This window comes from Girardinichthys multiradiatus, chromosome 22 (assembly GCF_021462225.1).
Source record: "Girardinichthys multiradiatus isolate DD_20200921_A chromosome 22, DD_fGirMul_XY1, whole genome shotgun sequence".
Lineage (NCBI taxonomy): Eukaryota > Metazoa > Chordata > Actinopteri > Cyprinodontiformes > Goodeidae > Girardinichthys > Girardinichthys multiradiatus.
Genome location: NC_061814.1, coordinates 20913912 through 20986000, shown reverse-complemented (window position 1 = coordinate 20986000; position 72089 = coordinate 20913912). Strand labels below are relative to the sequence as shown.

Below are 72089 nucleotides of genomic sequence, written 5' to 3'. Positions count from 1 at the left end.
TTTAAAATAATTCCAAGCCGCAGACATGTTGAAAAACACTAGTTTGCACATTTCATTGCAGCATTTTATGGTACTTTACAGTGTTTATTGCTTTTACAGTGCAGCTGATGTAAAACCTAGACACTTGATGGCAACAGAGATCTAAAGATGAGTGCTGTTAGGTACTGAAATATCCTGGAAATGGCTCCCACGCCAATACTTTGGATCAAATCAGGATTTACAGATTTACAGAAAATTGGAGGAAATTCTGAAATCTAATTCTTCTAAAATGATTCTTACCTCCCATACTCCTAATCAGTTGCCATTAACTTAGCATATTTTCTGTTTTCTGTCCATACAAAGTATACCTGGATCAGTGCTTCTTTTTACTGGACACTGGACAGAGACATTGAAGCACCTTTTACTGCCATTAACTATATAGCAATATTAGGTTATGTTCAGTTTTATTGTTTATAAACTAGTCTTACAATCTATTAAAACTAAAGCTAAAGGATGCATTCTTTACCTTTCCACATAGAGTTCTCAATTACAAATTGAAAAGAATTGAAAGATGTAATAAAACATGTAATCATTTCATTGAAAAATAAAAAGAAAAAACAATAGGTACCATTCAAATGTTGACACATTCACAATTAATATTTAAATTTACAGTTTTAGATTTTAAATTTTAGAAGCTAATCTAAATGTGGACTGCAAATATTCTCACTTTCTGTTTTTCTTTCCATAGAAAGTTGTCCTCACTCAATGCTTCAACATTTAGCTGTGTCTCTTTCCAGGCTGAAGCTAACTAGTGTCATGTTGTTAAAAAAGTGAGACTCTTAACGCAACAATTAAGGACAACAGAAGAGGGTTTGAAGGTTTATTGGGAAAGGTGTACACCAGTAAGTTCTTCATTCTAGGACTGGAGGTAAGTGGTTAATATTTGATAATTGGATTGAGTGAAATAATGATCTTAGAAGAAGTAGAATACAGATCGTGACAGATCTTGTCGTGAAGAAAACAGAAAACTTCTTTTTAGTATTTAAAAAAAAACATATTTACCTTTTCCTGACTATAAAAGGACATATAAATTCAATGGAAGTTCTGATTGTTTGCCTGGAACTCCTAGCAGATTAGCAAAAAATGCACAATTTTATTTTAAGATTTTGCAAAAAAGGAACAATTATGTTTATGTTTGCTAACAAGCTAAATTTTATGTGTGACAATAATTCAAAAGGAGGGACAAAGCAACATCTTAATGTATTAAATTACCTATGAAATGGCCATCTAACCTTTTTCCATCTTTCCAGAGCAACCATTTTGACATCTTTACCCACTATACACTGTCATTGGTAAAACCATTCAGCGATGAGATAATGCAGAATGTTCCTGTCATCATATGAACAGCAGAATCTGGCTTAATCAGTGTCTTTCATATTGACAGTTTCTTTCTGTTTTTTAAAAAACTATTTCCAGCACTGACTTGGAAACCACTGCTAATTTGCACTAAACTATTTCGGCTACAGAAATCATTTGGCGGATACATCCTTAAAGCAAGAAAAAACCTTAATCGCTAAATCAAAATATTCCTATTTGTTTGATCTCTTCTCTTGTTGTGAAAAGCTCCTCTGAAGCCTTGACACATAGTTCTCTGTTTTGTATATCTGCCATAAGCAACCATGTCCTTCACCGGAAGATGTGTGGGCTGTGAATATAACTCTACTTAGTAGCCCACAATTGATTCTTCATATTTTAAAGAATATGAGCAGCAATTTTTCTGAGATACTCGTACTCGTACTCGTCGTCTTCCGCTTATCCGGGACCGGGTCGCGGGGGCAGCAGACTCAGCAGAGACGCCCAGATGTCCCTCTCCCCAGACACCTCCTCCAGCTCCTCCGGGTGGAGCCCAAGGCGTTCCCAGGCCAGCCGAGAGACATAGTCCCTCCAGCGTGTCCTGGGCCGTCCCCTGGGCCTCCTCCCAGTGGGACGTGCCTGGAACACCTCACGAGCAAGGCGTCCAGGAGGAATCCTGTATAGATGCCCGAGCCACCTCAACTAGATCCTCTCGATGTGGAGGAGCAGCGGCTCTACTCCGAGCCCCTCCCGGATGGCCGAGCTCCTCACCCTATCTCTAAGGGAGTGCTCGGCCACCCTACGGAGGAAGCTCATTTCAGCCGCTTGTATCCGGGATCTCGTTCTTTCGGTCATGACCCAAAGTTCATGGCCATAGGTGAGGGTAGGAACGTAGACCGACCGGTAAATTGAGAGCTTTGCTTTTCGGCTCAGCTCTCTCTTCACCACAACGGACTGGCAAAGTGCCCCCATTACTGCGGCAGCCACACCGATCCGTCTGTCGATCTCCCGCTCCATTTTTCCCTCACTCGTGAACAAAACCCCGAGATACTTAAACTCCTCCACTTGAGGCAGGAACTCCCCTCCAACCTGAAGAGGACAAGCCATCCTTTTCCGGTCGAGTACATGGCCTCGGACTTGGAGGAGCTGATCTTCATCCCAGCCACTTCACACTCGGCTGCGAACCGCCCCAGCGCCTGCTGTAAGTCTTGGCTAGAGGGGGCCAGCAGGACCACGTCATCTGCAAAAAGAAGAGATGAAATCCACTGGTCCCCAAACCAGACCCCCTCCGGCCCTTGGCTGCGTCTAGAAATCCTGTCCATAAAAGTTATGAACAGGACCGGTGACAAAGGGCAGCCCTGCCGGAGTCTTTCATGCACCGGGAACAAGTCCGACTTAGTGCCGGCAATGCGGACCAAACTCCTGCTCCGCTCGTACAGGGACCGGATGGCCCCTAATAAAGGGCCCCGATTCCATACTCCTGGAGCACCCCCCACAGGGTATCATGAGGGACACAGTCAAATGCCTTCTCCAGGTCCACAAAACACATGTGAACCGGTTGGGCAAACTCCCATGAACCCTCGAGCACCCTGTAGAGGGTATAGAGCTGGTCCAGTGTTGCACGGCTGGGACGAAAACCACACTGCTCCTCTTGAAGCCGAGGTTCGACTATCGGCCGGACTCTCCTCTCCAATACCCTGGCGTAGGCCTTACCAGGGAGGCTGAGGAGTGTGTGATCCCCCTGTAGTTGGAACACACCCTCCGGTCCCCCACCACCCCAATCTGCCAGTCCAGAGGCACTGTCCCCGACCGCCACGCAATGTTGAAGAGGCGTGTCAACCATGACAGCCCAACAACATCCAGAGCCTTAAGGAACTCAGGGCGGATCTCATCCACCCCCGGAGCCTTGCCACCGAGGAGTTTCTTTACCACCTCGGTGACTTCAGCCTGGGTGATGAAAGAGTCCAACCCCGAGTCCCCAGCCTCTGTTTCCACCACGGAATGCGTGATGCAGGATTGAGGAGATCCTCGAAGTACTCCTTCCACCGCCCGATAATGTCCTCAGTCGAGGTCAGCAGCCTCCCACCCCCACTATAAACAGTGTTGGCGAAGCACTGCTTCCCCCTCCTGAGGCGCCGGACGGTTTGCCAGAATCGCTTCGAGGCTAACCGGCAGTCCTTCTACATGGCCTCACCGAACTCCTGCCAGGCCCGGGTTTTTGCCTCTGCCACAGCCCGGGCCGCAGCACGCTTGGCCTCACGGTACCCATCAGCCGCCTCAGGAGTCCCACAAGCCAACCACAGCCAATAGGACTCCTTCTTCAGCTTGACAGCATCCCTTACTGCTGGTGTCCACCACCGGGTTCTGGGATTGCCGCCGCGACAGGCACCGCAGACCTTACGTCCACGGCTACGGGCAGCAGCATCGACAATAGATGCGGAGAACAGGGTCCACTAGGACTCTATGTCTCCAACATCCCCCGGGATCTGGTCAAAGCTCTCCCGGAGGTGGGAGTTGAATACATCCCTGGCCGAGGGCTCCGCCAGACGTTCCCAGCAGACCCTCACTATGCGCTTGGGCCTGCCAAGTTTGTCAGGCTTTCTCCTCCTCCAGCGGATCCAACTCACCACCAGGTGGTGATCAGTGGACAGCTCAGACCCTCTCTTCACCCGAGTGTCCAAAACATGCGGCCGAAGGTCTGATGATATGACAACAAAGTCGATCATCGACCTCCTGCCTAGGGTGTCCTGGTGTCAAGTGCACTGATGGACACCCTTATGTTTGAACATGGTGTTTGTTGTGGAATTTTCTTATCAAAGTGGGTAGAAGTTGACTCATTACAAGAGAAAGTCCGGACTTTGTCTTTATAAGTTTTATTCAAAGGCATTCAGTGTTTGAAGACTCTGACACTGAGGTTAGTCAGTGAAACAGAGCCCCGAACGCTATTTACACACAGTATTTATACCAGAACAAGACAGTGTTATCTCAACTGCAAAGAGTCTGTGTTTTATGACCCCAGACCCTTCTCGGGTTTAGAGGTGACTAGGTTACCTAGGAACAACCATCTACTCTCCCTGAGGCATCACCCTAACAAATGCCCTTAACCATTAAACTTCTGATAATGGCTTTTACAGCTTCCTCCTCTAACACAGATGTTCACTGGAGTGAGGTAAACCAAAGGTCATACACTGTGGAATGCTTACTGCAAGAATTTCCATCACACTCCTTTCTTCTGATTACAAGATAATCACAACTAAAGGAAAATTCTTCAAAACCATCACCCCTCTCAGCTAACAGATAATCCAAAGCTCTTCAATTTGCAAACTCATCGTTCTAATAGCCTGCTGCTCCGTAGTTAGAACAGTGAAACCTTCCTCAGATAAAGCAGTAAGATTAAAAGTTAACACAAAGGGATCTGGGACCAAAGATCCTGAAATAGTAGAAGGATCAGTTCTGATAGGACATCACTCAAATTTATGTCTGTTGATTAAAGCACATAAAACACATATAATAGCTTCGCAACCTACTGTCTTCCCAAGGAAATAAGGTGTACTTTCCTCTTGTGTAATACAAATATCTGGATCTTTAATCGGATTTCTATTACCCCGAATTCTATAAAGAGTCCCTGTAGACGCACATGTTAAATTAATCTCACTAGAAAATCTACAAGCATTTCTGCTTTCCCTTACACTATAATTCCTCACAGTTTCGATGCATCATTTGCCACCAAACATTATCAGTATGATCATAGTAGTCAGAAAAGTGATGAATCTCTCTTTGAATCAGCTGATGAGTATTATTAGTCAGATTAACCACACATTGTCTTTGCTGTACCTTTTCCCAAATGAACACAAGAGTTATAACAATACTTGCAATACCAATCATTTGCATCAGAACAGACCATCTTCCATATAGCTGCATCGTGACCGTGAAGTGGAATGTCCTTTCTTTTGGTACTGAAAGCAAACAGTTTTTTCCAAAGAAAACAAATTATAAACAACTTAAAAAACAAAAAAAACAAAAATCCTGCTGTCTCTCCTGAGTGGCTTCAAGCTGCCTGTCACCAGTCTGGTACAGGTGGGCGGTTGTAGGAAGCTCCTCTAGAAATATATTTAGAAACAGGAACTCTAACCTGCTGGAAGTTAGGCTGCCATAGTCCAACTAAACAACAGTGGAAATGAACACATTCAAATTTGTAATAATACCATAATGATAAATAACAAGCAATAAACATAAAAGTTAGATAAAAGCATCCAAGATTTCCTCCTCAGAGTCAGTCTCGCTGTCAAAGTGGGAAGAAAGAATTTGGCTGACCCTTGCTGTCCAGGCAAAAGAGCCCCTAGTATCCACCAAATGTTAAGAAATTAAGGAGAATAAGCATCATGGCGCATATTTGACTGTCTTTCTTTTGCAGACGTCACCAGTCCATCATCCAGAGAAAGGTCATGTGCAATGTGTAGAGGTCTTCCCTCTCACTGTGGTGTGTGTGTGCAGTGAGGCAAATGACCTTATGATTTCTAACTTTCAGGTAATGCGATGACCTTAAGTAGATTCTGAAATAACGTTGCACTGCCCAAGGGATTATTGTGCCCTTATAAGAACAGTGTTCTTCAACCACCTCTTCAATCACTCGCCAGTGATCAGCTTACAGTTCTTTGTCTTGTGGTGGTCCGCTGTCCTCACACCTTTCAGGCCGTGGATGATCCAGTTGGAAGATGACTTGTCCTGGAAGCCAGATGACGCTGGGGGAGCTGGAGCTTTCCTGGGTGTCTAGTAGGATCTGATATGGGCCATTCCAGCCCTGGACTTCCTGTGTTTTCTCCTAAATTCTCTGAGCAGAATCCAGTCGCCAGGAATAAAGGACTGGAGGGTGGAAGTGGCTGTTTCTGGTAATGCAGCCTTCACCGTCTGTGAAACTTGAGAAAACACAGTGGACAGGTTTTGACAGTAAAACAACATCCTATCTTCACACAAAGATGTGGAAGAAAATGATCTTGGCAATACCCCCATGTCCAAATTAGGAGACCTGCCACACAGCACTTCAAAAGGACTTAGATTTGCCTGTGTCCTTTGTCTCAATCTCATATAAGTGAGAACAATAGGTAGAGCCTTCACAACACTTGGCTAATTTTCAATTCAAAGTCCCATTCTCAAACTTAAGTGCTTAACTACATGAACTTCATCAAAACATCCAACAAAATCAAAAGAATTGATCTTCTGACTTCACCTGATATACTAGCAGTGACCATCAGCTAAATATTCTGAATATCAAAAATGTGACATGATGTTTGAGGAAGGTCTGATTACAGGTCAATATTTCATAGTTTCAGAATACCCAAAAATAATTTCAAAAATGGTCTAATCTGTAGAGATGTAAAATTTCACAAAAGAATCAACACCATAATTTCAGACAGGTTTTCAGAATGTGGTCTTAGGGAGCTATGCACCATTTATATAAACAAAGTACAACGTCTCTCTCGCATTGTCACTAAGTCCTCACTGGAGGTCTGAGCTACCCTTTTTCCCATGAGTGCAAAAACTTTTGGAACCCCATGTTGCTTTATTCTGACATTCCCCTCTTCTGGCGCAGGGTCCAACCCATGCGACAATTCAGCAAAAAGTTTGTACAAAAATGTTCTAGTAACCAAGATCACATTACATAGAACCAAAGAAATGAATTCTGACATAACTATGTGTCATTATGAATTTAACGAAAGCAACATAAAGAAAATCCAGATGTTTTTAACTGCAATTCAGTTCCATTAACAACTAAACACAAACTTTAATTATTCAGTTCATCAATGTCTCACTTAGAAATTAGTCACATATCATCCTGATTTGTCTTGTACAAAGATGAGTATTAGATTAATGGACATCTAATGTAATTCAGATGCATAAACCCTACAAATTTGAATTTAATAAATAATTCCCACCAAGTATAAAGTCATGACTCAGATTCTTTATTAAAAATATATTCCTTACTTTTGCATATATTGAACTGTCAACTAGTTTAATGGTACCAGGGAAACTTTCAATCTAATAAATCACCAATGATTCTGCATGCAAAACTAATTCTTCAAACTAGTTTAAACTATTTCATTAACCTTTTAATAATAAAACACATAAATCCAAAAGTCATGCTACATCCTTAATTATTATAAATTTAAAAAAAACATGTTTTTAAGGCAACAATCACTACAAGCATTTTGATTCTATTGTCTCTTAAACAGTGTTAAAACTCAGGAAGGGAGGTGCTGAGCGTTACCATGACAACAAAGGCATGAACCAACCTGGTAGGGGGGCGGAGTCAGGCAGAACTAACCTCTGATTGGCAGCCCATGGGCGGACCCACAGTTTTTTCATCCCATCCCACATTAGTGTACCTTAAACTACAAAACTGTTAACATGCACCTACCTCAGAAACAAGCTGCTTCTTAACTCTCCTGAAAACTCAAAGTTTTAATCAATCTGGGATTTAGAAACATTATTCTAAACATGGATTATTGTTTCATGCAACATATAAACAAACATTCAGTCCAACAAAACAAAGACAAAACATCAAAGACAAACAAATGGCCAAATTTGAAGCTTCAAGAATTAAAATACATTTTTAACAATCTCTTTTCAGAATATGTTTTCTCAGCCATATCTTTTAATGCTATAATTGATCAATTTTGTTATGACAATCGTCAGGATCCCTTTTTCTAAAAATGAGTGCACATAGTCCAAAAAATCTCAAAGTATTTAGAAGCACAGCAACAGTTTTCTCTCAAATGAATCCAAATTTACTGATTCTGAAACCTTTTGCTAATTCTTTATACTGTATCTCTATAATAACAATAACTACAATCCTGAGAGTTATTGTTATAGTTCTCTTTTTGTTTGGCTCAATTTGATCACAGCTGTATTGCAGAATTTCAAGTTAAATGTAAAGAAGTATTTTAATTCAATTCAATTCAAATTCAAAGATACTTTATTGATCCCCGAGGGGAAATTAGAAAAGTCGGCGTTGACATTTTCATGTTATAGCCAAACTAAACAAAACTGCAGTGTTTGACTTAATCAGAAATTAAGATAAGAAGCTTGTCTCCAAACTGGACTTTTTCCCACATAGTGTTTCAAAAAGAACAAACATCATTTTCTTTAATTTGGGCTATTTAAATTTTGACAGTTGGGGAAAACTTATTACTAGAACCCCTCTTTAATAATCCAAATGCTGATAAATGTTCCAATATTTTATCTCTTAGTAATCTGAAATCACCTTGTGTACCTTTCTACTCCTATGTATTCCTTTAATCTTTAAACCCTAAGAAATCAAACAAGGAGACGGGAGTTTGAGCCAACCATCCTCTTACTGTTAAGAGGGCCTTTATTTCTTTTCTTTTCCAAAAATGAAGGATTTTACTTGTCTTGATTCTGTTATAAAAATCCTAACCGTGGTTCCAAAACCAAACTCTTCAACCCCAATCTGTGTTCCCCAGAGTAGAAATTTTGAGTATTATTGCATTTTAAAGCCACCAAATGACTGGAACTCATCATTGGCTTAGATCTGTTTTAATAGATAATCGGTCTACCTTTAATTAAATATTATAATTTTATGGACCCAAAATCTATGGCTTACGGGCTTCAGGAGTCCAGGAACCACAAGTTGAGTACTATTGCATTGAACAATGGTGTTAACTTTCTGCAGAGATTGAAGGATTGGCTAAATATATTATTTCTGCTTGGACAATAATCAGATTTAAAATTATTAGTTCACAGCTCCTAATTTACCTCAGATCATATTTGCTTCTAACCCAGTTCATAAGAAGCTTCAGACAACATTATGCTAAAAAGCCAAAAACAAAACAAAAACCAGATCTGTTTTAAAATAAAGAAAAAGCATGCTTAAAAAAAACTTGGTACTGTGGTGGAAAATAACTACACGGTTCTGAAGGCCTTTTCATGCAGAGTCTTAGGAAACATGAGATTCGTTTAATTTTTGTGTGGTACCACTGTCCAATCAGATTCTTTCTAAATAACCCCATTTTTCATTCTCATTTTAAAGGTTTGTTTTACCAAGGAAAATGTGTTTAACAAAACCAATTACTCTCAAAAGTTTTAAAAGTTTTTAGCTGGTGATATCTTAGAAAACAACAAGTGTTTTAATATTTCTGTGCAGCACAGAACTGATTAGGTGTCCTTTCCTTCTCCAAAGGGAGAAAAAAGGAAACTGCAGAACCAAGCCTTTCATAGTTTTTTGTCAAGATCTGATATAAGGTACAGTGTAAATCAACACGCTGCATGAATCAGAAGAGGGAAGAAAAACTTAATATAACCTCATCCCAGCAGCTGCTGTGAAAAACAATTAATTTGTACTTTCAACAAGCGTCAGTTAACACTTGCGGACAAAACCGGCACCAAACTGTAAATACTGTGTCAGAAACTGTATGACGACCATCTGCAGTAGAACTAAGTCTGTTTTAATGAGGTCTCTACCCATTAGATTTATGGGATACAAACTCTGACAACAGAAAATAATACCTGAAGGAGAAACCCATCAGGTTTTACGTGTGCGCTGGGTTTTAAAAATGCTCCTTCATGAGATCTGTCCTGAGAATAACATAGAAACACTTGGTTACTGCTGAGTTTTGGAGATGTTGTAACTTCCTCTGCTTTTAATAACTTTTAATAACTAGAATAATTGACCCTGAATATTCCACGACAAAAGAGAACTTGCTTCTCTAAAAGAATTAACTGGAAAGTATCAAATGAACTAAGTTATCACCCTTTTGAAGATACTTTTCTAACCCTAAAATAATATTTTACCCCGCTATATCTGTCAACGTCAAGCAAGCGTCACATGAGCAGCGGTTAATAAGCGTTCTTCATTGCAGAAAATAGGAAAAGATTTATGCAAATGTGTGTGTGTTTGTACGTTACCCCCATCAGTTTCTAAATTGCTCCAGAGTCAGACTGTCATGGCACACAGTCCTCTATCTGTCCAAAAAAACAACCAGGCCCTTCCCCGGTCTGTTGGTGAGACATTCAATCATTCTTTGTCCACTTTAACTTCTCCAGGAGGGAGAAAGAAGAAACTTTGCTCCGGTTTCTCTTCTGCCCGCATAAGATGCTTTCAATATAAATCCAGTGTATTGCTCTTCTGGCTCTTGCAAACAGCATGGATCGTTGTCCATCTCAGTGGGTCCAGACTTCTTCTGAGTTTCGTTTTTTTTTCTTGTAGAAAGTCACACTGCGATTTTCAACATGCAGGAAGGTAGATCTCTCTCTTTCAGGCCGTGCTGGAAAAGCGTCTCTGGCGGAGTAGCCTTGGAGAAGGGCAGGTTTCTAAACTCCAGACTCAAAAACGCAGATGTTGAACTCAAATCCCATATATGTGTGTATTTGTGTGAGAGAGAGGCAAAAGAAAAGTTTAGTATAGGTTCAGATTTTGCACAAAGAAATATTATCAGTCAGTCAGTCAGTTGTCCACCTGCCTGTCACTTCCTTCCACAACATGCACTATACTCCTTTCTAAAACAACTTTCTTTTCGCATCTCTAATGTCCCTTTTCACTTTTACCTTCTTTCCCGACTGATCGCAATATTTAAGACCAACAAAACTTCCTTCAGGAAAGTTTTAACTCTTTAACCCCTTAATTGATGCACTCTGTGCTTTTTAATCTTTTCCTTATGTTTTTTTTATTTTTCCATCTGCATCCATCAACTGTTTTACTTGAAACTATTTAAACTATTTAACTTATTTACACTCAAACTTCCACGCTGTGAAAAACCAAACTTATCTTCCAAATTAAAGCACATTTAACACAATCATCCCCACTTTTTCCTTTTATTATTTTATAAATCAGAGAATGAAGAAGGAGACACCCCTGATGCTTCAAGGTTCCGGAACCATTTTTTTTTTTACCTGCTCAGCGGCACGTCTGCCGACTGGCTTTTCTCCTTTATGAGGTGTAGAAAATTGCTAAAAACCACCCGCAAAACCCTGTGTTTTGCTTTATCCCATTGTTACCAATGAGAACCTCCCTGCCATTCCTTTTGCAGGGTAACCGGGCCCTCAGCTGATGTACTCCCTCTCGCAACTCTGGAACCTAATTAATTAATTAGGAGATGATGGTTAATGTGTAATAAAAAATAATAATATACATTATATCATACAGAGCAACTTCTCACCCAGATATATTTGAAGACAAATAGTTCGGATCCAATCGGCCAGAAGCCGCAGGCAGGCACCAGAACTCCCCTCCGTAAAATGGAAGTGGACTGAGAACAACTCTCAGGCTGGCCAGGCGTCCGTGTCCCATCCTGCGGTCTCCTCTGGCACGTTAGATCCTGTTCGTGACGCTAAAATTGTTGTGGAATTTTCTTATCAAAGTGGATAGAAGTTGACTCATAACAAGAGAAAATCCGGACTTTGTCTTTATAAGTTTTATTCAAAGGCATTCAGCGTTTGAAGACCCTGACACTGAGGTTAGTCAGTGAAACAGAGCCTCGAACGCTATTTACACACAGTATTTATACCAGAACATGACAGTGTTATCTCAACTGCAAAGAGTCTGTGTTTTATGACCCCAGACCCTTCTCGGGTTCAGAGGTGACTAGGTTACCTAGGAACAACCATCTACTCTCCCTGAGGCATCACCCTAACAAATGCCCTTAACCATTAAACTTCTGATAATGGCTTTTACAGCTTCCTCCTCTAACACAGATGTTCACTGGAGTGAGGTAAACCAAAGGTCATACATTGTGGAATGCTTACTGCAAGAATTTCCATCACATGTTCATTATGGACAATCCGTGACTAGCACAGAAGTCCAATAACAAAACACCACTCGGATTCAGTTCGGGGAGGCCATTCCTCCCCATCACGCCTCTCCAGGTGTCACTGTCATTTCCCACGTGGGCGTTGAAGTCCCTCAGCAGAATAATGGAGTCCCCGGGAGGGGCACTATCCAGCACCCCCAACAGGAACATCAAGAAGGCCGGGTACTCTGCACTACCGCTCGGCCCGTAGGCCGAGACGACAGTCAGAGACCTAACCCCAACCCAAAGGCGCAGGGATACGACCCTCTCATCCACTGGGGTAAACCCCAACACGAGAGTTTCAGTTTCATTGTCCAACCCCTGTACATTGAATTGAAAATGACATTAAAACGCATAAAATCATAAATCAACTAGAAAAACTTAAAGTAGACATTGTTTTACTTTAGAAAACTCACATATCCAAATCTGCACCAAATGCACAAAGTGCAACAGAATTTCCTCATATGTTTTAGCTAACTACGTATTCCAAACAAATAGGGGTAGCTACTTTAATTACTAGAAGGCTACAGTTTACATGCAAAGACAGCATATTTGATATACAAGGGAGATATTTAATTATTAACATAAACAAAAACAACAAAAACTGATATATTGCTTATGTATATATTCCAAATGTGGATGACTCCAACTTTTATCAGTCTCTTTTCTCCCCTTTCAACTCAGACTGGCACAGTACTTGTGGTGAGAGGAGATTTCATCCTCACTCCACAGGCTCAGCAGATCATCTGCACTTTGTAGCTAGCAGTGAGTTAACACACTAAATCAGTATATGAAAGATTTTGGTCTGTGTGATGCTTGGTGCCCATGTCCATCAGATAAGGAGTTGACCTTTTTTACATGTGTCCACCACTCTTATGCCCGTATAAACTTCGTTCTAATCAGCAACTCTGGTATGAAGGAGGTTGGTGAGGCACAAATTCATCATATTTCCTTAAACGGCCGTGCAGCTGCATTAACACCGGTGGTGTTAAAAACATAGACACTGCCTGTAAAGAGAGGTTTAACACATCAATACTTAAAGATTAAGATTTTACCAGGTTCTTCGAAAGAGAGTGGACTGATTAAAAAAAAAAAAAAGATCAGCAGAATATCTGTTTTGGTGTCCTGGAAGGCTGCAAAAGTTGTTAGGCGAGACAAAATAATTTCTTATTACGTTAACGTCTGTAAAGACAACAGTGTGCCCCTCATAAAGCTACAAGTCCTGGATCAGCACTGAAATCAAGGCTCTCCTCGAGGAGAAGAAGAGCTTTAGCTTAGTAATGAAAGAGGCGCGGAGAGCTGTGTAGAAGGAACTGTGAAGAAAGATCAGAGATGGAAAAACATGTCAGCAGATGAAGAGGACCAGCTGCAGCAGAACATCAGTGGGGTTTGGAACAGCCTGAAAACAATTTCATGTCACAAACCAAACTCCCAAGCTGTAGGAGATTTTGGATAGATGAATGATCTGAACCAGTTCTTCAACAAGTTTGATCAGACCTTCGCCCCTACTTCCGCCCAGTCTCCTCCACTCACCACCTTTGTTGGATTTGCTGCAGTTCATCAGTTCAGACTGGCATCGGGGTGGATTATGCCATCATCTACCTCCTGCAATAAGCTCTAGCCCACCTGGAGAAGCCAGGAAGCACTGTGATTACTCCAGTGCTTTTAACACTGTCCAGTCTGGACGTCTGAGGGACAAGCTGGAGCTGTCAGGGTTGGACCACCACTTGTCCCTTTGGTTATTGTACTACATCACTGCCTGCATGCAGTATTTGAGGACACAGAGCTGTGTCTCTGACAGGCTGCTCTGCAGTCTGGGGCACAGGCAAGGATGTCACACCAGTACACAGGACTTTGTGTACTGGTGCTAGCGGAGCCACCTCCTGATCAATACGAGGAAAACCAAAGAGGTGGATGCAGATTTCCACAGGCGCAGACCCACTGCACAGACACCAGTAAATATCCAGGGAACTGACACTGAGATAGTGGACTCTTGTAAATATCTGGGTGTTCCCCTGAACTATAAATTGGATTGGAATCACAACACTGATGCCCATCAGAGGAAAGGTCAGAGCAGACTCTACCTGCTAAGGAGACTGAGGTCTTTTGGAGTGTAGGAGGTGCTCCTGAAGACCCCTTTTCACTTTGTGATGGCATCAGTCATCGTCTATGGTGTAGTTTGTTGGAGCAGCAGCTAATCTACAGCTGAGAGGATGTGGTTAGATAAGCTCAATTGAAAGGCCAGATCTGCCCTAGGATGCTCCTCAACCCAGTGCACGTGGTAGGAGACAGAAGGACTGTAGCAAAAATGACATCACGGTTGGATAATGTCTTCCACCCCTTTCATGAAGCTGTTCAAGAACTAGGGAGCTCCTTCAGTGAAATACTGCGGCATCCTAGGAGCACAATGGAGCATTATTGCAGATGGGGGATGTGTGGGGCTGGCTGTGGGCTGCAGGGTCTCTACAGCTCTGGTGGGCATCCATCTCTCTTGACCTTCCAGTGGCTAGCTTACCAGGTGGGATGGTAATGTGCTATCCCTACCTTGGTAGCTCTTAGAGCTATGCTCTTTTAATGCCAACCTTAACCATCTATAAATGTGTTTCATTATTACAAGCCTTAAAAAAGAGCATAACCCAAATGATTATTCTTTGACACACTTTAAGAAAAACTACTTGGTTTTGTTTAGAGACCCAGACCTACACCAGAAAGAAATGATGTAGAAACCTACATCATGAAATATTTGATGCAGTTATTGACTCAATAAGACATGGTTGCCAGGTTGATAGGTTAAATAGGTTGACGGTCTATATAAGCTTATGCGTTTTCATTTATATGTGAACTTTCATACTTATAAGGACAGTAAATGACCATTTAACCTACCATGCATCTGTGTGTACTCTGGAGCACTCAGGAAACCCACGCAGGCAAAAAAAAGAAAATGTAAATGCTATATGGAAAGGCCTCAGGCAAGGTTTGAACTATAAACCTTCTTGCTCTGTGGTGACAGTGCTAACCGCTGCAACAAGCCACCCACATAAAACACACCAGCGAACCAAAAATATTTTTGAGCTCTCACTTATTGCCCTATAAAAGTAGTAAACAATAAAGCAAATACCTATGAGACAAAAATAAGCCCCAAGTCTTGTTGTTGAATGGGTGAATAATAATTAAAATAAACTGGGTGTTTCTACAGATTTTTACTTGGCTTAATGAAGGAAAAGTAATCCTTTTTCCCTTCATTCATGTTGAAATATTTTCTTTAAAAGGCCTTGATAGAACGGATATTTCATACTGCAAAGTAATGTTGCTGAACAGCCTCCATTGATACATCTGACAAATATATTCCCTGTCTTTAAACACACTCTTTGTATATGCTGAAAAATACCCCACAATAATACTGAGCTTCAGAAAAAATAACCTCATGACTATTTTTTTTTATAAGCTTTGGACAAAAAGCAATTCTTTTATGCGAGCAGCTGCTTTGTGAATAATGGAAATCTCCATCATTCTGATGCTCTACAGTTTCACTTTTGGTTTAACTAGGCTTTCAACTTAAGAGACGAAAAATCATTTAACGTATTTTTCCCCCATTTCCACTCGAGTGTGCTGCCAGAGAGTGAATTGTATCTGGGAATTTAAACTGTCAACTCAAGCCAAAGTTAAGTGAAGTTTGAGCTCTGGAGACGGTGGTTTGCTGCTTTCTGCATTCATGGTCTGATTCTCTTCCCTAAAAAGTCTGGGACTCTCCATTTACTTGTATCATTAAAGTTGCATAAACAACAACAAGTACACAAATCAGTCCATTTCTATTTAATGACAAAGCCTTGCTAGCAGCACCTTCTCTACAAGACTGAAGGTTTTGCTGTCTCACAAACAGAACGGTTTTCTTTCCAAAATAAGTGAAATCTAATTAAAGCAATGATAGAAAAGAACAGCTAATGTAAAAATAGGTTCCCTTAAGTGGAGAAAAAACAGAGATATCATAATGTTAATCCATGTTGATACTCTAGAGGTTTCATAAAGGCAAAACTAAATCTTCAAAGATGATTTTAACATAGAAATCTACTTCCATGTTGGGGTTTACATTACTTGGTCTTACTTAATTTTCTCTTTAAACTTTAGGGCAGATGTGCAGTTTTGTGAAGATAAAAAAAATATATAAAAAATGTTTGCCTCCTTAAAGATTTTTTTCTGTTTTTGCTTTTTTGTTACACCTACAAATTTTATATCAGTATTTTCAAAGACATTTTTGACAGGTTATCTCAGCTTATCTCACACGCAGTCTAAATGAATAAGAAAGCAGATTTTAAAATATAATTTTGTTTATTAAGATATCCCAACCAAACAGTCTTGAATGAATAAAAAGTAATTGCCTTCCCTTGTTAAATAAAGAATAAACTGTGATTAACCCAATCCTGATTTTTGCCAGACCTGCAGAATCAAGAAATCCCTTAAACGGAATCTATCCAATAACCTCAATTAAGCCAGAATATCATAATATAGTTATAGTATATATTATATACTATATAAATAGTATTTTTATTTTTAATGAAGTACTTCCAGCAACACTTTGATGTTTGTAATTTTACTTCGGCTCTGTGATGCACTGCTGCAGAGCTTTAGCATAGCTGCGGACACTAAGCTTTGATAAATCACAATCAGATCTCCTTAGTGCCTCCATTTGACACCTACCAATGAAAACTGATGCAGTAATGATAGCCCGCAGTCTTACGAGGGGCAACAAAGCACGGCATGTAATTAAAGCCAAGTTTTTACCCACCTCACAAAATGCAAACCTCAGCTGAATGATGCTGCTTTTATAATATTTTTTCCCATCTTTTGCATTGAAAAGCCTGAAATATTCTATGCCAATCACATCAAGAGGCACCCTGGGAACAAGTTCAGACACAAGTTCAGAATATGCTCACGGAGCAGGAGTGTAGCTCTGAGTTCTCTCCTCAAGGACTTTTGAGAGAAAATAGGTATAAGACAATTTCACTTCAAGTTATTCAATTGTTTTCTTCATTTTTTTCTGATTGCAGCAAAAAATCTAATCCAAGACGAATAGATGTGTTTACTAAATTGTAGACATTTTAATTGATTAGATCTGCAAACAATTCCATAAAGCTGTTTTTGCCAACCAAAAGCCCACTAGAAACAATATTTCCTAAGATTTTGACCCTTACTGTTTTTGAGTGTTATGTGGATTATGCAGAGTGGAATTCTGAATCTTAATTACTTTAAATAATGCACAGGTAGATAATTAAGAACTCTGGGGGCAGAAAAGAGGTATTAAATTATACTCTCTGATAAGTAACAAAAATCCATCAAAACATTAATATCCTATTTACACTGAAGATTTTTGTTTTAGCCCAATGTGTTATTCATTAGACAAACCGTATTCCAGTACTACAGCTCTAAGAAGAGAGATAATCCACATTATCATCAAAAGTCAGTGAAAGCAACTTTTAATGGCATCTTCCCTTGTCATTTCACTAAAAATAACCTTGGACATTACTATGCAATAAAAGCCAAGGCTTTGTACTATCTACTGACCTAGAAAACAAGGAAAGTTTCCTGAACATTGTTAAATATTTCATGGCTTTATAACTTGCATTAACATGACCATGTCTTTGCCTCGCAATATCATTGATATGTTTTGCTGGAATTTTTTCAAATGCCCAAAAGAATTGACAAGATATTGGACAGGTAGGCCTCAAGCCAAAGAACAATTGATTAAATTTTGGGGATGCTCCAGCTCTGGAACTTCCACCATTAGGCAATTATTGCTTTTAATCCATAACTACAAATTTAAGGAGGATAGAAACTTGATTCCAAATCCTGAGGGCATGTTTGCAAAGTGAAGGAATCAAATTAACCTGCGCATGGCATGTTAGGAAAGATGTCTTTGGAGACAGGTTTTGGCAGAGCTGTCTCAGCCCTAATCAGATTTGGACACCAGCAGGACAGAGGAAATGATCATTGCAAGTGGGAATGCACTTTTAAAACTTTTAATGGTTTTAATGAAGTATGCTTTGCTCTTTTATTTCTGCCCATCAGAAGTAGTCATTTACTTTCAAGGATTCAAACTCACTGAAAGCTCTTTTAAAATATATATCTGTGACTGTTCTCCTGGTATTATTTGGTTTTGGAGTTACCTCAGGGAATACTGTGGCTCCTCAAATTTGAGGCAATCAGTGACACAGTGTATGTAACTCTGCTTGTGTGACCCTATTAAATGAGTTTAGTTTGAAGCCAATAATGATTTGACAAGAATGATGAAATGTGGAACAATAATTGCACATAGGGCATTGTAAAATGTATTTAAGTACATTTATCTAAGATATTTACATTTACAGAATAACGACTTGTCTGAGATATCTTTTACATGTAGATCAAAAGAGCATAAAGGCATTTTGAAATAAACAAACCCCTTAACAAACGAAATTCTAACAAAATCAGTCATGTCCAACTACCTTGAAAACATTTGTTAATGTACTGATCTTATATAGCACTCTACTTTTCCCACGACCACTCTGGGAACCTTTGCACTACAAGAGACATGCACTCATCCATGATCATGAGAGCCCTACATAAGGATACTTTGACACAGGTAATCAGGAACTGAACCGGCAACCTACCAGTTGCCAGGCAACTACTCTTTCCTGCTGAACTGCAGCTGTCATCCATCCATCCAAGCATGCTTTTTTGTCCGCCCATCATTCATTCATCCGGTAATGGATGGATGAATCATGTATGGCTGTATGAGGCACACTAATTGATTATGAAAGTTAGTGTGTAAGAAATAGTTAATTAATTTATCAATAATATAGTTGGTATTTGATTGTGAGTTTTAGGTTGTACTCCTATTTATGTTTCAAACTACTCATTGGTCATTCTGATGGGATAGCATTTTCACATAAAATGTTAAAAGGCAATGAGACATTAAGCATTTGCCATCTGATATAAGAATTGCAATTACAGTTATTAATAAAAAATGTATCATTATCTATTTATTCTTTAAAGATTGATGGTTATTATTATTTTTTCACAGTAATGACAAAGACATGATCAGACCAGGTCTTGTCAAATTATTAATGTGACTGATATGTTTTAGTTGGATTTTTTGAATATTTTCTGTTATTGGTTACGTCAGTTGAAGGTATTGGGATAATTAATAACTGGTCCCATCACCACTGTGTCCCCGTGCCCCTCAGTCCTCTTCCAGCTCAGTTGGTTCATCACTCAGGAACAGTCACTGCAGTAGGTTCCAGTTTTTTGTCAAAAAAGGACAGTGACCAACATTGAAGTAGCAAACGTACAGAGCAACACAGCTAAAAGGTTTTGCACACTGCTATCAAGACTAATCAGTTTTTTGCCTGTCCACTTTTTGACTCAATAGCAGTGGGAGATCTTGTTTTTCATCTTTTAATCACTCTTTTGTAAGTGTGATTTAAAACAATAGTAAGTAAAATACTTAAAATGTTATTCAGTTTTAAAAACTACATAAGAAATGTACAAGTAAAGAAAAACAAAACAGAACACTAACATAAGTAAATGTAATTATTTAACTTTTCTCTTCTGGAATTAAATGTAATCTCCTCAGTCTCTTCTAAGACTCATCTGCTTTCTTGGTAAGTGGTTCCTTTTGTCTTCACTCTGTTATTGCACAAGAAATTTACTCAAGTCGTTTCCAACTACATAACTTAGCTAGCTGTGAAAGGAAATCCTTGGCATTAACAATGTTAAAACTTCTATTAAAAATATGAGACCTTACTAAACCCAAAAGCTATTCTCCAAAATTTGATTTATTTGGGATTTTTAAAGACTGTCATTTTTGTCATTACTTCTAAGATTATGTAAGAAAAGGGGTGCTGAATAGCTGTTGTGGAAGATTTTTACATTATCAATCTGACAACAAAAAAAAAAAAAAAACATCTCATGACAGCAACTCAATGCATTGAGGCATCTAGATGTGGTGAAGATGACTTGCTGATGTTTAAACCAAGAATCAGAATCCAGAAGAAAGACAAATTGAGTGACCTAAATTGTTTCAGTTGTTTGTGGGTGCCAGAGGGGTTGATCTGAGTATTTCAGAAGTTGATGATCTACTGAGTTTTTCACACACAACCATCTCTCGATTTTGCTGAGAATGGTCCAAAGTATGGGAAATATCCAGTTGTGTGGACAAAAATGCCTTGTTGATGTCAGAGGTCAGATAAGAATGAGCAGAGAGGTACAAAATGGAGAAAGATTTTCAGCTGGCTTCAAGAAAGTTCTAGAAAACCATACAGAAAAGGAAAACATGGTCATTTCAGGCTATATATGGCTATATATGGGTGGTGACTGCTAACCCTGACTGAGAAAACCGTCAGGGAGCTGGATGAGTACTTTTAAGATCTCAAAGTCTAAGTCAAAGATAAAAGTCCATGGGCTCAAGGAACATTGGGTATACAACAATGACAAGGTTCATTGTGTTAGTTTAAAAGGTTCCGAGCAGCAGGCTGACAGGTATATATGAGATTAGCATATCATGTTAAAGGTTTTGTTTGGCTCTAATGGCTGACATTACTGGCTGGCTGGATGGACGGACGGACGGACGGATGGATGCTAATTGAATACCATCTCTGAAAGCACTGCATGTCAAACTTTGAAGCAGATGTTCTACAGCAGCAAAAGACCGTAATTCACAGAGACTCTTCAAAATTGGACAATAACAGAGTGGAAAGGTGTTGAATGATCTCAGTCCAAAAGCTGAGGGAGGGTCAAAATTTGGCTTAGACAACATGAAACCATGGATCGATTATGTCTTGTATCAACAGTTCAGGCTGGTTATGGTGGTGTAATGGTTAGGGGGATATTTTCTTGGTGCACTTTGAGCTCCATAGTACCAGTTGAGCACCACTTAAACACCACAGCTAACCTGTGTATTGTAGTTAAGCATGCCCACTCCTTTTATGACCACCGTGTACCTATCTTCGGGTGGCTTCATCCAGCAGCGTGATGCACTATGCCACAAAGAAGAAATCATCTAAAGCTGGGTACTTGAACAGGACAATGAGAACTTTGTACTCCAGTCGCCAGTGTAAGTTCTCATTACAGTAGAACAACTTCAGGATGTGTGGAATGGTAGATACCATGGATATGATACTGTCTGATGCCACCTTAATGAATCTATGCCCGAAAGAATTAAGGCTGTTCTTGAGGCAAAGTTGTACTTAATAAAATGGCTGGTGAATATATAATGAAGGTACAAGAAGTACCAGATTCAGAAATACATTCACATGGACCATCATCATCCTTGCATTTAGCATATTTTTTTGTATACAACCACTTTTAGAAATTAGTTGTCTGAAATAGTCTAATGGTGCAGAGGTCCACATTGAAGAGTATAAACTGCCATTTCACAGTGTATCAAACTATAGAGCTCACTTGAATAAACATGTCGAAATCACAAAGACAAAAATCTCTTCTTCTTCTTCTTCCCCTTCTGAATTGGGAAAGAAGAAAAAGAAAACTTTTTTTAATTTCAAAAACAAGTTTCAATTGTTACGTTGTTGTTGGCCCTGAACTCAGCTGAGTGTTTATTTATGCTCCACTCCAGCTATATTTACATTAGCTGGAGTGGAGCAGTAATGAGTTCTAATATAGATAATACTCTGATTGTAAAACGTTGTGTCCTTCATACATTCCCTTTTAAAATGACTGGACATTCGCTTTATATTTGATCCAGCTTCTCATTGAATGTAATTGCTTATTAGGCTATATTCTCATTCATTTTTTAAAATAAATCCAAACGCATTGCCATGAGGCTCGATTTTTAAAATAAATTTTCAAAAAGCTACAGTACACAAAGCACCTGCCACCTGATGTAGAAATTTAGCAAGGCTACTGATGACAAAAAGACCGCAATAACATTATTATTAGTCATTAGTTAGAGTTACAAATCATTATTTCCCCTTTGAATCATATACTGCCCAATTTCACCTAGAAATTAGTAGAATCGTATCTGATTGAAGTAAGTAGTTTTACAGATGGTTTAACATGGTTATGTCCAGGCAGAACCACCCAATGTGGCATTCAGCTGCATTTTGGCACCATATGCATGCCATTTGACCTCTCTTAGGTACCATACTGGAAAATTAATACTATATTATTCATATAGGCATAAATGGAACAGGATCCTTTCAAATCATTTATGAAGTTTACAAACAGACCATCCACCACCGTGTGCCTGTGCGCATCACTCATTGTTGGTATTCCAGCACAGTTTGATCATCAGTCCCTGCAGGACCTTCCAGTGTTTTGCCAAAAAGGTGAAAGTGTGTGAGATTAAAGCAGCAGACATATTAATATACAGAGCAACACAGCTACTAGGTTGTGCATGCTGCTGTGAAAGCTAATCGGTTTCTGGCAGTCAACATTTTGTCTCAACCCCAGGAGGAGATTTTTTATTTTTTCCGTGTGTTTTTATTTAATATATTTTCACCCAGCAACAGATGTGATTTAAAATGGAAGGATATTATTATATTAAGGTTTTCATAAATAAAAATAAAATGCTGATTTTCAAAACTACCTTTACAACTACCTCAATTTGTGTAAGATGTTCAATTATGATTATTAAATGATTTGTTTTTTAACAGAAGACTTTTTTTTTTACAGAAAACATGAGGTTGCCCTATTTTAAAACAAGACCCTTACACAAATTTTTAAAATAGTGCATTCAGGAGAAATAACACTGCTGAGCACATTTTATTCAGTTTTATTCTGTGCAATTTTGCCAACTTGCGTCAAGTCCAACTTACATTAAGTACATTAGACTCTTTGCCTAAACTCTTTTAACCTCTTAGGCCGGGGGTCAATTTTCCAAAAAAATGCGTACTTCATTTCTCAACTTGGACAATGCCTAAACTGCCAATTTTGGTATCAACTAACAGAAAGGTCCTGGAGGATGATGTGGATGTGGAAATGTTAGAGTAAACCATTCTGGGCCTGAGCCAATGAGGTTTTTAATGGTTTTAAATTAGGTGTTTAGACTTTTTTTCATGGTGTTTGAGCTGTGGTCAGTGGATCAGGTGAAGATCTGGACATATGACAAGTGTGTGTCAGCCTCAGAGTTAGTCGGCTACGAGTGTGTTATTGTTGCTAAAAAGACCAAGTCCCCTTGTAAGGGAACCCTAAGGCTTAAGAGGTTAAATTAAAAAAAATAAACAGCATCAACACTCAGATAAAGTGCCCTTTTTCTACATAAAAATTAGTTTGTGAAGCTAAAGGAAAATGAGAGAAATTGAGCTTAGAACAAATGTGGACAGACTGTGTCACATATACAATATCTCTCTCTCCCCTTTGGTATTACGAAAGTTGAGCATCTCCATATCAGTTTGCCTTGTCCCTGAGATAGCTTCTTTGCACACATGAGAATTAGTCATGCCAGCATCCCAAACCTCCAAGATTTAGCAAGACCCAGTTGAAACTTTGCCTCCCAGATCGGAGCTTCAGTGGTGAGCACTCTAGCCCATCAATGAAGGGAGTCTACTTTATAATTTCATCTTACAGTTCTGTGTGTTTCACAGAAAAGAGCCGGTTGACCAAAGTAAACAACTTTGCAAGTGCTGTAGTGAGAACAACAAAACATGAGAATAGAATGTTCCAAAGAATCTTGAATGCACCAAGACCGCAGCCCCAAATAGTCATGCCCCATGAGAGAAGCTTTGATTTCTCAGCTGTTGGGCTCTGAGATATGAGACAGCGGCAGAGCCAAACAGTGCTGATGCCTGTTCATGTTGCCGCCAGTCTGAAAGCAACTGGAGAAACTGCCAGAGCTCACATCTCCAAATGCACACAATGCAGCTCTTTTGTGTAGGACTTACACTGTCAGACGATCAACCTTTCTGCAGAGAGATTTAGGTGCCACACCTCTAACATCAACCTTTCATAGGATGAATGATTACATGTTTTGAAGAGATTCACATGATTTTGTTTCTTTCTTTTTTCTGACAAGTCAGTCAGTAATACAAGGTATTTTCTTTGTGTAATAATTTGACTTTCAATGTTTTCTTTCAGTTTTGTTGTTGCAGCAAGGGCAGGCACATTATATCTCATTACAAAGAAAAACACAATCTGTGGACATTTTCTGGAATTAAATTGAATTCTAGCATTGCAAAGTTATTTTTGGAGTTTACATAACATTCAATGCCAGAGGAAGACAAGTAACATTTCATTTTGTTTTTCTTTATCACCTTCCACCCACTTTTCTATCCCTCGTGTCAACATGTCCGCTGCTACATTGTGCTATGTCTTGCCGGAGCCAATTGTTGTGATCATGCCACCGCTTTCCTCCGAGCTACGAGGAAGATCCTTCACATGCTGAAGTCTTGTTTACGTTGAAATCTTCAGGAATCTAATATTCTGCTAGAAGAGTGGAATGAAAAAGATATACCGTATATATATATATATATATGTATATATATATATATATATATATATATATATACAGGGGTTGGACAATGAAACTGAAACACCTGCCATTTTAGTGTGAGAGGTTTCATGGCAACATTGGGCCAGTCTTCATTGATTGCACATTGCACCAGTAAGAGCAGAGTGTGAAGGTTCAATTAGCAGAGTAAGAGCACAGTTTTGCTCAAAATATTGAAATGCACACAACATTATGGGTGACATACCAGAGTTCAAAAGAGGACAAATTGTTGGTGCACGTCTTGCTGGCGCATCTGTGACCAAGACAGCAAGTCTTTGTGGTGTATCAAGAGCCACGGCATCCAGGGTAATGTCAGCATACCACCAAGAAGGACGAACCACATCCAACAGGATTAACTGTGGACGCAAGAGGAAGCTGTCTAAAAGGGAAGTTCGGGTGCTAACCTGGATTGTATCCAAAAAACATAAAACCACGGCTGCCCAAATCACGGCAGAATTAAATGTGCACCTCAACTCTCCTGTTTCCACCAGAACTGTCCGTCAGGAGCTCCACAGGGTCAATATACACGGCCGGGCTGCTATAGCCAAACCTTTGGTCACTCATGCCAATGCCAAACGTTGGTTTCAATGGTGCAAGGAGCGCAAATATTGGGCTGTGGACAATGTGAAACATGTATTGTTCTCTGATGAGTCCACCTTTACTGTTTTCCCCACATCCAGGAGAGTTACGGTGTGGAGAAGCCCCAAAGAAGCATACCACCCAGACTGTTGCATGCCCAGAGTGAAGCATGGGGGTGGATCAGTGATGGTTTGGGCTGCCATATCATGGCATTCCCTTGGCCCAATACTTGTGCTAGATGGGCTAGATGGACTACCGAACTATTCTTGAGGACCATGTGCATCCAATGGTTCAAACATTGTATCCTGAAGGCGGTGCCGTGTATCAGGATGACAATGCACCAATACACACAGCAAGACTGGTGAAAGATTGGTTTGATGAACATGAAAGTGAAGTTGAACATCTCCCATGGTCTGCACAGTCACCAGATCTAAATATTATTGAGCTACTTTGGGGTGTTTTGGAGGAGCGAGTCAGGAAACGTTTTCCTCCACCAGTATCACATAGTGACCTGGCCACTATCCTGCAAGAAGAATGGCTTAAAATCCCTCTGACCACTGTGCAGGACTTGTATATTTCATTCCCAGGACGAATTGACGCTGTATTGACCGCAAAAGGAGGCCCTACACCATACTAATAAATTATTGTGGTCTAAAACCAGGTGTTTCAGTTTCATTGTCCAATCCCTGTAAATATATATATATATATACCTATGCAAACTTTTAAAGGATCTGTTCGAACAGCTGTTTTATGTTTTATGTATTTTTCATGCAGAATAACTGAATGTTCTTCCACTTCTACAGAGACGGCAGCTATTTTAGTTCTTTGCTTTACTCTTTTTCCAACAACTGACTGGGTTCCCCATTTAACATTATTTTTGTTCCTCAAAAAAGCTGAGTTTTATCATTATTATTTGATTTTTTTATGATTACACTTTGTTTTTAAATTCAGCGAGCTCATTTTTTGCTACATACCCCTGTGAAAAATCAATAAAATCAGATCTATGTTAATTTTTCTCCCCCTGCTGGCAGCAGGTTTAGACCACAATGTTCATGTATTCTGTAAAAAACATCCATTGTTAGACTAGATTGTCTTTCTTATGGTCTTAAAGGTTTAGGGTTTTTTTCAAAAAAAGTTATTTATATATATTTGTTATAATAATGTTATTATTATTTATTATTGTAAGATTTATTTATTTCTCTACAGTTTTTTATCTGTAAAAGTCCATGAAACACGTTTAAATAAACAAATATAAGAACATTCAAAAACTAGATAACTGAAATCTTTTTATTTATTTTGAGGTTAAAAAAAACCTAATTAAAATCCTGATCACACAAGACTTTGCATTTTGATATTTCAATTATTTTATTATTCAAACCTCCCAGTTGTATTTGTCCTCTCTGACGGATGTCAACAGCATCTGACTGACACAGAGATCTGATGTGCCCAAAGCTAACAAAAACCTATTTTCTTGATCTTCTTTTTTCCCCACATCGTTGCTGGAGGATCCATAAAACTGACAGTTTGTGCAACACTGAAGTAAAACCGTTATTTTTAAACTAAACCTTTTCGCTAAACCGTCACTAGATGGCAGTGTAGTGTTGGGAAAGTTCTCAACAAGTCCCCCCAACCCCCCACAAAGCATCATTATACAAACTTTCAAAGGCTTCTTTCTTTTTCTATGAAAGGAAATTAAGATTTTTTAAAAATCCTTGTGTGGTCCTGGATATTTATTTTGGTAAGTTGCCGTCATCGTGCTGTGACTCCTGACCTGATGCCTTCTTTGACTGGGGTCATCCTGTGGGTGTGGTTGCAGTGACTGCAGAGAGCTCAGGAAATGAATGTTTTATCAGCCTGCAGAAAGACAACAACAGCAGCGTAGTGGGTGGGTACAGACAGAAACCTCTAAATTTATCCCCATCAGCTGAGGCCGAGCCAAATAAAATCAGCAGTGGACAGTTTCCCGTTGGTTCCTCTTCCAGAACATCTGAGATTTCACCAAACAGATTGCATCCAAGTTTACTGAGAACTCAGACATAATGCATGCAGCATTATAGCTGCTGCAGCAGAGTTGTGTTGACAGTGTGAACTGGAATCTGCACTTGACATTATCACATTGCACAATGTCAGTATTTCTTGGAGGATTTGTGTTATTTTGGATAACTACACAGAGACCCCTCAGATCACAGGCTTGTTTCCCACACATCACTTCCCATCATTGTGTCCTTGCTGTGGCAGCAAAACCCTATGTCTATAAGCACGTAATTACCCAGTATTTCCACCTTCTCCACAGAAAAAAGCATGCTCTCTTCAAAAGTCTGCTGTGTTCAGGTGGTGCAGAGGAGAGAGAGAGCAGCTCATCCTACTCATTCACTGCAAAGAGAGTAAGTGGGTGGAGGTGAAAGCAGGCAAGCATTTTTTGTGTGCAATGCTATCCTCGAGAAAAAAATTTAGAACATGAGGCACACTCATTAAGCAGAGAAAAGATATACCAAGAAGGAGATACTTGCAGTTTTCAGTAGAAATGAAGCAACTTATTTCAGAATGTATATATAGGAGGGGCGGAAGCTTGATCCACCCATTTTTCCCATTGCAGTTTTGTCTCATATGAAGGTCTCCACAAACCCCCTCTGTCAAGTTTTCCTGCCTCCCCATGAGAATAGGCAGCTGCCGTCACAGACAAACAGTGGGAGTTCAGGGGATCTGAGACAAAGCAGTGGTCGCCTGTTTTTCTGGAAAACCAGATGACCCGTCTCAAAGTGTAAAGTAATATAAATAGCTCTCTAACAAAGCCTGGAACCGTGGGATTTGGAAATGTAACCTGAGGAATTCTGGAGCAGGATAAGTTTGAAAATAGTAAGGTGTGTTAATTTTTTTTTGCTTTTATATACTGAGAGTATAGGATACAGCACTGCATACAGGAATTGTAGTGATAAGTGATGGTTGATGGTTGAGGAGGTGTTACCTCTGTAGCATGAAAAAGACACATTTAGAAAAAGTATAGAATTATATCAAATTATTTTACAAGTTTGGATAAGAGATCCATCCATCCATCCAGTTCATTGCAAATTATTGTATCAACTATTACTATTAGACTGAGAGCTCTTAAAAAGAGTCTGGAAAAGTATGGAATTCTTTCATAAAAATATGTAGGAATCCAGTCGGTCTTGTCTTACTTTGCTGCATTCTCTAGGCAACACCCTCAGTGCTGCTGAACTCCACTAGCTGAACTGTTTGCAGCTAGACTGTCAACTCCAGCTGCAGAGGCTACAAACAGCTGGTTTCAATAAACGTTGCCCTGCAGAAACAGTACTCTAAGTGAGCATTTGTTGACTTTAGATGTGGAGTTGGGGGAGCACAGGGTTTCATAATATGTGCGTCTGGTGATGTGAATTATAGGCTCCCATAAAATCAAATAGGCAGGTCATGACCCAAACCTTTTCACCTATGCAATCGATTGTTCTTTTGACAGGTTATATCTTCTTACATATTTTGCATGCACTGGATCTTTAGCTCGAATTAGGCTACCTTTAGACCTTTATGACATAAAATGAAAACTGCCCAGTTTCTAATAGTTTTGATTCAAATATAAAAGTCCACAAGAGGTCTGCTGTAGCCACACCACTGCCCAAATTAAAATGAACCACATACTAACCACTGGAGGCCATCCAAAGACAACCACAGTGGGGACTCCCGCCAGCTCCTCCACTTTTGTAAACAAGCCTGTATGTTTCCACACAGCTGCAACTCGGTGTGTGTGTGTCTGTGTAATCACGAACATGTGTAAGTTGACATAGTTGCCACAAAGGGAACTGATCCAACTGTAACAATGTCAATTATTTCAGCTTCAAAGTGGACTATCAGAGAGGGGTGTAGCCCAGCCATTTTCAGCTAAAGGTGGAGTTTACACTCTAAATATATCCAGAAAATGACACTGTTTTGTTGTAGAAATACAAAGTCAATTGTAGAACACTTCCCTCTCATTGCCACATCCTAACATTGTAATTCCAATGCGCACAGTGCATTATTTTATGTTTGACTTTATTTTGAAAATACATTTGCCACATTAAACCATATGATCAGCAAATAAAAGCGGAGTGCTTTAATTCCATTTTCATGATGTCACATTCAACCCTAATTCTTTTATTACTTTTGCATGATTTCATTTTCACTTGTGTTCAGGCTTGTAACTCACAAAGGCTATATTCATTAGTCCTTAGAAGAGTGGTAATGTTGCATTTGAAATGATGAACTCAGTGGACACAATGTCCACTTATGACAATAAGATCTCAATCCAGTAGAGCACCTTTGGGATGTGGTGGAATGGGAGATTCTCATCATGGATGTGCAGCCGACAAATCTGCAGCATCTGTGTGATGCGATCATGTCAATACGGACCAAACTCTCTGAGGAATGTTTCCAGTACCTTGTTGAATCTATGCCACGAAGGATTAAGGCAGTTCTGAAGGCAAAAGGGGTCCAACCACTAGCAAGGTATCTAATAAAGTGGCCGGTGAGGGTATGTTGTATTTTCTCACCAGCAATCTTACTCTGATGAACACGGATATCAGCACAGTCCTCCCTATATCTGTGTCACCAGAATGGCCTGCTTTATATTAGTGAGCTATGCAGTGGTTCTTTCTCTCTTTTCTACACATAATTCTTTGTTTTACGTGTGTTGTAACTGTCAAAATGTTATTCTGTCACACCACTCAAAATCTGTAAGGACATCTGCAGTTAGTTTGCCCATAACATGCTGTTTGACCCTAAAAAGCCACTTTAAGCGTGCTACATCTCCCTTCTATCTGTCAGGCAAGGGAAGTTAAAATGCTGAATACAAATCAGACTGCAGCAGTCAAACCTTTATTCATTTGGCCTAGCCACAGAAAAAAGTCTCCTCACACATGTGGTCTCCCACAGAAGAGACTAATTATTATAGTCAAACATGCCAGAGAATCGTTTGATAAGAGGTTGACTTAATACAATCAGCTGATATCGACAGATATTATGTGCTGGAAACGAATGCATAGAGATAAAAACTGATGTAAAAGAAAGGATTTTCTTATCTGCTAAACCTAATGCTCGCAAATCCCAGTGGTGGTCACCTTGTTGATCTGGGTGTTTCCTACCGGCTTGAGCTATCTGTCCAATGACATGAACAGTGTTTTGTCCTTTTCCCTCAGGTTTGGATTGTTACTTTCTTGAAATCAAAGGTACAAATTGGTTCTAAATCCTGGGGTAAAAGGGTTTCCAACAGAACAAGAGTGAGAAAAATCTGTCCTCTTTACCTTTTCACCTTCAGAGATCACCCACATTTCCTGCATAGCTATTTGTCGCAAAGGGTCTTGCTACGTCCTTTTTCTGTATTGCCAACAGGTGGCCACACATGCATTTGAAATATTTTTAAAACAACGTTACAAAAGGGTCTTTTTAATCAAAAAAACAGTAACAATTATATGTATGACAATAATCCATCACACACTGTAGATCCAAATGGCATGCCACCATCAAATATGGCATGCACTAAATGTTTTAAGAGATTTATGGCTGCAAAGGCTTGCTTGTTGTCAGAATTTTATTTTAAATTGCTAATCTGCTTTGAAAAACAATGGTAAGGCTGATTATGATTTATTTATGTTTTATATTTAATGTTTATAGGATATATGGTTCTAAAATATATTTGCCCTTGATATTGTAAAATAAATGCAGTAATTTGTTTACTTTTATACTGTTACACAGTGTTATAATGTCACTGTATATTAAATATGCTCATAAATTAACTGACCTGATATGTTTAACTTAGTCTAAAACCATGCCTGCTCCTTATCGCTTATAGCTTTATAATTTTTAAGGTTGTGCAGTTTTATCTAAAAGCACTTGGCTGTGCAATCAAAACTTGAAGACTCCCAGATCACCATGTTGTCAAAAACCCAACAGCAGCCAATATCATTTGGCCTGCCTTCAGGGATAAGGGCGAATGGACTGACAAAAAGGTTCCTCGCAGAAATGGATATCATGGAAGGGTTGAGAAAACCTTGGTCAATATTTCATAACCTTCTGCAAGTTAAGGGGGAAAAGTTGTGATATTACCCCTCAAGAAGACATAATATCTTTTGTTATCAAAGAAAAACACAGTCCCTTTACCACGTGCTCTAATTACAGAGGAAAAGATTCAGTAAAACAGGCAGGATAATAAGTGGTATTGTTATACTGCTTATGCTCAAGAAATCCATGTTTGTGTTTCCTTGAACTGTGGAGGCCTGATTGACTTCTTTCTACTTCTTTTTCATGTCCAGAGCGCAACCTCTTGTGTTTAAAAGTGGCTGCTGGCAGCCATTTACCCTCCACTGTTGGCACAATGCTTACACATTCCTGAAACAACATTTAGCTATCTAGATTAATCATCACACAATTGTTGATCATAAAATTTAAACAATGTATATGGCCAGGACCCACCTTGAAGATATATTTAATTAAACTTCTCCTATCAACATCCTTTGCTTCAGTGCTAGAATTGTGCCGCTTAAGGTGGCAGCAGGTTGGAGTAGCTCTATTACTTTTCGTTCTGATTAATTATTTTTAAGAACTCAAATTCCTCTTGTGGTGGACAATTTGGTTTTTTTCTTTGTTTGTTTTTTTGGACAATTATCCTCTCTGCTATCGGATGCTGTGCAGCTGACAGGATATTTGCTGATAGTTTTTTTAACTTTTGGACATTTGTTACGGTGCGTCACCATGGCCACGGGATTATTTTTTACAAAGGAGGTGCAAAGGAGCAAAAAGAAAAGAGAGAGGGAGGAAATTCAAACCATCTCTTCCATGCTGGATGAACTCCAAGCCCTACAAGAACCCACAGACATCCCACCCTCCTTTGACCCACATGACCCACAGCAGTCCTGTAACACCTCAAATGTATTTTCTTCCATGTCAGCTCTGGACCCTTCTGCTTCTACATACAGTATTTGCCTTCAACCAAATCCGAAGATGCTGATGCTCCCTTTGCCTCCCCCATTCCACCTGTGTGTCTCAAGAAGTCCGGTGAAGAGACAAATGGAAAGACTGAACCGGAATAAGGCTGCAAGTCCAGATTGTCAGCCCTAGAGTCCGGCAGGCCTGTGCAGAGCAGTTCTGTGGGATGTTGCAGCACCTCTTCAACCTTAGCCTGGCCCAAAAGAAGGTTCCATTGTTGTGGAAGACCTGCTGTCTTGTTCCGGTACCAAAGAAAACTCACCCATCAGTCCTCAATGACTATAGACATGTTGCCCTGACATCCCACATAATGAAGATCTTGGAGAGACTCCTGTTGGCCCACCTGAGTAAGCAAACAGTGAACCATCAGGACCCCCTTCAGTTTGCTTATCGTGGGGGAGTTGGAATTGAAGATGCCATCATACACCTGGTTCAATAAACCCACTGTCATCTGGACAAAGCCAGCATCACCATGAGAATCATGTTCTTTGATTTATCCGGTGCATTTAACACAATTCAACCTGATTTGCTTTGTCAGAAACTCAGGTGGAGGCCTCAATCTCTTGGATAAAAGACTACAGACCACAAACAGACCACAGTTTGTGAGACTGAAGGGTTGTGAGTCTAACCAGGTAGTCAGCAGCACAGGAGCACCACAGGGGACTGTACTCTCACCATTCCTCTTCACTCTGTACACCTCAGACTTCCAGTACAAGACAGACTCCTGTCATCTGCAGAAATACTCGGATGATTCTGCAGTTGTGGGGTGGATCAGAGATGGACAAGAAGATGAGTACAGGGAGCTGGGGGACTGCTTTGTGGGATGGTGTGGGAACAATCATTTCATCTTGAACATGACTAAAACAAAGGAGATAATTGTAGATTTTAAAAGAAACAAGAATAGGTCAAAAACTACTTCCATCATGGGAGAAGATGTGGAGGTGGTGGAGGAATATAAATATCTCTGTGTTCACCTGGACAACAGACTAGAGTGGAGATGCTACTGTGAAGCCATCTACAAGAAGGGACAGAGCAGACTGTACATCTTGAGAAAGCTTAGGACCTTCGGTGTTTTCAGCAAGATGCTGCATATCTTCTATAAGTCTGTTGTGGAGAGTGTGATCTCTTCTGCCATTATCTGCTGGGGTAGTAGCATCAGGGCCAGGGACTTGAACAAGCTCAACAAGCTGATAAAGAAGGCTGGTTCTTTTCTGTGGACTCCTCTGGGACCTCTGGAGATCATTGTACAAAGAAGGATACTTCATAAAATGAAGAACATTATGGAGAGCCCTGAGCATCCTCTTCATGAGACTGTCCTACAACAACAAAGTGTCTTCAGTCAGAGGCTTCTTCAGATCTGCTGTTAGACAGACCGCTACAGGAGATCCTTCCTGCCCACAGCCGTCAACATCTACAACAGCTCTTTGAGGAAGCCTGCATAATATGAACTACAACAACATTTAATTTCCTTTTGGGATGAATGAAGTATTTTTGAATTTGAATTTCAATTGAATTGAACATAATGCATTGACTTGTCAATAGTGTATGTAGACAGAGAGTGAAAATGTGAACTTGGATGCCTGTTCTAACAGCAGATGAAAGAGACAAATATCTGTTTATTCCGCAAGGTATCATCATAGGCATGTAACGTCATTTAAACTAGACAGAAAGACCAGGAGTCTCATTTTTACTACCAGGCTGTATTAAATTTATTGAGTGTTTTTGGAGCTTGACCCAAATGTGGAACTAGAACTGAATAAATCCCTACTCAAAATACACAATGTCTTGCTTCATCCTCTCTTAAGACCATTCAAATAAAAATTAAATGTAATACACAATAACCTGACTTATATTTATGTGTGTATTTGGATGGGCGACACTAAGAACATCTTTAATCACAATATTGTGAGGTATTTCTTGCTATAATGTTAAAGGGGTAATAAAAAGCACTACCAACCTTAATCAGTAAAATTTGTTTTACTGATTACACTACATTAAACTATTTTATGTTGAGGAAACTAACATTTAAAATATTCTTATCTAAACTAATTACAATTCTAACCATTATCAGCAGTGTGTCTGTCTCTCAGGAGCTGAAAGGGTTTTTTGCTGCCTAAGTTTAATTATAATTTTATAAGTTGAGAGAGGAAGGGTAAAAGAAGCAGGAATCCAAACCTCGGAACCGCCTGGGCCCAAAAGCTTTTAGCACCGGAGCCGCTACTAAAGACAAAATTGAGCATCTTTTTATGGTCTGAACCCATGTCTCAATCACTCACATTATTTTCTGCTCATATAGTTCCCACACCTCCGTCTCTCAGCCCAAGTGACAGGAAAATCTCAACACAAAGAGTTGTTTTCTACCAGAAGGTCACTCATAATTACAGTTCTGCCAGGTTGATCGGGTCTCTCTCTGAATTGGTCAGATAAAGTATCTTAATGGGATTAGAGGATTGGTCTTTCTCAGAACTCAGCAGCTCCTTCACAGCATGTGCCTCTGGAGAAGGAGACATCATCAAGATCTGATCAACCAATCAGAAGCAGAATATTGGTAATGCCAGAAATAAGCCTCACTACACTACCAATAATAAATTGACTTGTTTTGACTAACATATCAACAAAATACAACATTCACATTCAAGCATGAACATTTAAATTATGACTAATTGTAAATTATTTCAAAGGTTATTGGATTTCTCGTCTCGTCGTCTTCCACTTATCCGGGACCGGGTCACGGGGGCAGCAGACTCACCAGAGACGCCCAGATGTCCCTCTCCCCAGACACCTCCTCCAGCTCCTCCGGGTGGAGCCCAAGGCGTTCCCATGCCAGCCGAGAGACATAGTCCCTCCAGCATGTCCTGGGCCGTGCCCTGGGCCTCCTCCCAGTGGGGCGTGCCTGGAACACCTCCCGAGGAAGGCGTCCAGGAGGCATCCGGTATAGATGCCCGAGCCACCTCAACTGGCTCCTCTCGATGTGGAGGAGCAGCGGCTCTACTCCGAGCCCCTCCCGGATGGCCGAGCTCCTCAACCTATCTCTAAGGGAGTGCCTGGCCACCCTACGGAGGAAGCTCATTTCAGCCGCTTGTATCTGGGATCTCGTTCTTTCGGTCATGACCCAAAGTTCATGGCCATAGGTGAGGGTAGGAACGTAGACCGACCGGTAAATTGAGAGCTTTGTTTTTCGGCTCAGCTCTCTCTTCACCACAACGGACCAGCACAGTGCCCCCATTACCGTGGCAGCTGCACCGATCCGTCTGTCGATCTCCCGCTCCATTTTTCCCCCACTCGTGAGCAAGACCCCGAGATACTTGAACTCCTCCACTTGAGGCAGGAACTCCCCTCCAACCTGAAGAGGACAAGCCACCCTTTTCCGGTCAAGTACCATGGCCTCGGACTTGGAGGAGCTGATCCTCATCCCAGCCGCTTCACATTCGGCTGCGAACCGCCACAGCGCATGCTGTAGGTCTTGGCTAGAGGGGGCCAGCAGGACCACGTCATCTGCAAAAAAAAGAGACGAAATCCACTGGTCCCCAAACCAGACCCTCCTTCTTATGAAGGGGGACCACCATCCCAGTCTGCGAGTCCAGAGGGACTGTCCCCGACTGCCACGCAATATTGAAGAGGCGTGTCAACCATGACAGCCCAACAACATCCAGAGATTTGAGGTACTCAGGGCGGATCTCATCCACCCCCGAAGCCTTGCCACCGCGGAGCTTTTTAACTACCTCTGTGACCTCAGCCTGGGTGATGAAAGAGTCCAACCCCAAGTCCCCAGCCTCTGTTTCCACCACGGAATGCGTGATTGCAGAATTGAGGAGATCCTCCAAGTACTCCTTCCACCGCCCAATAATGTCCTCAGTCGAAGTCAGCAGCCTCCCACCCCAACTATAAACAGTGTTGGCGAAGCACTGCTTCCCTCTCCTGAGGCGCCGGACGGTTTGCAAGAATCGCTTCGAGGCCAACCGGTAGTCCTTCTCCATGGCCTCCATGGCCATGGGCGCTTGGCCCGTAGGCCGAGACGACAGTCAGAGACCTATCACCAACCCGAAGGCACAGGCTTACGACCCTCTCATCCACTGGGGTAAACCCCAACACGAGACGGCTGGGCTGGGGGGCAACAAGCAAATCCACCACAGCCCGCCGCCTCTCCCTGTGGGCCACTCCAGAGTAGAAGATAGTACAGCCCCTCTCGAGGAGATGGGTTCCAGAGCCCACGCTGTGCGTGGAGGCGAGCTCGACTATTTTTTGGAATTAGCATGATTTTAATGAGCTAATTTAGAAATCCAATAAATTTCCACCACGGAATGCATGACGGCAGGATTGAGGAGATCCTCGAAGTACTCCTTCCACCGCCCGATAATGTCCTCAGTCGAGGTCAGCAGCCTCCCACCCCCACTATAAACAGTGTTGGCGAAGCACTGCTTCCCCCTCCTGAGGCGCCGGACGGTTTGCCAGAATCGCTTCGAGGCCAACCGGTAGTCCTTCTCCATGGCCTCACCGAACTCCTCCCAGGCCCAAGTTTTTGCCTCTGCCACAGCCCGGGCCGCAGCACGCTTGGCCTCACGGTATCCATCAGCCGCCTCAGGAGTCCCACAAGCCAACCACAGCCGATAGGACTCCTTCTTCAGCTTGACAGCATCCCTTACTGCAGGTGTCCACCACAGGGTTCTGGGATTGCCGCCGCGACAGGCACCGCAGACCTTACGGCCGTAGCTACAGGCAGCAGCATCGACAATAGATGCAGTTTACATGGTCCACTCGGACTCTATGTCTCCAACATCCCCCGGGATCTGGTCAAAGCTCTCCCGGAGGTGAGAGTTGAATACATCCGTGGCCGAGGGCTCCGCCAGGCGTTCCCAGCAGACCTTCACTATGCGCTTGGGCCTGCCAAGTCTGTCCGGCTTTCTCCTCCTCCAGCGGATCCAACTCACCACCAGGTGGTGATCAGTGGACAGCTCAGCCCCTCTCTTCACCCGAGTGTCCAAAATATGCGGCCGAAGGTCTGATGACTACGACAACAGTCGATCATCGACTTCCTGCCTAGGGTGTCCTGGTGCCAAGTGCACTGATGGACACCCTTATGTTTGAACATGGTGTTCATTATGGACAATCCGTGACTAGCACAGACGTCCAATAACAAAACACCACTCGGGTTCAGATCGGGGAGGCCATTCCTCCCAATCACGCCTCTCCAGGTGTCACTGTCGTTTCCCACGTGGGCGTTGAAGTCCCCCAGCAGAATAATGGAGTCCCTGGGAGGGGCACTATCCAGCACCCCTGACAGGGACACCAAGAAGGCCGGGTACTAAGCACTACCACTCGGCCCGTAGGCCGAGACGACAGTCAGGGGCCTATGCCCAACCCGAAGGCGCAGGGATACGACCCTCTCATCCACTGGGGTAAACCCCAACACGAGACGGCTGAGCTGGGGGGCAACAAGCAAACCCACACCAGCCCGCCGCCTCTCCCCGTGGGCCACTCCAGAGTAGAAGAGAGTCCAACCCCTCTCAAGGAGATGGGTTCCAGAGCCCACGCTGTGCGTGGAGGCGAGCCCGACTATTTCTAGTCGATATCTCTCGACCTCCCGCACAAGCTCAGGCTCCTTCCCCCCCAGCAAGGTGACATTCCACGTCCCTAGAGCCAGCCTAAGCATCCAGGGATCCGGCCGCTGAGGTCTCCACCTCAGTCCGCCACCCAATCCTCTTTGCACCGGTCCCTCACGGTTCCCCCTGCAGGTGGTGGGCCCACTGGGGGATGGCCTCACGTCTCTCGTTCAGGCTTGGCCCGGCCGGGTCCCACGAGGAGCAACCCGGCCACCAGGCACTCTCCAGCAGTCCCGACCCCAGGCCTGGCTCCAGGGTGGGACCCCGGCTCCGCCGTACCGGGCGACGTCACGTGCATCAATATTTTCCTCCTCATGAGGGATTCTTGAACCACTCTTTGTCTGACCCATCACCTAGAGCATGTTTGCCATGGGAGACCCTACCAGGGGCATTTAGGCCCCAGACAACATAGCCTCTAGGATCATTTGAGCACTCAAACCCCTCCACTACATTAAGGTGGCGGTTCAAGGAGGGGTTATTGGAATTAGCATGATTTTATTTAGCTAATTTATTGGATTTCTAAATTAGCTAAATAAAATTATGCTAATAAGACTTTGGTATAAATTAACAGGCATTAACATGTCATTTATTTGAGCCTAACAACTTAGCAATGTCATATATTTTTAAGATCTCAGGACACCACCTATGTGGAATAACAGGTTATTTTGACTAGACCTAAATGTCTGGTGAGGACATTTTGAAGAGACCTTGGGAAAAGAAGTTATTGAATGTAAAAGGTCAACTTCGACATGTTTGTGTGCACTACAAGAGAACCTATATAATGCCTTTCACAGAACGGCAACATGGCATATTCCTAGCATGCATGAAATATTTATTTCATGCATACGAGGAATATGGTATAGAAATACTATTTATATATTCAGGGTTTTACAGTGTTAGTTGTTTATCAATTCAATATTTTAGCAAATATGGTTTAAAAAACTAATGAATACTTTCAATAATTAATGAAATCTGGATGTGAATTATGTTACAGATAAAGATATTTATTTCTTGTTGTTTTCTTTTCAATTCAAATATTTTGTGCTGAATGAGCACATTCTAAATTTTTTGGTAACATTTTTAGTAACTGTTATGATCCTTTGGTGTTTGGTTTCATGTCTGTTTTTATCACTTCTGGGTTCTTTATTGTTGTTCTGAAAGATCTTACCGTAATCAGTTCATTTCTTTGTGTTAATTATTGTTAGAAAGGTGTTGCTATATAGGTTGCCTTTAGGTTTAGTTCCTAACTTACTATTGGTTTCTGTTCTCTGTTCTCTGTGTACTATAATTTATTCTCTTAGATCAGTTTTAGTTTTTCCCTCATGGTTTGCAGTTTCCTTTGTGTCTAGTTTAGTTGTGTTAATTAGGCTCATTCCCTCAGTTTCATTGTTCTTGGCTGGTTCCTCCCATTACCATGCACCATGTCCTGTTCTCCTTGTGTAAGTTCTGTAAGTTTTCTGTTTTGGTTATTAAACCTCCATCATGCTTATCCCACGTTCATGTCTGCATTTTGGTCCTACTCTCAAAATACAAAACGTGACAGAAACTACATGGGGTGCATTTTGCTAACCGTTGAAATGCTATTTAAATATAAATGGACTGTATGGGACATCCCTGTTTAAAAACAAATAATATCAGCCTCTGCTATTTTGCTTTTCTTTGTGTTTAGTCAAAGAAACCAGATTCAGCACAAGCCTCCTCAAACCCATCACCAGGGGAGATAAAAAACAAACTCCTGGGGGTGTCAAAGGTGGACTCATGCATCCCACTTTTTCAGCGCGATGTGCTCTGCCAGACATCTTTCTGAAAGATTCAGCCGTGACATGACTCGAACTCTCATTGTTTGAGCTGATATCTCTTTGGATTTATACAGTAACTCATCAAGCATGACAACCTGACAGCTTTTAGATTTTCTCTAAACCCCAATCGTGGCGAGCTTGATTTTTTAATTCTTTGTCAGTTTCTTGAGTTCATTTTTCTCAATTAAATATGGTTTTACTCAGTTTGTTCTCCTTGTTACCTTTGTTTTTAGTGTTACTTAAAGCTGTTAGTTATTGGAGACTCTTTACTATTTAAGTCAAATGAGAATCTACTTTGGCTCACAGCAAATGGAGGACAGGAGGACTATAATCTTTTACTGAATGATTTAATAGCAAATTTTAAATTATATTAATCAAATAAGGGAGCTGAATATAACTACAAAAACAAGGTCCAACAAGATCTGAATTTGATCTTTTCCACCTTATAAGGTGTAACCTCTCATATAATCCAGTAAAGAGTTATTTCTCAGAAGTTCCTACATGTCTGCTTCTTTCAATAACTCAAAGGAATCCCTACACCTGAAAATAAAATAAATACACAAAGGTGTACTTTTATTTGTAGCCATCCTTGCTCCTTTTGGACCGTCATCTGTGTGGACAAAGTGTTAACTTACACTAAGATTTTGTCAGTAGTTTCCAGATAAAACTCCTTTCCCTTAAAAGTTCAAGTGGTCCGAAAGAATGTGGGGGCTGGCTCATGGGAGGCTGTTTGTGCAGGAATCTAAGCTTGCATGTGGTTTCATTGGGAACTCTGCCAGGCACAGGGGCAGGGTGGTTTTTTTCTATTTTGGTGGAGGGGCAGTGGGGTGGGTTGAAGGGTCGCACTGCTCCAGAGTGGGAAAGTTCTGCTTTTCATTACATTAACCATTAGGTCTACATATCTGCTCTACCTTTCTGACTCTTTTTCCGGAAACGTTCACGTCAGTCCGTGATCCAGTACTCCTCGGTCTTACTCCACATGTAAAGATAAGATAAATGTGTGAGTGCTTGAATGTGTTTGATTAAAGATGTAATAAATCTGCAGGGTGAAGGGAGCAGTGTACAGACAAAAAAATAGGGATTCCAGAGTTGCAATCAGTTAATATGGGATGGATTTTAATACTGCTAAAATGGCCAAAGCAGAGGATGCAAAGCAAAACAGAAAAGGGGAGTTGACAGGAAGAGGTGAGAGCTCTACCATTTAAGGTATAGTGTCACAAAAAATATTCATGATGTTTTTTAGCATTTTATCAGGTCAAATAAACAAACTTCAATATATTCTATTGGAATTTTGTGTTTGACACATAATACTGAAGTGGATGGAAAATATTTCATGTTTTTTTAATTTGTTACAAATAAAAATGTAAAGGTTTGGTGTATATTTGTACCCTCTAGGTTTTTTTTAGTGTTGCCCTGTGTATAGCTCCATCTGTCTTCCTGTCAACTTTGCCCATTTTTCCTCTCTTCTAAAGACAAATATCCCTACAGCATAATGCGGCCACTACCATGTTTCACCATAGAGATGGTGTGTTCAGGGTGATTTTTGATTTCTTTATTGTTTTCTTTTTGCCACTCTTTAATAAAGGCTAAGTTTGAGATGTGCATGCCTAATAGTTGTTCTATCAACAGATCCACACCTGAGCTGTGGATCTTTGCAGCTCCTCCAGAGTTACCATTGGTGTTTTGGCTGTTCCCCTGCTTCTTTGAGTTTAGGCAGATAGCCACATATTTAAGTTGCTGTGCCATACTCTTTATTTTTAGATGATAGCTTCAACAGTGCTCTGTGAAATCTCCAAAACTTGGGTCTTGTTTTATAACTTTCTGCCTTTATGTTCCCTGTTCTGCACTAATTTTCTCTAACAACTGAAGACTTCACATGACAGTTGTATTAGCTCAAATTAAGTTACAGGTGGACCCTATTTATCTGTGTGACTTCTGAAGACAACTGGTTGTAACCTATTTATTTTAGGGCATCAAATTAAAGGGACATGAATATAAATCTACAGCATACTTTTATTTTAGTCCTTGTATGTCTTTAGAAAGCAAATATTTTGCTTTTTTTCTTTAAGTTAGTTACCTATTATTATTATTATCATTCTGCTTTCCATATATATGGAAAGGACTAAATAGGCTTTATGTTACATCCTCATGAACATTAGATTGACAGAAGATTTTCGTCTTTCTCATAATTAATTATTGAAATAAACAAGTTATATACACACATATATATATATATATATATATATATATATATATATATAGTCCTATAGGAGTGAGTGCATGTGTTCATCGTTGTGTTGCATCGTTGATGGACTGGATCTGCCCAGGGTGTATTACCCCACCCGCCTAATTACCATCAGAGATAGGCACCAAATAGGGATAAGCAGGTGTAGAAAATGAACTGTCATTTTTCCCATAAGAATCAAGTAGGTTAAGAGACTCACTTTAAAAAAGGAAGTTATTTTTACTGAAGCGGTAGACTTAGGGACATGATAAAAACTATGTAGATTATTTACTCTTGGAGACATCTGACTACAAAGTCCTTATAATATGGAAACGTCAGTCAGTCATTTTCTACCGCTTATTCCATAGTGGGTCGCGGGGAAGCTGGTGCCTTTCTCCAGCAATATGGAAACGTTTTGGAGGGAAACATGCTCTGGCTTCTAGCCATCTGTTTCTATACATTAGAGCCATAAAGCTTTAATGAGGCTCTCAGACAGCAGCCTTATTTATAAAATAAAGCAGCAGGGGGTAGGAATAAATCATGTGCAGACAGAAAGTAACCAACTTTTGTGATTCAAGCAAGAAGTGGATTAAGGGGTATTTTTGGGATCTATGTGGAAAAAGCAGACTGCAAATCCATGCTTGCTACTTCAGCGTGTAGTTGTAAAATCCGGTACACGACAAGCGGCGCTCTTTTGTCCCGCTCCCAGGGCCTGGTGGTGGGTGGATAAGTGAAGTCACATGGTCACTTTTCCTTTTTCCCACACAAACACACCCACATCCTCCTCCACGCTGCCGCTCTTGTTCCTCACTCCTCGGCTCAGCACTGAGAGAGCCGCAGCGGTCAGTCCGGCTCCGTCGGGGTACTGTAACGCAGCACAAGTTGCGCAAGGCTTTTTTTTTTTTTTTTTACTTTTTTTCTCATCAAAATGAATTCGAAAATGCAATAACAGCCGAGCTGTTGCGTTGTTTCCTAGTCTCCGCTGGAGAAAGTCGACATCACGCCGTCCGGGAGGAGTTGGAAGGACTTTTTAGAGGTACTTTTCAATGTGTGTTTGCATGTTTGTCTTGTTTTTTTTTATACGGGTTCTACTTTTATGTGCATCATCTTCTGTGTTACTTTTTATTATAAATGCGTTAAAGTTACCGGCATCGTCGGCTTTGTTTTAGTGCAATAATACAACTTTTTATGCAGGCCTAATGTAATGGCTGTTTCCTCCACCCCCACATTCAGGTGCTAACTGCTTTCCATATGAGCTCATTTACAAGAGGCCCATACATTTGTTTACTGTCCACCATGCTTAGCAGTTTTCCCGAGTCGGTGACTGCTTTTTGAAGCCTCACATATAGAGGGGGAAGAGTTCTAGGATATGAAAGTATCAATGGTCATGTTGTGCTGTTATTATTTTCTAAAATGTCCCTTGCATCATGTTCAAAGTATTTCTGACTGATGCTGCTTTGCACAAATCTGCATCAGTCACATAACAGTGTACTCCTCTCCTTTGTCTATATCACTGTAATTACATGAGTCACCACTGCAGCCAGTACAGTTTCTTTCCCAGCTAAAATAACTCTGGTTGCCTTGACAGCCTGAATTTAAGTTGAGGTGAGATGATCCCGTTTTTTTTTTTTTTTTTTTCAGAGAAAAGGAGACCACTGAGGAGGAGACATGAGTTTGGTGGACGTGAGGCATACGGCTGGGTCCCTGACCCTGTCTCTGTCCAGCAATGACTCCAAAGAGCACCATTTCGACAGTGTGGGCGACAGCGACCCGGAGTCACAGCGTGGCAGGACCCTGTCGCCAGACCTGAGGCAGGACTTCAACATGATGGAGCAGAAGAAGAGGGTCACCCAGATCCTGCAGAGTCCAGTACGTAGAGTAGAGCTGCATGAGACTGCCTTCCTCCTACACAGAAGCTTTCGCTATGTATGAGTAATGAGCAGTGCTGTTAGAAGCAGAGAGGCAGTGAAATTCATTCTGTTTCCATGTTGAAAAAGCTAAATGTTACAAATGTTATGTTTGTTTCCTTGAAACTTTGCCAAAAACCATTTACTTTTGTAATATTGTGCAGAAAAAGCTAAAATGCAATATGTGGGGAATTCGGTTGTAGAGAGAGTTGTTGCTGCACACTGTCGGTCAGCTGGCTGACAGAAGGCACGTGCATTTTTCAGTTTTTCGGAGGAAAGATCAATTTGACTTCTAAATTTTGCTACTAAACCAACTAATTTCAGCTTGTCCTCAAGCGTTTTCCAAACAATCTGGAAAACTATAACTTTTAAATGAGGTATTTTCCATATATGAGGAAGGGAGTTTTGATAAAAAAAATTTTTATGTCCATCGGTCCTTTATTCCATCCCTCCATCCATCAACCTGATCACTGTAGATATATCTACCATAAATTCACAGGGAAGTTTTGTATTTAAATGTTAAATATAGACTAAAAAATTAAATCTAGAAAAATATGGAACTCTGACATGAAAACTATGTAAGATTCCTGGTTATAATATCCCATTTTCCCTAGAAAGGAATGCAAAGACGTTAAAAAGGGACATGTCTCTATGAGTATAACTTGAAAACCGTTCTTTTTTTATTTAGTTCTCTCCATTAGATGTTTATTTTAATTTATGCTGAAATCTGATCACAATAACATTGCATAAATGTTTTAGATAAAATGATTTTTACATGTCTTGTCACAGGATTTTAGGCATACATTATGAAGAAGCTACTTGCCGACAAAACATTATACTAACCCCAGTAATTAATATCTTCAAATATTTTAGAAGCTGCGGGAATAACTGTAACCTTTCTGTTTTAAATAAGAGCCTATATATAATATTTTGCACTTTTGTTTTCAGTTTTTGCATAAATACAGTAAAGTTGTGGAATCTTTACTTAATGTGATCATGATGCGATAAGCCCATATCTGCTTAGTTTTTACTTGTGTTTAAATCCCAGATTGGATGTATTATTGAATCATTTTGAAAATGTACTGAAATTGCATCTGCTATCTGTTTACAAATGTGTTGTAAACATATAAAGATTATTTAAGTGTAGCTTATAGTCATTTAAATCTAGAATTGGTTTGAGCTATTAGTCATTTAATGCATTAAAATGCTTTTCTTTTTTTTTTTTTTTTATGACAGTAGACCATGACAGAACCTTTTGGGTCATCATCTTGTAAATCTTGCCCTTTTTTATCTACTTTAGTAATGTCTTTTTTTTTTTTTTTTTTTTAGAACTATACAGCTATAGGAAATCATGTAGTGGTGTTATTATTGTTAAATATTGAGATGATCATATTAGGTGTGGTAAATCCACATTTTCCTGACTTCTGTGTGTCTAATCTTTCATTATGATGCTTCAGCCACTCTCTGTGACGCTCAGTATTAGAGCACTACTACCTGTATGATGTGTGGACACCTGGTACAGTCAGACCCCATCCAGCAAGTTAATTATATTATTGGCATGCAAAGTGTAAATATCATTTGCAACACTAATGTTGTACACACTGATATATTGTGATGAGGCCCAGTTTTTTTTTCTGTTTGGAATCTCTTTGTGTACTTTGATGTAATTCAGAAATTCTTTCCAAAATGAAAGTATTTATTTTGTACTTCACTGGGCAGAGATTTCAGTCCAACCTTACTCATACTATATCAGTCTGAAGCACAAGAAGGTGTAATGCACAAATGCCAATGAAGTGCATGGAAATAAGACGAGCCCACACTCATTTTTCGTTGCATAACAGACCCAACAAATCTAACTCATCACCATGGGAACTGTGGACGGATGGAGCAGAATACCAGGGCTCAGCTGTGGCTCGCAGAAAGAAAATATTGTTGTTTCAGGACCCATTGGCGACTCTTGGTGCAAAAATTTATAGTCAGGTTTAATGTGAATCCCCGACCCCCCTCTTCCCCTGTTTGCTTTTAATGAAGCCCCCTTTTCACAAAGTCACAAAGAGCCTTTTAATAAGCCTTTGGTGATTTGTGTACAGTGGTAATAGGGAGAGCCGTGCTCCCTGGACACATCCTCTGAAAGTGCTGGAATGAGGTCAAGGTTGTGCTTGTCCCAGTTGTCGGGGTGACGGAGCTTTACGACTGTGTTTTTCCTTCATCTCTTGCTTTGTTTACAGGTGTTCAAAGATGAGCTAGAGGGCCTAATACAGGACCAGCTGACGAAGGGCAACAACCCCTCAGGTCTCCTGGCTCTGAGGCAGATCGCTGACTTGGTCATGGCCAGCGCCGTGGGAGGTGCTGGCCCTTTGACTTCACCCATCAGTGAGTGGTTGTTTTTGTAAAAGAATCTGTCTTCGTCCCTTCGGGCCTAGTTGAAACTGAGTGTGCTACTTGTGTATGAGTGCATTCTGGACACTGATTAACCTTATTGTTAGATGGTAGATTCTCAGACCCTTGTGACACTCGACAACCCAGAAAGTGCAGAAGAAGCAGAAAGCTGTTGACAATGTCCCTCATTGTGTACATCCCTCATGACCACTCTGCAAAGAATTACTGCAGTTTGCAGGGGTAATTATGTTAGTGTGACTGTTTGTCTCAAGGTTGTTTTAGAGATGTCATGGAGAAGATATAAACATTTGGATCATGCCACGAAGGAAGTGGTTGTGAAGCTGTTTATGCAAACCTTTCTTTTAAAAAGCCAGAGTGGCTGTAAAATAGACAGAGTTCTGTATCATTATATGTCCTTATATGGAGTAAAAGGCCAAAAATATCCTCTGGTTTCATGTTGGGAATTCTGAGACCTTTTTTAGCTTTGGAGCTGCGTTCAACTGTGGAGACTCGAATTTCCTGTATGTAGAAAGCTGTATATACACTAGAAGCAAACCATGTAACTGATTTCCTACAGAGAAAATAGGCTGCGGAGAAGTATTTGTTTTTCTAGACTTTGTTTCCTGTTGCTTTCTTTAAAAGACGTGGTCATCCGCTTGTTAGTCCATCCATCCATCTGTCCATCCTTTCCTCCTGTCTCCCTGTTTTTGATCATTTTGTCCGTGTTCCTTATTTAAAGACGGACCACTCTGGAAATATCAGCTTTAATTTCCTAATAAGTTGTTTGAATTTGCTCTATTAAAATGGGTTAAAAAGGACTGAGAATTCGGAAATTTAAGGCTGGAAAAGTATGTGATTTTGACGACCACTGATTTAAACATGTTTACCAATGCTTTGAAGCAGAGTGATAATACTGAAGATGTTTTGTCTTGCTGCAGGCTTTGGGATGGTGACCCCAGTAAACGACTTGTACAGCTTTGAGTCTCCTTGTTTTGCCAAAGGAGAGAAACAGAGTCGCTGTAAACTGGCCACCCTCTACAGGCTTGTTGACCTCTTCACCTGGGCTCGTTTTACAAGCTCCTACATCACTGTGAGTACAACTTCACTGTCACGCTTCAGTGCACGGTTGCTTAATTATGCAGCACAGAGTTTTGCATTTCTTTACGTGAGCTTGATGTTCTGACTCCTCAAGGGCCTGTAGAGGAATCTCTCTTTAATTTCAGAAAGTATAAATGATAAATGTTATAGATATCTGAGATTTTTAATTAGAAACTATTTAAACTGACATGACTTCATTGTGAAATACCTGTTGAGCACCTGAAATGTCAGAATGTGACATTTGAGCAGAGAGGCTTAGGTTAAAAGCATTTCCTGGTTCTTCTATTGTCCATGTAAAGACTTATACTTCACTGGCATCAGTGCAGACTGGCTTTTTGACGCTGATCAGAATTAATTTTCTTTCATGGGGTTAAAAATGTTGGAATGTATTTTTCCACCTAACTGTTTTTGCCCTGAGGAGTGAGCTGGCTGATAGCCTCCCTGTGTCTCAGGTGCGCGTCAGCAAAGAGCAGGATCATGTTCTCATCAGTCCACAAGGCCTGTCATTCGCTGAGGTGACGGCAGCAAATTTGGTAAGAACAACGCCTGAGTAAGAGAGATTGCACTGATAAGGTAATTCTGTTGCTTATCTTGTTTCCAGTGTTTTGTGTTAAAACACTGGAACATCAACATTTGTTGTTATAAATTAATTCAATGCATAAATTCAATGATTGTATTTAATTAGGAATCGCGAGACAACATCCCAACAGTGTTGTCATTGTCAGCTCCACATAGTTGTTACTACGTTCTGTGTTCTCATACGGGTATGATGTGTATCTCTTACTTGTATTGTAAAAAGTTTTAGTGAATGGCAGTCTGTAGGTGCCTCATATCCCATTGGCTGCTTTGTTTTAGGTCATTGAACGTTTTTTAGAATGAAAACTAGACTAGTAAGTGGGACAAAAGTAGCATATTATTGGTTCTTAATGCAGCTGCGTGCTGCTGGTTGAGGATAGCTGTCACAATAGAACCATCTGCTTGATTAGTGGGTTTTGTGCGGGGCTTTCTTTACCCAGCAATTTGCACTGGCTGCACATGAGCACAGCTACCCTGCTGAGCTGCAGGTCCTCGTGCAGAAACTCAAACCAGAGCACTTATATTTTTATATGTAGTCAGAACTGCCTGCATCCACAGGAACACCTTGTATAACTGGCTTTTGAAGGGCCTCTAAGTAATATCTTTGAACTGAAAGTGGCCATGGGCACCCTGCATGTGGGTGTCACCAGCTAGTTCCTATTAAATATGCTGTTAAAATCTTGAATATTGGATAGTTCAGTGAGTTCAAATCACAATACAATTATTCTCCTTTTTGAAGAAGAAATAAAACTTCTTAAAGAACGAGCAGCTACTAAATATCCTTAATATTTATGCTTATTAGTACTTAAGCAGGCCTATTGGAATCTATTAATATTAAGATGCTATTCACATCTTTTTTTTTTTTTGCTATGACAAATCATTGCATTGTAATGTTTTTTAAGTCAGTGTTTACAATTTATTTAAAAAAAGCCTGATAACTGAACATAACAAAACGTTTGAGCAACATGAGCTCAGTATTGGAAAACAATATCTTTTATTTTGTTATAAAGTCTATGCAAAACTTGACTGGAAGTTTTCCACCAATCAGATTCTAGTGCTAAAGAAGTGTTAGTGGTTGCCTAGCAACTGTTCATTCTGTTTCATACATAAAAGTGGTCCTATCTCAGCACTGTTTGCTCGTAGGAAGGATCTGGTTTTGTTTGCAGTGGGAGGTGGGATCATGGAGTGAGAATGTTGTGAGTGCCATGTTTAAAAATCCAGAGTTAGTTTCCCTTTAAATCCGTCTGATTGATTGAACAACAATTAACTGAGGACCAATAATCTGCTGTTTGTTTTGCTATTGTATATCACGGAGTGAATGTAGGTCAATGTAGAGAGGTGGTACTTACAGTCCAATTTTGAGATACTGTACAGGTCCTTCTCAAAATATTAGCATATTGTGATAAAGTTCATTATTTTCCATAATGTCATGAGGAAAATTTAACATTCATATATTTTATATTCATTGCACACTAACTGAAATATTTCAGGTCTTTTATTGTCTTAATACGGATGATTTTGGCATACAGCTCATGAAAACCCAAAATTCCTATCTCACAAAATTAGCATATCATTAAAAGGGTCTCTAAACGAGCTATGAACCTAATCATCTGAATCAATGAGTTAACTCTAAACACCTGCAAAAGATTCCTGAGGCCTTTAAAACTCCCAACCTGGTTCATCACTCAAAACCCCAATCATGGGTAAGACTGCCGACCTGACTGCTGTCCAGAAGGCCACTATTGACACCCTCAAGCAAGAGGGTAAGACACAGAAAGAAATTTCTGAACGAATAGGCTGTTCCCAGAGTGCTGTATCAAGGCGCCTCAGTGGGAAGTCTGTGGGAAGGAAAAAGTGGGGCAGAAAACGCTGCACAACGAGAAGAGGTGACCAGACCCTGAGGAAGATTGTGGAGAAGGGCCGATTCCAGAACTTGGGGGACCTGCGGAAGCAGTGGACTGAGTCTGGAGTAAAAACATCCAGAGCCATCGTGCACAGGCGTGTGCAGGAAATGGGCTACAGGTGCCGCATTCCCCAGGTCAAGCCACTTTTGAACCAGAAACAGCGGCAGAAGCGCCTGACCTGGGCTACAGAGAAGCAGCACTGGACTGTTGCTCAGTGGTCCAAAGTACTTTTTTCGGATGAAAGCAAATTCTGCATGTCATTCGGAAATCAAGGTGCCAGAGTCTGGAGGAAGACTGGGGAGAAGGAAATGCCAAAATGCCAGAAGTCCAGTGTCAAGTACCCACAGTCAGTGATGGTCTGGGGTGCCGTGTCAGCTGCTGGTGTTGGTCCACTGTGTTTTATCAAGAGCAGGTTCAATGCAGCTAGCTATCAGGAGATTTTGGAGCACTTCATGCTTCCATCTGCTGAAAAGCTTTATGGAGATGAAGATTTTATTTTTCAGCACAACCTGGCACCTGCTCACAGTGCCAAAACCACTGGTAAATGGTTTACTGACCATGATATCACTGTGCTCAATTGGCCTGCCAACTCTCCTGACCTGAACCCCATAGAGAATCTGTGGGGATATTGTGAAGAGAACGTTGAGAGACTCAAGACCCAACACTCTGGATGAGCTAAAGGCCGCTATCGAAGCATCCTGGGCCTCCATAAGACCTCAGCAGTGCCACAGGCTGATTGCCTCCATGCCACGCCGCATTGAAGCAGTCATTTCTGCCTAAGGATTCCCGACCAAGTATTGAGTGCATAACTGTACATGATTATTTGAAGGTTGACGTTTTTTGTATTAAAAACACTTTTCTTTTATTGGTCGGATAAAATATGCTAATTTTATGAGATAGGAATTTTGGGTTTTCATGAGCTGTATGCCAAAATCATCCGTTTTAAGACAATAAAAGACCTGAAATATTTCAGTTAGTGTGCAATGAATCTAAAATATATGAATGTTGAATTTTCATCATTACATTATGGAAAATAATGAACTTTATCACAATATGCTAATATTTTGAGAAGGACCTGTATATTTAAACCCTGTTTTTGACTATAATCATAAATACTGTCTGATCTTTTATTGTTACCTCCTGGTGCTGGTAAATCCTGCTTGAAACAACATGCATGCAGTTTATTATCACTGAACAGAAGTTGGAAATGCTTGTTGGCATTGTGAGGAGCACTCACAAACACATAATGCTGTTTTTGTAAATTAAGCTGTTGACACATCACAACTGTGTGCGGAGATACCGAGACAAATGCATTGATTTTTGTTGATAAACTGTCCCTGCGCTGCGACCCTTCACAGACAGTCAAAGCACATTAGAGTAAAAATCTATCCAAACCAACCTGGCCCTATGTGAAGATGTAATTATCTCCCTTACTGATCAAAAATCAACTGGTATTAACCTCATTTGTTGTTCAGTTTCTCTAGATACAGTAAGGTCTGATTACTGCCAGACTAGGAGAATAAAAATCCCCTAAATAAAACCTGTTTGACAACAAGAAGTAGGCTATAAGCCTTCAAGAAAGCACCACATCATTCCCCGATCTAAAGAAATTAAAAACAAATAAGGAAACAAAGCCACTGACCTCTATCAGTGTGGAAAACTGTAATCATTGAAATTCGTTGTATATTTTGCCACCAGCTAAAACCTTTTGGCTTTCATGCAAAACCCTCTGTGAATCCGAAACCTCACTCTGCACATCACCCTGAACATACCATTCCCACTATGAAACATGGTGGTGGCTCCCAAATGCTGTGGGTATACTTTTCATTATCAGGGACAGTGAAGCCGCTCCGAGCTGAACTTAAGTCAGTATTAAGCTGTTGAAAAAATACCTGGCTGGGTAAGCTGGGTTGTCACAGGGTTGGTGTTTTTATGTGTGTCCTTCTGTTTTGTTGATGTGTTGCTTTCAGGGATCATTTTACTACAATACTTTCACAACAACATTGAGTGCCACTAAGAGTGTTAGTCTGTCAGCTCATATTGTTTACATCTTTAATTTTTTTACATATCACCTGTAGATGAAAGTCAACATAATTGGTCACGTTGTGGACCAGGGTTCCACTGACCTGGGCCTTGACTATTTTGGATTTGCTCCTCATGCCGCCATTTATTCGATGCGGCCTGATGTGCGATGCATCATCCATATACACACCCCCGGTACAGCTGCTGTAAGTACACTCTGGTCATATTTTTTCCACATTACATAAAAGCTCCTGCTTTACGCCTAAAAAACATGATCAAATTAAAAGCAGAGTCTTGCATGGCTCGTTGGTACAGGTACAGAGCCCCTGTAGTCTATTTTTACCATCTCTTTTGAAGCCTTCCTGTAAAATGCAGAGCACACCATGAGCATCGCTATAAATCTGTGTTTTTATTTGTGCCCAAGAGCAAAAAAAAAAAAAAAACAGTGCCTCTGTTGAGACGCTGGTGCATCACAGTCTCGCTTGTTTTCATCCCACGCTAACAGGTGTCCTCGATGAAATGTGGAATCCTGCCCATTTCCCAGGAGGCTTTGCTGCTGGGAGATGTGAGCTGCTTCGGTTACCATGGCAGCCTGGATAATAAAGAGGAGAAGGTGGAGTTTCAGAAAGCTCTGGGCCCGACTGCCAAGGTACCACCAAACTGAAGCTGCTCATTAACAGCTTTCTCACTTTAACATGAGGCAGGCTTATTATATCATAATGCTCACACTTAAGGGGTTCTACGAATATTTTATTTAACCTGTTTAGTCATATGCAGACTTGCCAGTAGGCAGAGGTTGATTACTGGACTGTATACCAGGATTTTAAAAAGAGCATAGAGTAACACAGCCTTGCTCCTTCCCCATCTGTTACAGCACACTGCTGGTTAGCGGATGGAAAGAAAGCTACAACACTTTTACTTCCCTTCCCAGAAAAAAATAACTAACTGTTGAAAAATACATACAAGTAATTTATACCGTCATGGTGCGGAAACTAGGAGAGTCCCTTCAATAATAATTTTCTAAAATTTAACAAACATAAATATGGTTGGTAATCCTAACTGACCTAAAACAGGTACAGCTTAGTGTGATACAATGTATGTAAACATTTGGTTTAATCTGTATGTTTCAAAATCAAAATAACATGAAATCTTATATGATTAAACAGTACAGATAACAGTTTCATAACTGTAATAAAACTGTATATTATTTCAGCAGCAGTAGGAATATTTGTTGCGTTTCTGTTTTAAATCAGTGCATTAAATCAGATTGTTATATACTAGTTTAACTTTTTTTTTATTTTTACTTTAAGTTATATTGTGAGAAAATCACACTGATCCATGCCACTGACCCATTCTACACTAAGTAACCCACCTATCTTATCTTTTATAATGCTGTTTAAACTTTATTAATGATTAATAGTTGAATATTTAATTTTCAGGACCTCAGTTTGACTCAGTTTCTGAAACATAGTTTGTTGGAACGTTTTATAACAACTGGCCCAAGAGTGTTAGGCAACCAGTATAATAGTATAATTGCATACCTATGTGTTGCCATTCCATACTTAGCCAAATCATTTTGTACCCATTTACTTTAAATATTCAGTATTAAGTACTTTAATGAATTATGTAATAAAATGCTTAGCTAACTTAATGCAATTACATATGATTTTATGAAAACTAGTTGCCAACGCTAAAATATCAACTGTGCAGAATTTGCTGCCAGTGCACAATGCTATCCACTCTCTGAGGACACTCCATGCATATGCATGAAGCCAATATAAACAGTGGTTTCGCTAAAGCTTTAAAGCTATGCAAAGAGCAAAGGTTTAGTTTTCTTTGGGAACGCTGGATTTTTATTAGCCTGGCCAGAACATTGAGGAATTTTGCCCACCGTTTCAAATAATTTATGCTTACCCTGTTTTTTGTTTCCTTCTTTTACTCGGACCGAAGAACAGATACCAAAGCAAGTTCATCCATGCAATAGCTGGATCACATCTTAACGTTTTAGAATTCATACATAATGATTTCACATACCATGATCTCATATGTGTTTTTCAGGTGATGCTTTTGAGGAACCACGGGCTGCTTGCATTAGGAGAAACAGTGGAAGAAGCGTTTCATTATGTGTACCACTCGCAGCAAGCTTGTGAAATCCAGGTATTTAAATTATGCTCTTTATTGTTTAACCTCTGCTGCATGGAGAAGAGGCGCACCATTCAAGTCATTTAAAACTGAGTGTGTGTCACTGTTGTCACTGTTTAAGGTAGCCTCGTTATTGTTATTCATATGTTGATAAATGAGTCAGATGGATGAGATAAAGCAGTGCCGGAAATAGACGCACCGCAGATGATGTCTGGCATGCAGGATTTCTAAGCTAATCTAAGTCAAATATGAGCAGGATGAGGCTGTTCTAGAGTTGGGGATTTTTTTTTTCTTTCTTTAGCCACAAATCTGCAGTCAGGGTTTCTACACAGTCTGGGAAAGTCTGAAACGTATAGAGTTGGACTTTAGTATTTTCCATATCTGGAAAACAAAATAAGACAACTGAAAAGATATTTGCATTTGTGAACTTCATTCCCTTTCTAATTTCTGAATGTTGTGTCTCTTCTTCATTCCTTGTGTCCTCTGTTTATTCTTTTTTGTATCTCCAGACTTTATTTCCTTTAGTGTTGTCTATATGTTGTCTTTCCTAAATGTACTTCCTTCTTTCCTTTTGATTACCTGGGTATTACCTCTCTTCCTTCTGTCCTCTCACTCCACCTTGCGACCTCAGATCCATCTTTTTTTGGCCATTTTTCCACTTCTTTCTTGTGATCTTACTTCCTTACTTCTTTTCCTTTCTTCTAACCTTCCTTTCTTGTGTTGTTCCTCATTTCCTTCTGTCCTTTCTTTCTTTCTTTCTTTCTTTCTTTCTTGTCTCGTACCTCTTTCCTTAATTCTGTTCTGCATTTCCAGTCATATGTCCTTAATTTCTTCTGCCCTACTTTTTTTGCCTTATTCTTCCTTCCTTCCTTCCTTCCTTCCTTCCTTGAGCCTGGAAAAGGCTGGAGCTTTTGCATGTAAAATGAGTGAGAACCATGTTCAGAGGATTTTGTATAGTATAACGGGAGCAGCGTTGATGGTAGTGTTTTTGAAGTGAATGTGCATTTTAACGTATGCATGAGGGAAACTGTATATATCTTCATAGAGAAGCGTCATTTAGCTTCTAACACCCTGCGAACACTGTGCTAACAAAATGAAGTCACATATCTGATGGCTTTGTTTAGATAAATTCTCTGAGGTGTTCGGGCGGCGTGGACAACCTTGTGCTCCTGGACAGGGAGAAGTTTAAACCTCGCACCCAGGGCGTGGCTGTTGCCGGGGTGGTCATTGACAATGAAGTCAAGTGGAAGGTGGGCGAGGCTGAGTTTGAGTCCCTCATGAGGATGCTGGACAACCTGGTAAGTGAACGCTCAACTTTCCCAAAGGAAGCGCCTGATTACAGAACACAATGAAAAGACTTTGTATGCTTGTTAATCCACTTTAAAATATTTAGTGTGATTTAGTCATATTGTTCTATGATTGTATTCCTTTTTCCCTCATGGGAAGTCGTTGAGTTTAGTGAGCCATTCTCAGGCTGCCTTGTGATCTTTTCTCAGCTGTAAGGATTTCTGTGGGGTGATTGCAGCCCCTGTTATTCCAACCGCTCTGATAATAGAAAGCATCCGGCTTGTTCTGCGGACAGAGGAGATGACAGGCTGTCTGTTTGAATGGGCTTCTTGCTAACAGCTGCTGCAGGAGACTGCAGCTGTGTTAACCATGGAGTCTTTACCCGTCCATCCACTTGATCACAGCTTTCATACGGGAAGGCATGCTGTGGGCAGTTAGAGAACCACAGACCACACGACCGCTTGTTGGAACAGCTCTAGTCCAGTCAATTTGAACTTGGCATTTCTTCAAAGACTTTAAGGACTACAGAGTGTAAATACAAGTGCAGTAAGTCTAACTGGTGGTCTGACCTTTTAAACCAGGAGGGGAAGTTAGCTGATTGTTTGGGGAATGAATCATCAGCAAAAGGTCTTTGGGGAAAGAATAATAACTTAGATCGAGTGTATTACTTTTCTCAACTGAGAATTTAAAGTTGGATCCAGCGCATATAAACATATTTCTAACCGTAAACAACTATCTCGGCCATGTATTTAGCGGCAGCCCTGTACAATTTCTGCCGCACTGGTTTGTTTTGTTACTTCAATATTTAGTAGTTGGCTGAGCCGTCAGCTGATTAACATTTTCCTGTTTTGATTTGTGCCGCAATAGAATGGATTGTTGCGTGGTTTGACGCTGAGCACCTGGGAAACACATCTCGATGGGGAGCTCAGACTGACAGGACACTGTCATTGTGCTGTCTGTGTCCATGAAGCTAATATTTACAAAGATAGGGTTAGCTTATGTTGTCTTGGAGGTTTATTATTTCACTGTAGTAGATACAGGAGCTTTACTGACCATTTTAATTTGCTCTGAAAAATCATTCTTGTAGCCTTAGCTTGTAGGGTTAGAGCAGCTAGCTGGTGGCAATGTTCGGCATTGCGCTTCTTTTCCTGTCCATCTGCCTCATAGGGAAATTACCTGTGAAAAATGCATTTGTGTTCTTGTGAATATGTTTTTCTTCTGGATGTACTCACCACGTTAGCAGAGTTTAAAACTTCCAACAGCAGCTCATTGTTTTGGTGAGGTGAGGCTGCAGGGAGGGGAGAGGCTGATTGTCTCTGTTATTGCAGCGCTGCTCCCGGAAGAACGGGTCAGTTCATATAGATCTTTGAATAATGTATTTTTCTAGTATCTATTATTTCAAAATATCGATTATTTTGACAACCTAGTCAGAAAAAACATGTTCAAATAAAAACATTACTTTGAACTACTCTGCCAGGGGTAGGAATAACTTTCTCTTGCAGTAACAAATTCTAAAGTAATGAGTGTTATTTCTTGCCCAAGCAGTCCATGGCAGGGGGATTATGTAGACATTGATATTGTGATGATAATTGCGATGTTTTATACTGTGTGGCTCAAATTTTCAAAAGTTTCTGCTCAAGCTGAAAATAATCTGATTCCTGTCAGAAGCCAGTGTCTTGCTCCATCTCTAAATAAAACAGGTAATCAAAACTTCAGTCCCTCATGCTGTGAATCGAGGTAGCCATCAAACAGCAATTTATTTTTTTACATTTGTTCAGTCTTGCTGTTGTTTTCAATTTTTCAGATATTTTTGGGTTGCAGGCTTCGGTGAACAGTGGAGTGACAATATCAGGCTTGTGCTGTTGCATTTAAGGCCCAGTGTGGGCACTCTTGTGCCTAGCTTGTTGTATTGCTGCTAAGAGAAATGCTATTCATATACTTTTTTTGGGCGGTTTACAAGCAGCCTCAATCTACACTTTGCACAATCTTCTAGTTCGATGCACGATCTTCTCTATCTGTCACTTTGATGTACTGTTAACAAACTGAAAGTATTGGATCTTTTCTTAAACTTGGCACATCTATAGAAACAAAAATTGTTTATGTTTTGGTCTATTTAAATATTTAAAAGCTAAATGGAAATTGATGGCCTGTGGGTTGTTTGCACTTTATTGTTTTTTGCCTGAAAGAACAATGTAAACTGTTACATTTTCCCTGCATATTTAAGCCATTTGTTGTCCCTCCTTGTGTGACGTGGTAGGGATACAGAACAGGCTACTCCTATCGGAACCCCATCGTCCGTGAAAAACCCCGGTCCAAGAACGACGTGGAAATCCCCGCCACGGTCTCGGCCGTGTCGCCGGAGGACGGCGAGCTGGGTCTGCGCAGCCCCTTCAAGTTTATGGCCCAAAAGCAGCAGAGAGAAAGGACCCGGTGGCTCACGTCACCCAACAGCTACTTGAAGGTCAACGTCCCTGAACGGTCACCCAGCGGGGATGTTAGCCCCAGGACCAAAATCATGGTACGCTGATTTTAAATGTCCATCCTTCACAAGAAATTGTGTCATCTACAGTAATTTTCTGTGCTTTGGTTCCAGAAACAAACTGAGCTCAGGAGATTTTATTTTTATATAAGCCTGCCCTCTTGTGGTTAGTTTGAAAAAAAGCATGTGTTAGATGTGCTGCCACTTTAATTTTTGTAATAAATCTGTTTTTGATTATTTTCAGTGGATGAAGTCGTCACAGCCAGGCAACAGCGTGGGGACTCCAATTAAAATTGAGGACCTTAACCAGTTTGTCCCACTTAACACCAATCCTACAGAGGTTTTGGATAGAAGGAATCGGGTCAGTTTTTGCCTCACAACAGAAATTCTGTCAAACCTTTACTGATTAAGTTATTGATTGTCACTGCAAAGTAATCTGCTAAATATGGTCCGTTACTATGTTAATCCTTTAGTCTAACCAGTTAGAAAACAACCAGTCAAAATACTTTATAAGTTTTGGTACAAATAGTTGGTCAACCAGCCGATAAAAGGAGTGGACAATTATTTGTTTTGTTAGCATTATTTTATTTTATTTTTTAAACAAAATGAAATATGTTTCAATACTAGCAGATGCTAGTATCAATGCTAACATGATTATATGCAATGTCTATTTGATTGTATCTGAATAACTCGTATATAAAATAAAAACAAATCTATAAATTTTGTAAATATTTATTTGAACATATAAGATACTTTTTTCTTTTAAAAAAGAAAAAAGTATCTTAACATATTAAAAAGGATCAGAAAGCTGTGTACAAAGTTTTAGTATAAATCCAGCTGTTCTGTGAAGGCTTCAGAGGTTTGTTATAGAGAACATCAATGAACAGAAAGCATCATGTAGACCAAAGAACACAGCAGACAGGTCAGGGCTAAAGCTTTGGAGAGGTACACAGCGGGGTTAGGTTCGGCCCTGATCCAAGCCCAGAGCTGGAGCCTACTGATAATCTGTGGCAAGACTTGAATATTTTTGTTCACAAAAACAATCCATCCAATCTGGCTGAACATGAACTATTTGCTAAGAAGAATGGGCACAAACCTGAGTTCTATATGTGCAAAGCTGACCCCAAAAGATTTGGAGCTGTAAGTGCAGAAAAAGGTGGCTCAGCAAAGTGTTGCATATGCTACACTTTCAGATTTTTATTTGACAAATAAAGTTTTAAAAACGTGTATTATTTTCCATTCACTTCACAACCATGTACTACCTTGTGTTGGCGTATCACATAGAATCCAACTAAAATGCATTAAAGTTTGTGCTTGCGACATGGCAAAATGTGGAAAAGTTCAAGGGGTGTCAATACTTTTCACAGAGCTCTGCATGCTGATTTAATATCCTCCATGTTCTGCAGAGACTCCTTGTAGTTGTTCTGCAGATGGTCCTGTGTTTATTGTTTTGTTATTTTTCTGATGTAATTGCTGTTCTGAGCAGTGAAATATTCATACAAAACAGATTAGCGCAAGATACCAAATAATCCACTTGATTCAATTTCAAACTGAATAATTTATCAGTCTATAATCCTGATTTTGGCATACTATGTTTTTAGGCTAAATCAACAAAGTACAGTCTTAGAAAGAGGACAAATCAAACAGTTTAAAGCTCCTAACAGTGCTCTAAGACTTCTCTATCCAAAATAAACCTAGAGAAATGCTGGCTAATTTTATCTCTGTTTTGTTAAAGAGCCTGGTTTCTTTGGTGGAGATACTCAGAGATCTTCTTACTTTGAACTAGACAAGAATGAATCACATGTACTAACACACAACACTGCATTGTTACTAGAATGCATATTGGTGCTCAATGTACTTTGAAAACAATGCAAAATATCCTTTATATCAACAAGCTTTTATATACCAGGGTTTTATCCTGCCACATTTGCTCTATAGCTTGTGAGCCAAATGACAAGAGAGTGAGTATTAATGAATATTCTCCTCAGCTCCTTAACGTTACAAATATCTGAATGACGCATCTTCCACGGACAGATGAAATCCCAAAACATATTATCCCAGGTATCTGAAGGGACCTTTATAAAGCCGATGGATGCCTTTAGTAAACCTCTTTATTTTCTTGCTTTCAAACCAAAACATCTCTTTTACTGATTTAGTGCTGTACTAAAATACTGTCAAAATGTTTATTTTTTTAAAATATGTTTTATCAGATAAAGGAACAGCACAGAGGTGATCAGATGACTCCGGGACCAAAATCTCAATTACTGGCAGGCATTGTGGTGGACACCAAACCAGGACCAGTGAGTATATGCATCTCTTCTGTAACGTTTTGACTGGCGACCTGTCCAGGGTGTACGCTGCTTCTCACCCGTAGACCGCTGGAGATAGACACCAGTCCCTCGCCACCTTGTATGGAAGAAGCGAGTATAGAAGATGGATGAATGGATGTTAAGTTTTAAACTTAGAGGTGCAGTACGTGTAATCAGTTTACTGATCAGCACGGAAACATATAGTTCTCTCCAGCACAGTCCATTAAAATATAATATCTTTCATTTAGCTTAAAACAGGAAACAAAAAAGACAACAAATATTCAGCAGTGAGGATGATCCATGCTTTTCTTGCCATTAGGAACACCTTAGATAAAGACAAGTATGACAACCTCAATATCTATACAAACCTTTTCTACCTTTTTCTACGCAGACTTAACTTATTCTATTCAATATATTCTTAGACACACAGTTTCTAATGCATGGAAGTTTTATTCTATTTGCGTAATGAAAAAGTTTGTTTTAGTTTTCACAAAAATATTGTTTAAGTTTCATCTCATTTAACAAATCCAGTATTATGTCTTGTCTTGTTAGCTGAATGAATAGCTAAACCCCTTTAAGTAAGACAGGAGTATGAAATGGATAAAACTAATTAATAAGTCAGTATAACTGCGTCTTTGTCATTTATTGAGAACGTCACACTATAGTTGTGCGCAGGGTGCAGGCTAACTACTTAACATTATAGGCTAATAACAATGTATTTATTATGATTTTGTGTATTGTTATTTTATCTGGCATTGCAGCATGCTAACTAACGGAGGTTATAAATGATTATGTGTACAAGGTAATAAGATACAAATCTTTAAGAACTGCAAATAAAGAGTTCGCCACACAACTATTACCACATTTCGTCCAAATGACAGCCATGTTTGATTTTGAGGTCTGTTTGGTGAGAAACGTCTAACTTTCCAAACTTGAATTCTGGCTTCAGGGAATAATCCAGGTCGGTTCTTTTTGATTTGGAAACAAGAAATTATGAAATCTAAACACAACTGGAAGAGAGGATTATTACATTTTGACTTTTTTTTCTTCTAGGCCTTCATTATTGAAGATGAGGAGCTCACCCGGTCTCTTCCACCCAACCCCTTCAATGATCTCACTGAGAAGGTACTGGAAGAATATAAGAGCCTGGTAGAAGGAAAGCAGCAAGGGCAAGAAGGTACGCAATTTTGTTATTATTATTATTATTAGTAGTAATAGTAGTAGTAGTAGTAGTATTAGATTAATCATATTGTGTCTTCTCTTAATTGTTTTAAGGTATATATACAGGTGCATCTCAATAAATTACAATATAACCAAAAACATAATTTAGTAATTTAATTCAAAAAGTCACACTCATATATTCTAAAGATGTATTACACACAGAGTGTATTTCTGCTTACTTTGATAATTATGGCTTACAAGTATTGAAAACCCCAAATTCAGTTTTTTAATAAATTACAATGTTGGACCAATAACAAAAGGATTTTTTTAAACAGGATAGTGGGCCCAAATAAAAAATTTTACTGAACAGTATAGGCACTCCATTCCAGGGCACCTTTTGCATGTTGTACTGCATCAGTGCAGCCAGTGGCTGCTGAGGTGTTAGGAAAGCCCAGGTAGCTTAAATAGTGGCCTTCAGTTCATACTCCATAGATTCTCTGTGAGGTTTAGGTCAAGGGAGGTTGCTGGCCAGTCATGCACACTGATACCCTGCTCATTAAGCAGGTATTGGTACTTTTGGCATTGTAGGTAGATGCCAAGTGCTGCTGAAAATCAGCATCTCCTTAAAGCTTGTCAGCAGAGGGAAGCATGAAGTTCCTTTAAACTTCCTGGCAGACGCTAGTGCTGACTTTGGAATTTATAAAAACACAGTGGACCAACAATAGATGACATGGTTGCCCAAATTATCACTTACGGCTGCAGCTACCGATTAATTTGCTAATTGATTAGTCTGTCAACAATTTCTTTCGATTAATAATCAGAGAGCAAAGGTGCTTAATAGATTTTTTTTCCCAGAATTTGAACCAGGTGAAGCTAAAACTTTGTCAACTAAGGAGTTCTGATTAAAGCATATTTAGACAAATAAGGTTTTTCATCTTAAATGCAAAATGTGTATATTTTTTGTACAATGTTGCTTAATTACTGCTCTGAGTGGGTTGTTCTTTCAGCAAATGGCATGTTTTAGAATGTGTATACTCCAGTTAACAATTATTCGTTTACTAAAGTAGTTGATGATTATTTTGATAATCGATTAATCCGATTAATTGTTTCAGCCCTAGTATTACTCATGTTGGAATCTTCACACTGGACCTCAGTCAGCTTGGATTGTGTGCCTTTCCTCTCCTTCTTTAGACTTGATTTACAAGGCAAAGCAAGTTTATTTGTAAAGCACATTTAAGCAACAAAACAATTTGAAGTGCTTTACATGATGAAAAAAGTACATTGCAGTGGCACGATAAAGGAAAGTAAAGAAAAGTAAGGAAAACTTGGGCTACAGACCAAAATTAAAGAATGCTCTTAATGCTTTTAGGTTGATATTTTTAGCTTTTCTCCCATGAGAGGAGGCAACTCCTTAGAACTGTTCTCGATAATGGGGGGATATTCCTTTTAATAAAAATGAAATTCATGATTTACTGTCACCTGAAAAGATGATTTTGGACCACTGTTGCTTGCTCACCTTTTTTCAACACACTTTTGCCTTACACTTAACTTTCTAATTATACGCCTGTTTACAGCACTCTGTGAGCAGTCAGCTTCTTTAGCAAAGACATTTTGTGACTTACCTTTGTTCCATGTAGCCTGTTTCTGCTGTATGATTTTCCTGTTAAAAGGCACTTTTCCTTTTCACTGTCACCCAGTGCATATGAAAGATTGTTGTAAAATGAACGACTCAACACAATCAACTGTCCACTTTCGCAACATGCATATTCAGTATGAAGGGTTGCTGCAAAGCCATTAGCTTGATGCAATCAGCTGAGTTTCCTTAGACAGAAAATATTTTACCAACTGGCATAAGAAACTGAGCTTGACTGCGGTGTTTTATCACAAGGATTGAACTGGAATGATGTAATTGATTTTGAATATGTTTATATGATTGGACTGAATTGAAATGACTTTATAGATTTCTCTGCTATTTGGCGCTTCATGAAAAAACTGAATTGAATCCTCTTTGCGGAGGGTGTCAGGGTCCCCCTGTGGGACAACTGTCAAGTCAGCCAAGTTGTTCATGATTGTGTAAGCCATAACAAAATATTTCTGTAATAAAAATCTTTTTTTACCAGCCTTATGTAATATTCTAATTTTCCTATGAACTGAATTTTGGGTTTCCATCAGGTGTAAGCCCTAACCATCAAAATTAGCAGAAGCAAACACTTCAAAATTCATCAGTCTGGGGGTGTAACCAATCTGTATATGTGAGATGGACTTTTAGAACAAAATAACAAAATAAATGCTTTTTTAAAGGCCTTCTCATATATTGAGATGCACCTGTATGTAACAGGTAGGTTATTAGCTTGTTGTCCAGGCAATTCATCAGTCCATCTCAGAGTTGATCATTTCTACCTTTGTCCTGAAAACGTCTACACAGTCCATCTGTGATGATTTCCTTAATTACCTGGTTAATAAAATAGACTCTGTCAAGCGAAACATTGCTTTTACATATAGTGCAGTCCAACTATGTGCTCCTCCAGTGACCGCTGCTGTCTTTGATCAATTTGAGCTGGTGTCAATGCCAAACCTCTTTCAGGTGGTTCAGCAGACGAGACCTACTAACAGTCCTTCGACACCATTGGCCCATGTCTCCTGACTTTCATTAAGAGCTGTCTAAATTCAGGTTCTGTCCTGTCTGTTTTCAAGCATGCTGTGGTCAGGCCCCTTCTTAAAAAACTTGACCTATATCCTACAGTCTTTTCTAAGTTTAGGCCTGTTACCCATTTGTCATTTCTGTCTAAAGTATTAGGGAGAAATGTTTTCATCCAACTACACTTATTTCTAGAAAATAACATGTTTGAAAAAATTCAGTCTGGCTTCAGATCTAGACAAAGTACTGAATCTGCACTACTCAAAGTACAGAATGATATTCTCTTATCCCTCGAAGAAATCTGTTCTGCTGGTGATGCTGGATCTTACGGCAGCTTTTCATACTGTGGACAATCCGCTCCTCCTTACTCGGTTGGCCTTCAGGGAGCGGTGCTTGAGTGGTTTAAGTCCTATTTAATGGATAGGACATTCTCTGTTATGATAGGTGTCCTGGTCTCCTCTTCCTTGACTCCACAGACCTCTGGTGTGCCCCATTCTGGGGCCTGTGCTTTTCTCATTATACATGCTAACTTTAGGTCTTTTCACCTGTTTGCAGATGACCCGCAAATCCATCTGCCAGTCATTCCCAATTCTCCACTCAGTTTAAACTCCATTGACAGGTGTCTTAAGGACATTAAGCAATGGCTCTCTCAAAACATTCTCCACCTAAATAATGATAAACAGGAATGGATTTTGTTTAATGCCTTCAGTAAATCATACTTTGTTACACCCAGCCTGTGACCTTTGTCCCCCCACTTCAATCAGGTGGTAAAAAATCTAGCGGTGAAACTTGACTGCTGCTTCAAACTTGAAAAACAGGTTGATCCTTGTGTGAAAACAAGCATTTTCCAGCTTCGTCTGCTGTCTAAAGTAAAGCCTTTCCTTAGCCGCAGCGATCTGGAGAAGATCTTTGTCAGTTCTAGACTTGATTACTGTAATGCTTTATACATCAGTATCAATCAGTCTTCCATTTCCTATTTGCAACTTGCAAAAAAATTCTGCTGCTCTGTTATTGACTAACATGAACATATCACTTCTATCCTTTTATCTCTGCACTGGCTTCCGGTTGAGTTCAGGATGCAGTTTAAACTGCTGCTGTTTGTTTTTAAAGCACCGAATGGCCTACCTAGCCAAACGTTTGAAAAGCCACCAGCCCACCAGAGCCTTACTGTCTTCTGGTCAACATCTGCTGGAGTTGCCTCGCTCTAGGTGTAAGCAATGGGGGGACGGGTCTTTTTCAGTGGCCCAACATCCTGGAATAGACATCTCTAAGAGTTGCATGCTATCTCTGACCCGTTTTTATTCAAAGCTAAATTTAAGACCTATTTATTTAAAAAGGCTTTTGACATTTGATTTTTAGTGTTTTAAAATTTCTTTTAGCATGTTGGTATTTCAACTTTTTACTTGACACAATTATTTTTGTGTTTATTCTGTATTTTTATTTTGTAAAGTACTGGAATTGTTGTTGGAATGTGCTATATAAATATAGTTTGATTGATTGATTCTACCTGGAGGAGATGTTGAAACAACATTAGCAGAACTTAAGTTGTCTTTAGATAACAATTGCGACACACGGCTGTCAGTCTGTGCTCTTAGGTTTATGCACAGGACTATGAGGGATGAGCAGCAAAGACTTCAGTCTTGTCACACTCTTGAGGTCTCGGTTATAACTGCAGACAGGAATGAAACATGCTTGCAAGACGCACAGCCACAAACCAGTGTTTGTGGCTGTGCATCAGAGTGTCACATTTATTTTCCCCAATGATGTGTCACTTCTAAAATACATCAACTCCAATGGATCTCTGAAGCTTGTTAAATATGCATCTTGTGTTGTTTTGGTTTGTTTTGTGATGCTAATACCTAAACAGCTGAACATGTATCAGACGAAGGATAGGATGGCAGGTTTGATGGATGATTTTATGTCTTTTGTAGAGGATGAAGATGCCACTGATGCTGATGAGATGACCACATTTGATGGTTCTACTATCTCCCTGTCACTTTCTCCTATAATGACACCAGCTAAACAAGGTAAATGGAAAATCAGCTCCCTCCCCATCACACACACTCCATTCCCACCAATTACAACAGACACCAACCAAAGTGACCATCCCTTCAGAAGAAACCTAATTGGTAAAAAGAGCTTAAATCAGACAAGCAGCCAAGAGGCTTATGGTAATTTTGGAGAAGCTGCAGAGATCCACCACTCAGGTGGGAGAATTTGTTGGTGATATAACTATCAGTTATACTTGCCAAATATCTGTCTTCAATGGAAAAAGGCCAGGAACGAAGCAACAGGTAAAAGACAGTCATAAGATGTCTTAATTACAGTTTGCCACAGAATACAGGAGAGGACTCAGTGGAACATGTGGAAGAAGGTGCTCTGGTCAGGTGGGACCAATTTTGAACACTTTGGCCTACAAGCAAAATTTTAACACTGCACACTGCCTTAACACACCATTCCAACAGCAAATCATGGTGATGGCAGCATCATGCTATGGCAATGCTTGTCTTTAGTAGGACAGAAGAACTGGTCAGAGTTGATCGGAAAATGGTTGGAGCTTAAGTAAGGCCAGTGATGAAAGAAAACCATTTAAATCATGTAAAACACCATAGTGGGTAGGCGGTTCACCTTCCAGTAAGACGACTCTAAAAAAATAAGAACTACAAAGGAATGGGATGGATCAAAGCATACTTCATGTGTTACAATTGCCCAGTAAAGTCCACACCTAAATCCAATTCAAAATCTGAGATAACAGCAACCAGAAAAGACATGTTCACAGCCACCAACCCTGAATGAGCCTGAGCTATTTCTCCAAAAAGAATGTGTAAGACTTGAACATTTTAGCAAAAAGTGCTTCTCAGTCGGACTGAATGCAAATGCATGCCACCCCATCACTTTTTTTCAAAGCAGAATGTACAAGCAACATATAATTTTCCTATAAATTGTGAAAAAAATCAATGGGTGCACAATGTATCTCAAAACAAATTGATAGTTTAGCTCATAATTAATGCCTTTTCTGAGGGGGTTTTCTGCCGCTCATGTCTGACTCAGTTTTATCTGTGCACAGACACAATAGCTAATGGGAAGGACCACTTTTCAGAGATGGAGGAGGATCTGAGCATCGAGGTATCCAAGCTGAGCGTGAGCACTTCAGAAACGGTGGAAATCTCCATAACAACGAAGGAGAAGATGGGGGAGGCTAAGACCCCGGAGAGCCAGACCAAGTCCCCCAAGAAAAAGAAGAACAAGTTCCGCACACCTTCTTTCTTGAAAAAGAGCAAGAAAAAGAAAGAGGAGAAGGGAAAAGCTGAAGCCTGAGTATGTTTTCTGTATGAGCAAAGCGTGAGAGGAAAAACGAAATGAATTCCTTATTTTTGTTGTGTTGAAAGGAAGTGAAATAAAAGACACGGACAGAGTCTGACAGGAGAATCTTCTGTATGGTTCGCCTTGTTCACTGCTATCATTCCAAGTTTTTTCAATATGTGTCAGTGGGACATTTTTTTAAACTGACAGTTTATGACTGACCACTGAGAGCTTCATACAGATAAATCAGATCGAAAGTGAATGCAAAACAGCATTCATGTACTTCTTACCCATATTTGTAATGGGATTTCATGGGTATTATGAAGTAGTTCATAAAATGAAACATCAAGGTGGACTTAAATTTTTTGTGATTATTATTGCACACATTGTTGAATGTATTCAGGATTTAGGATTTTTTAAACACTGTTTAGTTAACAGTCATACAAGCAGTTTAAGGGTGGCTGAAAAGTTTAAAGTTATATGATGTTTAGCCTTATAAACAGTATGATTTGGATTTGAGCTTTGAATCTCATCATAGTTATACTTCCATGTAATAATATGTGTGTTCATATAACAGCTATAACGGTATAGTGTTTGGTAGTAAATGATTTGATAGTCCTCAAATACTCTGATACTAAAACATGCTGTGATGAATCAAACGGTAACAATACATGTTGTTTTTACACGTATGTGTCATTTACATGTTTGCTCGTTTTATGGTATTTGTGATGAGGAATCAACTGTGACTAACAGAGAAAGGTCAGCAAAGTGATGACTATTTATGAGTTTGACTCTGACTAATAGTTACTTTTTTATTATGGGATGGTAATTGTGAAAGTTTCAAGCGTGAATCACAGCAAGGGGATTTTGATGGCTGTTTTGTTTGTTAAACTTGTCACTCCAGGCATGGGGCTTAGGAAAGCTTTTCTTCTGGCCCACTGTTGAAGTTTTACATGAAGTACAATAGAGGATTGTATATTTTCAACCCAGTCAACAATGTGAATTGTTAGTTTAAACCCAAAGGGAGTGAACTTTTTCTTGTAAATAGTTTTGTTTTTGTGAAGTTCCTTTGTTATGCTAAACCAAATAGCAATGAATCTTTAAAAAGTGACAGAACAATCTAATATCAATATTTTAAGACTCCCTGTATCATAATATTGTTTTACTTACTTTAATTAAGCTACATAATTTGTGTTTACATTTGTATTGCTTATGTATGCTTGTGTTTCCCCTTTTGTTTACATTGCTCTTTGTATTTTGATTAGATTTTTTTGCTTGACAAAATAACACTTCCCGTATGAAATAAAGCTTTCGTTAATACAAATTTCACAGTCCCTCATCTTAATTCATTCACTCCATTCGGTGATAATTACCCATGTGAAGCTGCATGATCACCCTTCAGCCATGATATGAATGCGCGTTGTCATGGTGAAACACTGAGTGTGGGGTCTGTGAAGACAAAAGGGGATTTGGTCTCCCAACAGGTGTTTGTGGTGGGGGATGTGGTGGGATCTGCACCTTCAAACCACACACATACACTTATCTGAAACATGAATCAGAAAGAGTAGCGTTGCTGAAAATAAGTTTAATTACTTGGATTTTTTCTCTATTAAATGAAGTAATATAAGTTTATATTTTAGATTTTACCTTTTTAGTGCCTCCAAAGCATGACTACCATCAGGCTCCATATTTGCTAAATGAGTGTGTGAATAGCAAAGCTCAGTTTCCTTTCTGTCCTAAGCACGCTACAGAGGGTAAAGAGCAGGTGACAAATGTCTGACCTGCAGCAGCGTTGTGCTCTGACCTTACGACAAAGGGTCTCTATTGTCGTAAATCAACAGACCACCAGTACGCTTAAACAGAGCATAAACTTTTCACATTTTGTCACAAAGCTAAAAACTTTAATGTAGTTTATTAGGACTTTATGTGATAGACCAACACAAGAAAAATGATACATGGTTTTCATAAACGTTTACAAATAAAATATTATTAAGACTACATTTGTCTGTAAAAGGTTAATGTGAATAAAACTGTTCTGTGGAGGTCTAAAAATTTGAAAGGGAAAGTTCGTAAACAAAAAGCATAAAGACCAAGAAATACACCAGAGAGACCAGGGATAAAGCTATGGAGAAGCTCAAAGAAGACTTAGCCTTCACAACAATGTACCAAGTGTTGAGCATCTCACAAAGCACAGTTCAATCCATAGTCCAGAAATCAAAAGAATATGGCACAACTGCAAACTTACCAAGATAGAACATTAATCAGAGAAGCAGCCAACATGTACATTGTAACTCTGGAGGGGCTGCGGAGATCCATAGCTCAGTTGACAAGACAGGCATTAGAGGCTAACTCCACTACACTTTAAGGAACGGTGTCAGGAAGATTGTTAGTGTTGAAAGATAGATAGATAGATAGATAGATAGATAGATAGATAGATAGATAGATAGATAGATAGATAGATAGATAGATAGATAGATAGATAGATAGATAGATAGATAGATAGATAGATAGATAGATAGATAGATAGATAGATAGATAGATAGATAGATAGATAGATAGATAGATAGATAGATAGATAGATAGATAGATAGATAGATAGATAGATAGATAGATAGATAGATAGATAGATAGATAGATAGATAGATAGATAGATAGATAGATAGATAGATAGATAGATAGATAGATAGATAGATAGATAGATAGATAGATAGATAGATAGATAGATAGATAGATAGATAGATAGATAGATAGATAGATAGATAGATAGATAGATAGATAGATAGATAGATAGATAGATAGATAGATAGATAGATAGATAGATAGATAGATAGATAGATAGATAGATAGATAGATAGATAGATAGATAGATAAGCAGCACTGTGTGTCTCTGCTTATGCTGTAATGACAGCCGAGCCACTGGTGTAATCCTCAGGCTTTTCAGATTACTTCAGTTGGGGTCACATTCTACACCAACCTACAGCGGGTCAGCTTTCCACTCCCTTGCTATCACTCAGCCAGTCCACACACAATCCTCACAGCACAGATGAGGCTTTTTCTGGTGAAACTCAGTCAGTTTCCCTCCCCCACTGATCTCTCAGTCCAAATATGTCCTTTTGAGGACACTGGCCAGAGAGCTAGGAGTCGAGGGTGATGTGTGAGTTATACATCGAAGCTGCTGCAGCAATGAAAGCTCAGTTAAGTGGAATTTCTAAATGTTCAAATAGGCATAAATGTGAATGAGCATCTTTTGCTTTATTGACCAGATTATAAGGTATCAGATCTCCTGGCATCACCAGCCGGTTGATATAAACTCCATGGGAGGGTGAACTCTCTTTCACTCAAGCGTCCGTTACAGGCCAGGCCACATCTGCAGCAGGCGAGCCATCTGCACCTATTGTCTCAGAGCCACAACACAGCCCCACACGCATGGCTGGCCTTGTAAAGGCAGTCAGTCCCTTTCCCCTCTGTTCCCTGCCATCCCTCACAGTGTGGGGGGAAAATGACTTCTTAATCTCACAAAAGCAACGAACAGCAATAAGACATCAAACTAGAAAGAGCTTAATTTCAAGGTTATTTTTTTTTAAAGAGAAGATAACTCAGTGTGGTCATTGTCAGAAAACGCTGATGACAGTAAGGCTGGGTTGTGCTCATTATTATATTAGATATACCTTAACTACTTTGCTATGTTCTTGCTACCAATATGGGAGTTTTAAGTGTTTTGGAAATAAAAACATAGTAATGTGTGAGGGCAACCACAGGACTGCACAGCAAAGGGAAAAATAGTAGTGCAGGTACATCTTAAAAAGTTAGAATATCATGAAAAAGTTCAATACTTTTGTCACTCATTTCAGAAAGTGAAACTAATTTATTAATAATGTAAATTTATTACACATACAGTGAAACATTTCAAACCTTGTAATTTTGATGAGAATGGTTTACAAATAATGAAATCCCAAAATTCAGTATCTCAGAAAATAAGAATGTTACATTGCACCAATTTTAAAAGGGCATTTCTAGTGTATAAATGTTATCTAATGAACATATAGCCTACACAAACATAGTGAAGACTGCTAACTTGACAGATGTCCAGAAGACAGTCATTGACACCCTCGACAAGAAGGATATGCCACAAAAGGTCATCCCTAAGAAAGCTAGTTGTTCAAAAAGTGGGGCATCCAAGCATATTCATAGAAAGTTCAGTGGAAAGAAAAGGTGCAACAGGGACGATCACATCCTTGATAGGATTGTCAAGCAAATCCATTCAAGAATTTGGAGGGGCATCACAAGGAGTGGACTGAGGCTGGAGTGCAGCACAGTCGAATCCTACACATGCTACAAATGTAGCATTCCTTGTATGAAGCCACTCCTGAACCAGAGACAACATCAAAAGCTTCTTACCTGGAGTAAGGAAAAAAAGAACTGGACTGTTGCTCAATGGTCCAAAGTCCTCTTTTCAGAATAAAGTATCGTTTGCATTTCATTTGCAAATCAAGGTCCCAGATTCTGGAGGAAGAGTGTAGAGGCACAGTATTTACGTCACTTTAAATCCATGTTATCTGCTGGTGTTGGTCCACAGTCAACGCAGTCACCTACCAGGACATATTAGAGCACTTCATGCTTCCTTCTGCTAACAAGGGTTATGGAGATGCTAATTTCATTTTGCAGCAGGATTTGGCACCTGCCCACACAATCTAAGGTACCCAAAGCTGGTTTAATAACCATGATGTTACTGTACTTGATTGACCAGAAAATTTGCCTGACCTAAACCCCATAGAGAATCTGAGGTGTATCATCAAGAAGAAAATGAGAGACACCCGACTCATCAATGCAGATGACCTCAAGGCCGCTATCATAGCCACTTCCATTATACCTCAGCAGAAACACAGGCTGATCGCTTCCATGCCACATTGAGGCAGTAATTCATGAGAAAGGAGACCCAACCAATTATTGAGTGCACAGATGAACATGCATTTTAGAAGCCTGACATTTCTGTTTAAAATATCCTTTTTTATCAATCATAATATCTTAATATTCAAATTTTCTCAGACACTGAAAATGTATTTATTATACAGTATGACTTTCAATTTCTTAAATAAGTGGC

At 39.9% G+C, this 72089-nt stretch overlaps 1 protein-coding gene across 2 annotated transcripts; it reads left to right on the top strand.

Annotated features, from left to right (window-relative positions):
* The first annotated feature begins 27904 nt into the window (after window positions 1–27904).
* On the top strand, window positions 27905–68312 carry LOC124859031 (gamma-adducin-like). Of its 2 annotated transcripts, none has more exons than XM_047351470.1 (15): window positions 27905–28052; window positions 43425–43652; window positions 45919–46063; window positions 47008–47159; window positions 47620–47700; window positions 51726–51875; window positions 52175–52318; window positions 53728–53826; window positions 54936–55109; window positions 57356–57616; window positions 57822–57938; window positions 59788–59877; window positions 60940–61063; window positions 65617–65712; window positions 66753–68312. In XM_047351470.1, the coding sequence occupies exons 2-15, from the start codon at window positions 43452–43454 to the stop codon at window positions 67001–67003; spliced, it is 2085 nt and encodes a 694-aa protein (XP_047207426.1). In that variant the 5' UTR covers window positions 27905–28052; window positions 43425–43451; the 3' UTR covers window positions 67004–68312. The 2 variants fall into 2 exon arrangements, with proteins under 2 accessions (XP_047207426.1, XP_047207425.1); XM_047351469.1 differs by lacking the exon at window positions 27905–28052 and adding an exon at window positions 42585–42819.
* The last annotated feature ends 3777 nt before the right edge of the window (window positions 68313–72089 follow it).

Bases quoted from the DNA above. Each gene is read 5' to 3' on its own strand.
- LOC124859031 (XM_047351470.1), top strand. From the start codon at position 43,452: ATGAGTTTGGTGGACGTGAGGCATACGGCTGGGTCCCTGACCCTGTCT. The intron at 47,160-47,619 runs GTGAGTACAACT...CCTGTGTCTCAG, and splicing joins TTACAAGCTCCTACATCACT to GTGCGCGTCAGCAAAGAGCA. The intron at 65,713-66,752 runs GTAAATGGAAAA...ATCTGTGCACAG, and splicing joins AATGACACCAGCTAAACAAG to ACACAATAGCTAATGGGAAG.